This window comes from Panthera pardus, unplaced genomic scaffold, assembly GCF_024362965.1.
Source record: "Panthera pardus isolate Hobbes unplaced genomic scaffold, ASM2436296v1 HiC_scaffold_25, whole genome shotgun sequence".
Lineage (NCBI taxonomy): Eukaryota > Metazoa > Chordata > Mammalia > Carnivora > Felidae > Panthera > Panthera pardus.
In genome coordinates, this window is record NW_026526821.1 from 8658946 (window position 1) to 8731034 (window position 72089).

The 72089-nt window shown below is 46.8% G+C and overlaps 1 long non-coding RNA gene across 2 annotated transcripts; it reads right to left on the reverse strand.

Moving 5' to 3' along the window:
- Positions 1–23983: 23983 nt before the first annotated feature.
- Positions 23984–51258, reverse strand: LOC109272247 (uncharacterized). 2 transcript variants are annotated; one of them, XR_008417683.1, is made up of 4 exons: positions 51149–51258; positions 35293–35398; positions 32129–32183; positions 23984–25215 (listed from the first exon to the last, which is right to left on the reverse strand). It is a non-coding gene; the product is annotated as an uncharacterized LOC109272247 (long non-coding RNA). The 2 variants fall into 2 exon arrangements; XR_008417682.1 differs by lacking the exon at positions 23984–25215 and having other exon boundaries at positions 28417–32183.
- Between the last annotated feature and the right edge of the window lie 20831 nt (positions 51259–72089).

Genomic DNA, 72089 nt, shown 5'->3' on the forward strand with positions numbered 1-72089 from the left:
AACTTGGTCTTGCCAGGCTGGTAATGAAGATGGGGAGAGACAGCTAAGAACTAAGCGGAGGTGTAGACAGGAATCTGAAGACTTTGTTTGACTTAAGCCCTACCTCCCTATCGTTAAAGCTTTTGAGCTAAGCGAGCCTATAAATTCCATTTTTGTAGTGGGGGGGAGGTCTGTTTAAAGAGTTTTGCTTAAGCTAGTTTGAATTGGACTTCCACTTTTAGCAAGCAAGAGTCTTGGCTAATCCGGAAGCTGGCAAGCGAGGGTGATATTATTACAAGAATCCCTTAAATGTGTTCTAATATCTCTAGAAGCATATCATCTGCCAATGCCACTACCTGAGCTCCCCTGAGTAACAAACAGCACTGCAGCCCCTCAGCCAAAAGTAAAATCTCTTTCATGTATTTTTTCTTATATATTTCTTCGTGTTTATTTATTTATTTTGAGAGAGAGGAGAAAACATGAACAGGGGAGGGGCAGAGACAGAGGGAGAGAGAGAATCCCAAGCAGGCTCTGTAAGAGCCTGATGCAGGGTTCGATCTCACAAGCCAGGAGATTATGACCTGAGCAGAAATCAAGAGTCAGGTGCTTAACCGACTGAGCCACCCAGGCGCCCCTCTTCCGTGTTTATTATTATTTTCTTTCACGTTGATTTCTTTTTGAGAGAGACAGAGACAGAGCAGGGGAGGGACAGAGAGACAGGGAGACACAGAATCCGAAGCAAGCTCCAGGCTCTGAGCCATCAGCACAGAGCCCGACGCGGGGCTCGAACTCACGAACCATGAGATCATGACCTGGGCGGAAGTCGTCGTTTAACCGACCGAGACGCCCAGGCGCCCTTCCATGTTTTTTGTTTTTTTTTTTTTTAAATAAAGGATTACCAGAGGCACCAATCTACTGTTTTCCTTCAGCTGAACAAAGAAGAGACAAAGCTCAGTGGCCAAATCAAAGACCTAATACTTGAACTATAAGCAGTTACAGATGCCAGCTTAATCCCAATGTCAGATTCGCAAATGTCAAGGCAATCACGTGGTAGGCAGCGTTACATTCCAGAGGAGACCCACCGGAGTCTTAGACTCATCTGGAACGTTAGCAATCTGGGTGTTGCAAGGACCCTCTTCCAGACAAATTGCAAGCAACCTCCGGGGGGGTGGGTGGTAGGTGGGAGGGGACGGTTAAGAGGCATCTCACACTCAGCGTGTGCGGGGAGGGGAAACCCAGCAAGAGGAGGACAGGCTCTCTTGGGTTGAAGACACAGAACTAAGAGGCCTGGAGTCACTGGCCTTCAGCCACCAGGGACTGGGAGAGCAGAATGCCAAGAGAGAACGCCAGACATCCGCAAAGGGCCCACCTGAGGTCTTCCGCTGAGTACTCATCGCACACAGGCCAGAAGAAACTTCTGAGGTCGCACAAGGACCCACCGTGGATTACAGCCAACCGCACTGGAGCTCCCCCAGCCAGCCTGGACAACCTCACAGCTCACGGAGCCCCGAGCCGGGACCTCAGAAGGGTCCTGCCCCAGTGGCGGGGTGGGGGTGTAATGCCCCCAGGCACTAAGTGCAGCTCTGGGCACATCTAACAAAATCTTAAAAGCAAGACCCGAGAGGATCAAACCGTGTCTGGGTAACTGAACTCCCGGCCCCACGGGGCCATGTGACTTCAGCAGGATGCCTGTGGAGAAGGGTTTCATCCTCAGCAGCCACCGAGCAAAGCTTGAGAATATTAAGAACAAAGCTTGAGACTAGTCACAGAAACATAAAAACATCCTGCAGCAAAGTAAAGCCCACGTCTGGCAACCAATAAAAAAAAAATTACTAGGCATGCAAAAATGGAGGAAAATACGACCCAGCCGATACTTGCGAAGCAGAACTGCCCAGGAGGCCCGCAGAGCCCCCGGGAAAGAACAAACCATTGATGTTTTCAGCCACAAGTTTGGGGATGGTTTCTTAAACAATAAATAGCTGGGGGAAAAAGCATCTTCCCTCACCTGGATGGTTATACTCGCCTCCAGACTGGTTTTCCTGATTCCGTTCTTCCCTCCCGTAAATACCTCAATAGCAGTCAAAGTGGTTTTGTGATCTAAACCAGGTCTTGTGCTCCGGAGCCTCCCATGGCTCACCATTTCCCCCAGAGTAGATGCAAAATCCCAGGACAACCTAGAAGGGCCTCCGCGGTCTGGGTCACCACCCGCCTCCACACAGACCTGCCCACCCCCCCCCCCCCCACCCACCCGTTAATCCCATCTTCAGGCTCCTCCTCTGGCTCATCTGGACCCTCTGGCTCCCACCATGTGGGTCCCATTCTCCTTCCCCAGACACGGCCCGCCTCTTCTTGGGCTGCTTGTCATGCTACCCAAGACCTCCTTGAACGGAGCCCTCTCTGACGGCCTGCAGAAAATAGGGCCTTTCACGTGGACTCACTGGTATTCTTGTCCCCTCCAAATACTCCCAACATTTTAGGTAGCACTAGGCCCACCTAGCATTTAGTATGTCTTTCTTATTCATTTGTTTGTCTGTGCCTGAGGGCAGGCGCTTTATTGATTTTGATTCCGGCTCTATCTCCCCAGCACCCAAATTGTCTATATGATACAGGAAATCAATCAAAATATTTGTTGGATGGGAGCACCTGGGTGGTTAAGTCAGTTAAGCATCCAACTCTCGATTTTGGCTCGGGTCATGATCTCAAGGTTCGTGGGATCGAGCCCCACGTCGGGCCCTGTGCTGACAGCGTGGAGCCTGCTTGGGATTCTCTCTCCTTCTCTCTCTTCCCCTCCCCTCTCTCGAAAACAAATAAATAAACTTTAAAACTATACGTGTGTTGGATGGAACGAAAGAAGGAAAATGAACTGAATGTATGATCGATTGCTAAATACGGAACAAGATAATGCCGAGTATGAATTTTCCCACGGGGGTGTATACCAAGAGGTTAGACGGATGACATTTTTGTAGGTGTTCTCAGCCTCCAACTGCATACCATCAGCTGTTCTAAACGGCTGAAGTTTTGTTGGATTTTTGTCTTCTTCCATTTGCATCAACAGCCCCCCTTATCTGCCCAGAGCAACTTTTCCCAGCAGCTGACCGATAGGAGAGTTTGTTCTCCCAAGGCTGTGGGCAAGATTCCATCTGCAAAGGCTGAATCTGAAAAAGAAAGAAAGGAGAAGAAAAAGAAAAGGCACCTACGATGACCACAAAACAAAACCGAATGAAACCAAGCAGAAATGTACTCGTGGACTATAGGGGAGTACAGGCGAGTTTCTGGAGAGCTAGACTATTTTAGGTCTCTATCCCGTAGCTGGTCTCTCAGGCTTGTTTTAGGTCTGTTTGGAAACAGACATGTTTCCAAATGTATTTATGCATAATAAAAATTTTAAATAAGGTCAACATCGTTCTCTTAATAATCTACTTCTTTTATTTATTTATTTTTAATTTTTATTTCTTATTTTTGAGAGAGAGAGAGAGAGAGAGAGTGCAGGCAAGGGAGGGGCAGGGGGAGGGGAGGACAGCAGGCCTGACAGCAGCCAGCCCGATGTGGGGTTCGAACTCACAAACCAGGAGACGAATACCTGAGTCGAAGTGGGACGCTCAGCCGACTGAGCCACCTAGGTGCCCCTACTTCCTTTTTTTTTTTTTTTAACAACTTTATTTTTTTCTTATTTATTTGTTTTAAATAACCTATCCCCAACAGGGGGCTGGCACTCACAACCCAGAGATCAAGAGTCGTGTGCCCTACCGACTAAGCCCACCCGATGCCCCAATCTAGTTCTTAATTAAAAAGCCAACAGGCTGTGATCAATGTTTCCAAGAGGCTTTAACAATCAGGGGTGACCTGTCACCGCTTCCCGTCTGATGTCTCCGCGGAACGGCCACACGTGTTCAGGGGAGCATCCATGTGTACTCAGAGTGGTACAGGGTAGGGAGACCTCGAGGCAGGAAGGAGGAACTGTCTTCGCCCTCAGAGTCCTTCCTATGGGGTCAGGGCCAAGAGAGCGACGCACTCAGATAAGCTAACGGTGACAATGCAAATAACAAAAACATGAAAACCTTCCATTTCCACATGGCTTTTCCCAAACACTATTTCATTTGGTAAGTAGGTATTTTTATTTTTATTTTTATTTTTATTTTTATTTTTATTTTTATTTTTTTCAGTACTCTCCACACCCAACATGGGACTTGAACTCATAACCCCGAGATCGAGAGTTCCAGGCTCCACCGACTGAGCCAGCCAGGCACCCCAGTAAGTAGATATTTTTAAACGCCGGACTGGACCATAATAAATGGTGACAAATGGGAAACAACCTGCATAGCTCACCGTGGAGCAAAATTACTTTATAGTCCCACATGAAGCAGAATATGAGATAGCCGTAAGAACGGGGGGAGTTGAAGTATATTTCATGGCATGAAAAGGTGCTCCTAATGTGTTTGACTAGAACGTGAGGGAAATCACGTGTACAACATGATGCCCCCCCCCACACACACATATACACACACACACAGAATTTTTTCAATTTATTCTTTTTTTTTTTTTTTTAAGTTTATTTATTATTTATTTTGAGAGTGAGAGGGGATGCGCAGGGGAAGGGCAGAGACAGAGGGAGAGAGGGAGAATCCCAAGCAGGCTCGGAGCCTTCCAGGCTGAGCCCTACCAGGGGCTCAGACTCGAGAGCCGTGAGATCATGACCTGAGCCGAAATCAAGAGCGGGTCGCCCAACCGGCTGAGCCACCCAGGCGCCCCCGCAGAGAACAATTCCCAAGAAAATGCACAGCCACGTTGTCAGCAGCTATTTCTGGACGGTGAGCACAGTATGAATTTTGTTTTCTAGAGCTGAGTTCTGACATCTGCTTCTTCTTTATCCCGCTTCTTTCCCTCTGGAGTAGGTTTTACTCCCCGGTGCATTTGCCCATTCGCACATACAAAGATGGAAACGCCACTGACACCCACGGAAGACGCTGACGATTCTCCCAAGCCAGGAAAGTCCTTGGGTCTCCGTCCCCTCTCTTGTGGATGAACACACATCCGCTCACCAGCCTCAGATGCCTTTGCTCACTCTCGCCCACGCACTCTCACACATCCAGCACGAGCCCTCCTCCACTTCCCCAAGGCTTCCTGGAAGTCGTCTGCCTATGAGACCATCGGGACCGATTTCAGGATGCCACCGCACATCAAATATTTGAGAAATAAAGCAAGATGCCCGTTTGCACGCCTTGCGAGAAGCAGTGGTGATGAGGACGTCGGAAGAAATCTGCGTGCCTAACAGAGTGACTGAAACTTGGGTTTCTGTGTCCCAGCCACTGGGTGAATGACTTCTAGGATCTGGGTACCATATGGCGAAGCCCTGAGCGGTATTAATCAGCACCGTTGTTCCCGTTTCCCTAGATCTTTTCTGGCAAGAACTCCAGCGGTGGGGCCAGTGCTCGGTGCGGGGTGAACACGCATAATGCTGGACATTTGCACAACTCTTGTCACGGGATATACGGTGCGTGGTCGAAGATATGCCAGTGGAGGGACACGTTCCCAGTTCAGTCCTTCACTCGCCCCTTCCCAGACTTCCCATGGAGCACGGAGGCACACACGTGCTGCCTTTGGGTGCCGTATTAAGGGAAAGCCACACAGGTCTGCCCCTGACTTTACCAAGTGCACCCTGAGTTTATCCATGCCGAGTACCTGCCTTAGATATTAAGGACATAGTTCGGGTCACAAAACGCGGCTGGCTGCCTTCATGTGGTTCATAGACCGAGGTGGGGAGAGATGACCAGGCAGAACATGGGGACTTGTCTTTCAGTCAAGGAGCATAGATAGTGAGGGCGGCGAGGGCCACCAAGAGGTTTTAATCCAAGGCCGGAAGTGGTTCCTGTTGTGTCCCGGGAAGGCCACGCGGGCTGCAGTTTGGGGAAGAGCCTGGGGGTGGGGGTGGAGGCGGGAGGCAGGACCACTTTAGCGGTGTGTATGTTGTGATGGAATATTCGGGGCCATTTTCAAGCACATAAATATAAGTGCCAAAGGTTAACCGTAGACTGCATTCAGTCAACTTTCACTTTTGCCTTTGTAAAATGTCATCATGTTTTCTGAATGTTTTTCCGAGTAAATAAGAATCTGTTATCGAATTGGGGAAACAAACGTTTGGACTGGTATTAGCGTGACTGGCGGCTGGCAGAGGGCATCGCTGGATGGGACGATCCTTCAAGGACCATCTTCCTCCTCGGTTATGGTTTTATGACATTATGTTCTTGGAAGCGTAAGGGGAGGCCCTTGGGATTGCACACAGACCTAAGAGTAACCGTGAGTTGTCCTGTGGGGCCACAGGCATCTCATATGTGTTAACTTAATTCAGGTCAGTGGCTCTGCTGGATCAGACTGCTGTCCCCATTTCCTGAGGCGCAGGAAGGTCAAGTCTATGTCACCGGTGTTGGACGTGCCCTTCATTAGGCCACAAATTCCCGTTGAGTGCGACTGGCATTTGTCTCGTTCTTTTGCCTATTTTGTCATCCCAGGCTTCACCCCAGCTTCCTGCCTCCATCTACCTCAGAGCAGGTGCACACGCACCTGCTCACGGAAGCTGCGAGCCTCCCTTTCATCTTTTCATGTTCCACCGGGATTTAGAAAGTCCATAGAATGGCAGCCGCCGGGCGCTGGGGGAACGGGCTCGAATCCCACCATGGCCTTGGAGTCTCACTTTCCCCATCTGTAAAATGAGAGTGATAAAAGTTCCTGTCCTGTAGCACCTCGGGGAAGATGGCAGGCTGCGTGATCCAGGAAGCACTCAGCTGGGACTTAGCTCTCGTAAATGCCATTATGGGTTTTTTTATTCCCCACCAAAAAAAAAAAAAAAAAAAAAAGACTCCAAGGAAGAGTTTGCTAATAGGCCAATTGAAATGAAAAGAGTTCATACCATTTGTCCCAGGAATTCCAGGATTCGAAACCCGTGGATATACTCAAATAGGGCCAATATTCGAGAAGGATGGGCAGGAGGACCATCATGGTGGTGGAAACATAGGAAGGTTTCCACACCAGTTAGCCAACAGCTGCTTCCCCGAGCCGGTCCATCCTGGGCCGCCACCCAGGCTGCCTTCGCCTCTCCCCGGAACCATCCGGAGCTTCCCAGCATCTGGGGATTGAACGGTTGGTTATCTTGGGCTCACGGGGGACCCCAAGACCCTGCCCCCCCCCACTGACTGCCAGCCACCATCAGATTGGTGTTGGTGAGAGCCCTGACCTCCCCTCATCTTGAAGCTGTGTCCCCACAAACTCAAGGGCGTTTCCACATTTCCTTTGCCTCTTTGCATGTTATTTGCTTCATGGCACAAATCTGGAAGTGGCCTAAATGCTTCATTAAATAAATTATGACGTGTCCCTCCTCATCAAATATCGTGCGGCCTTATAAAAAACAATGAGTCGGCTCTAACGTGCAGAGAGTAAAGGCGGCCGGGATGTATGTTCAGCGACCAAGGCGGGTCACCCCTGGGTGTACATTGTGTAATTCCCTTCATGCAAAATCAACTGCGCAGACATTTACGGGTGACCGTATCTACATAGAACACGCAACGTGCTTAAAGGGAATGTACATCAGCATTCAACTTCTGTCGTGTGCTATTATTCAGAAAAACAAAGTATCGCTAGAACAAAGACCGTATTTCCCAATCTGGTGCTGTACATCAAAAATTTAAACATATCCCGCATATGCACATAGGCTCACAGACTTTATATTTGCAACGACGGTTGGTGCGTAGAACATTCCTGTGTTTTTGAGAAACTGGGAGCAACTGGGACCTTCCAGGGAGTAGAGCTGAGATGCAGGTGACAAGCGTTCAGGCAACCACTGGGTCTCACGTTACACTTGGTCCTTTTTAACCTCCTTGGCCCTGAGTACGTGTTGCTGTTATTATTACTCCATCGTTGCTGTCGTGGTTGTCTTGTAAAAGGCAGACTCAGGACAGACGAGTGTGTTTTGGCCACTCCAAGGGAACGACTTGGCAGACAGGCCCCATGGGACGCTGGGAGGCTGGGACGGGCCTGGGAAGCTCGGGGTTAATACCCCTTCCCAAAGGGGCCTGCTGCCCCAAGCCTGCAATCTTGCAATTAGGCTAATTAAGCAGTAGTTTCACGAGGAGGATGGAAATGTAATGGGTAGCGGACACCTGAGCTCTCAAAGGTAGATGCTAGAAGCCTGGAGGGGTGGAGGCTCCCGCTGGGGAGAGGCACTCGCTGCAGGGACTTATCTAAAAGTATTCTCTTTCCAGGCTTCAGAGAAGATTGCAACCAACCGCCCCTGCCGTGAATGCGTCAGCACAGAAAAGGAGGGGAGGTGTCTTTTGGATGAATAAATACCGGATTCTTTCAGGACGAGAAGGCCCACACCAAGCCTGGGGGGCGGGGGGGCGGGGGGCGGGGGGGGGGGGGTGGAAGGGTGAGCCCTCAAGGAGCTCCAGGCTGGTACAAGTGGGTCTGTTAAACTGGCTCAAGCTACGGGCACCTGGGTGGCTCAGCGGGTTAAGCACCCAACTCTTGATGTGGCTCAGATCATGCGAGGGCTTGTGAGTTCGAGCAGCCACGTCGGGCTCTGAGCTGACAGCGCAGAACCTTCTCGGGATTCCCTCTCTCTCTCCCTGTCTCTCTGCCCCTCCCCTGCTTGCATGCACATGGTCTCTCTCTCTCTCTCTCTCTCTCTCAAAATAAACAAAAAAGTGTACAAGCTGTCTTATAACAACCCCTACTTTGTATCGAACACCTACTCTGTTCCAGACCCAGATCTAAGGCTTTTCCTCCATTAATTCACCCCAACCACACCTTCCAGTGAGACACACACTACATTATTTCACTGAGTCTAGGATATAATTGAATTGGAAATGCACATAAAAGTTGCATAATTGTTTAGTGTACGTATGCACCAAGTAGCATGCCCCAAATGGGATTAATTTATCCTAAAACATCGTTCATTTCTTTATCTGAAACTCAAATTTAATTGGATGTCCCATATATTTTTTTAATTTTTTTTTAACGTTTATTTATTTTTGAGACAGAGAGAGACAGAGCACGAATGGGGGAAGGGAAGAGAGACAGGGAGACCCAGAATCGGAAGCAGGCTCCAGGCTCTGAGCAGTCAGCACAGAGCCCGACGTGGGGCTCGAACTCACCGACCGCAAGATCGTGACCTGAGCCGAAGTCGGACGCTTAACCGACTGAGCCACCCAGGCGCCCCTGGATGTCCCATATTTTACCTGGCCACTCTACTGATAACACTTCTAAAGTCTATATAACTCTTAGAATCAGTGGGCTGTTTATAATCAGTAACATTGTTTTCTTTCTTTGCGGTTCATACAATAACGTTGCTTTTCAGTGGCTTCTCGGATTGGAGGAAATGTGACATCGTTATCCCCAGTTGACAGATGCTCAGACTGAAACTCGCGGAAGTTAACTCACTTCTGCAATGGCACAACGTCCACAAAGCCAACGGTGCAGCCGGGACTTGAACACGGGTTCTAGGAGCCACACGTAACTACTGTGCTTCTAAGCAGGGAGCCAGTAGGAGCCTAATGGCAAAGAGCAGGTAACACTGGATGGTTAGGAGCGCTGTGTTACATTTCTGATATCTTTCTTTTTGCTCAAAATTCCATAGGGCAATTTTTGACCTGTACCTTTATTTATTTTTCAGTTTATTTATTTTGAGAGAGAGAGAGAGAGAACACGAGTGGGGGAGGGACAGAGAGAGAATCCCAAGCAGGCTCCATGCCAGCTCAGGGCTTGAACCCATGAACCGTGAGATCATGACCTGAGCCGAAATTAAGAGTCAGACACTCAGGGCACCTGTGTGCCTCAGTCAGTTCAGCATCCGACTTCGGCTCAGGTCGTGATCTCGCAGTCTGTGAGTTCGAGCCCTGCGACGGGCTCTGTGCTGACAGCTCGGAGCCTGGAGCCTGCTTCGGGTTCTCTCCCTCTCTCTCTGCCCCTCTCCCGCTCACATTCTGTCTCTCTCAAAATAAATAAATATTAAAACAAATCTTAAGCGGCACCTGGGTGGCTCAGCCGGTTAAGCGTCAGACTTCGGCTCAGGTCACGATCTCACAATTCGAGCCCCGCATCAGGCTCTGTCCTGACGGCTCAGAGCCTGGAACCTGCTTCGGATTCCGTGTCACCCTCTCTCTCTCTCTCTCTGCCCCTCCCCCGCTCATCCTCTGTCTCTCTCTCTCAAAATAAATAAACACTAAAATACTTTTAAAAAAAGGAGAGAGAGAGTCGGACACTTAACCGACTGAGCCACCCAGGTGCCCCAATTGGTTCTCTGTATCTTTAGCTTCTCGGCCGTGGAGAGTTGGGATCCAAGTTCAAGTCAGAGGTTACAATCTTTAGGAGCTTCTCTGTCATTAGAACATGAACTCTGTGAGGCACGCCCACAGCCTCTGGGTGGATTCAAAAGGCGCCAGAACCCGCAGGTCAATCCAGAGCACATACGCGCGGCATGAACCACGCTGCCCCTACTTGAGTCAGCAAGGGTTGGTGGTTAAGGAAACAAGTTTTTAAATCATCGGTCAACACCTAACACGTGCTCAAACCCCAGCGTTCACTCATCCAACAAATATTTCCTGAGGCTTCCCCTAAGCCAGGCATAGTTCTGGAACTAGAGACATGGCAGGGAGGGAAACAGGAAAAAAAAAAAAACAAAAAAACAAAAAAAAAAAAAAAACAAGTCCTTGCCCCCATAGAAAGTAACCTTATAGTGATAAAGACAGAAAATGAAAAATCAAATTATACAGTATTTAGGAGATGATTAAAACTATGCAGAAAGGTAAAGGAAGCAGGAGAGAGAAATGGGAAGTGATGGGAAGTTGCCATTGTAAATGGGCAGGGCGTCCAGAAGAGATCTCAAGGTAAAGCCATATGAAGATCTTAGAGGAGAGCATCCCCCGCAGAGCCAATGCAAAGGCCCTGAGGCCAGCAGACATTTGTGGCATCTGAGGATGCCGGTGAAGCAGCTTTAGGATACGAGACAGGAGCTGCTGTGGGAAGGGCCATGCAGAGGGAAAAGTGACCTGTGGGACCAGAACAGACTTTGGCTTCTCCCTTGATGGAGACAGGACATTTGCCAACCATATGGCTTCAGGCAGGTGGCTTGATCTCTCTAAGCTTTACACATGTTTCTTCTTTTTAAAAACGGAGCTGGGGGGCACTGGCGTGGCCCAGTCCATTAAGTTTCCAACTCTTGATTTTGGCTCGGGTCATGATCTTGACGTTTGTGAGACTGAGCCCTGTGTTGGGCTCTGCCCTTCACATGGGCCTGCTTGGGATTCTCTCTCTCTCTCTCTCTCTCTCTCTGTCCCTCCCCCACTCATGTTCTCTCTCTCTCTCTCAAAATAAATAACTAAATGAACATTTTTTAAAAGTTGAAAAATGGAGCTGATAATGGAACCCACCTCTTGGAGTAGTTCTAAGAAGTAAGCATTACAGTGATTCGTACGAGGGGAAAGCCTGTGCTGTGGTGCTGGGCTTACTGGTGAGCAAATACACAGCTTCTTTGCCCCTTGGCAAGTGCCTGCTTTTGTTCGCGCACCCAAGGGAAAGCAGATAGATTGAGATGGTGTGTGTAGGATGGACAGAATTTTAATATCCTGACGGATGCGTTTGTTCGTTGAGTCATTCAACAAACATTTCCTAGATGCCTCCTTGTGCGAGGTTCTGTGCTGAGCGCTGGGGACTTGAGGATGAAAAGGCCGCTCTTCAGACTCGGCAGAGTTTCACCTTGAACTTGGACTGTGACTGGTAGCCTGTTTATCGGGGGTCTTTTTACAATCTGGAATAGTTGCAGCATCGAAGGATAGAAATCTGGCCCCCAAATCCAGATTGCCGGTTCTCTTTATTTAAAAAAAAAAAAGAAGTTTATATATTTTGAGAGAGAGAGGAAGAGAAAGCTTGCGAGCGGAAGACAGGCACCGAGAAAGGGAGAGAGAGAATCCAAGCAGGCTCCGTGCTGTCAGCGCAGAGCCCGATGCGGAACTCGATCTCACCAAACCGTGAGATCATGACGCGAGCTGAAATCGAGAGTGAGACGCTTAACTGACTAAGCGCACCCCCCACCGCCAGGTGCCCCAGTTCTCTTTAAAGATCAGGAGTTTTGGCTACCCGGGGCCCCGGTCCCACATGGCAAGCAACAACCGGCCTGAGCAGCACCGTGGGACCCAGGTGGCTCAGGTCCCACTGTTCCCTGTTGTTTATACCAAGTGCCCTTGGTTCATTTTTTTTTTTTTTTTAAACCTTCTGGGGACACCACCCATCTCGGATGTATTTTGACCTCTAGGAGACGTGTCACGCCGGAGGCAACGATGACCCTGGCCGGCTTCACGGTGGTGGTAAGCTGGAGCTAGGACTCGTCAGACACTGGACAAGAGGGAGCCATTCGTGCAAAGCAGGGGATTCATCCACCGCCCCACAAGGAGGCCACAGGCCCGCGATTTCCAAGCTGGTAGCTTCCATGAGTGCTGGGCTCAGCGGCCATCAATTTGCAAGTCAAAGCACAATCAGGAAGATGGTAGGCATTAGAATCAGAAAATGTGTTTGAACTAAATTACACGAGCTCCGGATGGAGCAGGAGGAGAGAGGGAGAGCCGCTTGGGTCTGAATCATTTTGTCAGCCGTTGGAAGCCCAGGAACGAGCCCGAGTTTCCTTGACGGGTCCCGGGTCCTTCCTACCTCTTGTGACCGGAACATCTCGCCTCCCTGAGTGTGATGCTGGCGAAGGTTCGGAAAATTTGAATGAGGCGGCCCCGAAATACAACCCGCCTTCTCCATCCAGCGCCAAATGGAAGAAATCGTGAGGTTGCACAAAATAGGGGACAAAATGGCCGTGTCAGACACCGGGATCGTATCTCTGGGGTTGTTCCGCGTAAGAGGACTGGAGCGTAAACAGTGTGGCCTCGGAAGGAGTGTAAGTCACCTTGACTTTGCGCCCAGGATGAGTTAGTCACTTGAAGGACCCTAATCAGGAGCTCACCTGCCAGCAGTAGGCCCTTCAGTACTCCCGGTGTTGTTCTAGAATTCTACACCAGAGGCTTTGCTGGAAAGGGACGCTGCCACTGGTAGGGATTTTCCCTGGTGAAACAAGTAAGGCTGGAAACACAGTCGGTTAGAAATACCGGCACGGGTACCGCTATCCTGGCATGGCCAAGCATCCCGCAGGCCCCACCTGTTACAACCTCGAGAGCAGGGCTGGAGGTATTTATTCCCTTTGCTTTTAGTATAATTTAATTGTAAGTTTATAGAACTTAATTTTTACTAATGGCTGTGTTTAACGACCGACTTACACAATTCCTGAAAAGTTGACAGTCAGTCCTCACGAGCCTGCGTGGGCGGCCCCAGCCCAGCACAGCCTGAGTCTGGGGTTTCCCCCCCTCCCTCTTCTTGGCCTACTTAGCGCCTACACAGCCTTCCCGGATCTCAGCCAGGCGGTACTTGGTCAGGAAATTCTCCGTGCATTCTGCCGCAGGCCCCATCACACTGGTGGGAGCTAATTAGACACGTGATGATTGTTCTGTTGTTCTGGGCCCTTTACGGTGTCAGCTCCGTGGAAGCAGACTTCTGGTCTCCCCTGGCTCGCATGCCACCCAGAGCGCCTGGCACACGGTAGGTGCCCAAATAATATTGTTTAAGGAATGAATGAATGAATGAATGAATGATGTGTGAATAAATGAATGAACGGATAAAATGTTTCCATTAAGGCTTTCTCTACCTTTTACATGTCCAAGTTTGGTTGATACTGTGCAGAAATTATGTAAAATTCTGTGCCCAAAGAGTGAACCATTTATTAAATAAATGGCCCGCTTCTCAGCTCTTTGCAAGAGCTCAATCTTTTTTTTATTTTTGAGAGAGAGAGAGACAGAGAGCAAGAGGCGGAGGGGCAGAGAGAGAGAGAGAGGGAGACACAGAATCCAAAACAGGCTCCAGGCTCTGAGCTGTCAGTGCAGAACGTCGGATGCCCAACCGACTGAGCCCCCCAGGTGCCCCGATAAGTTATTCACGGAAGCCACTAAATTCGATGTCGTTTTTACTCAGCGATACCCAGAACAACTGCTTACCTTTAAGCTTTGATCTGAAAGAAAAATCATTTTCTACCGCATTTACACCATTAAAATTGTTGTTTGTCTTGCATCCAACCTGAAACCTCACCAATTCAGGTTGGACAAGCATTACCAAGTGATTTAGAAACCTAGATTTTAACTCCTTAACAGGCTATGTGACGTCGGCTGTCCTCTTTCTCTCTGGACATCAGGGTCCTCGTCTGTAAAATAAGATTCATTCATTAAAATTTACTGGGGCGCCTGGGTGGCTCAGTCGATTGAGCGTCCGACTTCAGCTCGGGTCACGATCTCGCAGTTCGTGAGTTCGAGCCCCGCATAGGGCTCTGTGCTGATGGCTCGAAGCCTGGAGCCTGCTTCCGATTCTGTGCCTCCCCCTCTCTCCGCCCCTCCCCTGCTCGTGCTCTGTCTCTCTCTGTCTCTCAAGAATAAATAAATGTTAAACAAAATTTTAAATAAGATTTACTAAATGCCGTTGTGTGGGGCATCGCTCAGAGTTTACCTTTTCTGATGAGGCTTGCAGTGTAGCGGGGTCAAACAGTCAAGACAAAGACCAAGAACTAAGCCACTGAGGGGCACCTGGCTGGCTCAGTCAGTGGAGCATGTGACTCTTGATCTTGGCGTCATGAGTTCAAGCCCTGCATTGGGTGTACAGCTTAAAAAAAGAAAAAAAAAAAAGACCATTGAAATAACACTGGAAAAGTGCATGAAGAAAACACAACCAGAGGAAATAAGACAGCAGTGGAGCAGAAGGAGGACTGAGGAGGCCTCTTTAAGGAGGTGATATTTGAGCATCAATCTGAATATAAGACCTTAGAGATGAGCTTTACAGGCAGAGGCAAAGAAGGGCAAAGAACTAATTTTGCACGGTTAGGAAACAGCCAGAAGGCTAGCTAGCATGGATGGAGCAAAATGAGTAAGTGAGAGGGTGGTAATAGATGCATTTAGAAGGGTAAGAGCCAGAATTAAGCAAGCCCGAGGAAAGCCTGGTCCATCCAGGGCCCTGTAGAACAGGCCACTGTTGACTTTGGTCAGTGCTTTCCAACTTTGGGCCACAGTCCCGGTGGTGGTGGAAGTTGATGAATTTGCAAAGATAGGAAATTACTCTAAAGATCCCATGATTTGGTATCCACTCAAGGTAATGTCTGTCAAGTAAATAAATGCATCTCATATTTTGGATCCCACCAGCTTTGAAAGGTATTGGCAATGCTATCGTCATTTCCAGAAATACAAGCCCACTGCAAAAGCACTTGAGAATTTATAATTATGCATTTGCCATTATGTTTTTCTCAATCAATGAAAATGAAGAGCTCAACTCTATCATGTGACTACGAACTGTCTGGTGGGAAAAAAACACACACACTCATCTTCCTACCTGGAAGGACACGTTTTGAGACTGTCCAGACCCTTCTATTGCTAAAATCATAGGAGATTCTGCTACAAGAAAATGTGTTAAGGCAAAAAGAGCACACAGTGATTTTTCAAAAAAAGGCGGGGTGGGGGGGACACCTGGGTGGTTCAGTCGGTTGGGCTTCCAACTTTGGCTCAGGTCATGATCTCATGGTTTGTGGGTTCGAGCCCGGCATCGGGCTCTGTGCTGACAGCTCAGAGCCTGGAGCCTGCTACAGATTCTGTGTCTCCCTCTCTCTCTCCCTGTCCCCTGCTTGTGCTCACTCTCTCACTCTCTCAAAGGTAAATAAACATTAAAAAAAATAAAAAATAATTAAAAATAATAAATAAATAACGTTATTATTACTATAGCAAGAATTTAGTGAGTACCTACTATCAGCGAGGCACTGTTGTGTTTTCCCTTCAGTTACGAGTCTAATCTCCAAAACAGTTGTGTAAACTAAGCATTACAATTCAAGGCATCTTTGGGTTCAGAAATGTTCGCTAAATTGACCATGTTCACACAAGTGAAGGGGAGAGAAGAGGTAGACATCTGTCCTCATGGAAATGTGTCAGTTAGGTATGGCTGTGTGATGTGTATCACCCTGAAACTCAATGGCTTAAAATAATAAATATTTCTTACTGTTTATGGATCGGTGGGCTTAACCAAGGGGTCCCCTTCACAGCTGAGCTCACCCATGTGTCTGTCGTCAGCTGCGGGTTGAGTAGGTACCTCTACCAGTGGAGATGATGCTCTCTCACCTGGTAGGATATCTGCCGGCTGTAGAGTAGGCAGCCCGTGATGGCTTCCACTGCGATGGAAGTCTCCAGAACGGCCGTGCCAACCTTGTGCATATGGCGGTAGCAGGCTTCCAAAATATGCATAGGACGGATGAGGCCTCCGGAGGCCTCAACTGCTCACTGCCACTGCAGTTTGTTGGTCAAAGCAAGACACGAGGGGGCGCCCGGGTGGCCCAGTCGGTTGAGCATCTGACGTCGGCTCGGTTCACCATCTCGCAGCTCATGAGATTGAGCCCCGCATGAATCTCTGCACAAGTGGGATTCTCTCTCTCTCTCTGTCTTTCTCTCTGCCCCTCCCCCCTTGTGCTCCCTCTCTTTCTCTCTCAAAATAAATAAACTAAAAAAAAAAAAAAAAAAACAGCAAGACATGAATCCAACTGATATTCCAGGAGTGGCAGGCAGACTTTACCCCGTGATGGACGGCCTCACCAGAATGATATCGCAAAGGGTATGGCTGTCGGGAGGGGTAAAGAGATACAGCGTCTTTGGACAACCCATCTGCCCAAATAAAAACAAAACAAAATAAATTATGTGCTATTAGAGAGCAAGTAATGAAGACACAGTTTGATCGGGAACCTCAAAACCAAGTAAGCCCCCCGCTTTGGAGAAGAGTTGGCAGTTTCTTTTCTTTTTTTTTTTTTAAGTATTTGTTTTAAGTTTATTTATTTATTCTGAGAGAGAAAGAGTGAACAGGAGAGGGGCAGAGACAGAGGGAGAGAGAATTCCAAGCAGGCTCCGTGCTGTCAGCACAGAGCCTGACACGGGGCTCAAACCCACGAACTGTGAGAACCGAAATCAAGAGCCAGAGGTTTAACCGACTGAGCCGTGCAGGCACCCTGGCAGTTTCTTATACATACATTAAACACATACCTACTCTATGACCCAGGAATTCAACTCCTAGGTATTTCCCCAAGGAAAATAAACATGCATGCCCTCCAAAAAGAGTTACACAGGGGCGCCTGGGTGGCGCAGTCGGTTAAGCGTCCGACTTCAGCCAGGTCACGATCTCGCGGTCCGTGAGTTCGAGCCCCGCTTCAGGCTCTGGGCTGATGGCTCGGAGCCTGGAGCCTGTTTCCGATTCTGTGTCTCCCTCTCTCTCTGCCCCTCCCCCGTTCATGCTCTGTCTCTCTCTGTCCCAAAAATAAAAAATAAAAAAAAAAAAAAAAAGAGTTACACAGATACGTCCACCGGAGCCTTATTCACAGTAGCCAAAAACTGGAAAAGAAATGATAAATATCCTTCAGCCACAAATAGATACACAAAGCGCTGTACATCCACACAATGGCCCGGGGAATCATTTCAGAATGAACTAAGGGTGCACAAATAGAATGAATGAATCTCAAAAACATTATAATACTGAAAGAAGCCAGACACAAAGAGTATACATCTCGACTGGTTCCATTTTCATGAGGCTCTGAGGCTGGCACGTCTGAGCGATGGGGCTGGAAATCAAAACCACAGAGGCGGGCAGGTTATTGCTGGAAAGAGGGATGAGGGATCGTACAAACACCGTGGAAGGTTCTCTACCAGTTAGGACGGCGGTTACAAGGTGGTTACAAGGTGGTTACATTTATTGAAACTCATAAAAGCATACTTGGAATCCTTATGATTTATTGTATGCAGATTGGACCCCGGTTAATGATAATAATAATAACAACAATAATAATAATAATAACAAAGACAGGCTCCCCAAGGCTTTCAAAGAGAGGTCTGGAAGAACTGGCAGGGTTTCATTGTGATGCTACGTGAGTCACAGCATTAGAGAAGCGGTCTGATGGGGGCCCCTGGGGGAACGCGTAAGCCTCAATGTGTCCTTACCTGATCCCACTACGATAGAAAGAAGGATCATTCATTTACGTTTCCAAGAGACACACAGGAAACAGCAACAAAATGTGCAGGTAAATTCCCTGCAGCTAGCTGGGGTCGTGGGGATTTAAGTTTGCTGGTAGGAGGAGGCTTGGATGCCATCGTGGAGTCAGATGGCAGGAAAAAGAGGAAAGATCCACGGGGAGCCTTCTGTAGGAGTCAGACCTCACACAGAAAGTTGTGAATCAGGTTCCTGGTGTTTATGCTGCATAAAAGCCAATAATTCCTTTGGTCGGAGAATTGCTCACAAGGCATCTGACTCTTTGATCAGGGAGACCGAGAAGACTTCTCTTGCTCAGATTGAATGTACCAGTGACAATAAAATAAATCCTGGCGGAGAACCGTCCTGCTAGCCCTAGGCTAGGGGCAAAGTGGGGATCATGGAACATTGGATCTTTGTTTTGGGAGCTTCCCCCCTCCCCCCATATAACTCATCCTCCTGTTTTAGAATGCAACGTTCTTTTCTGTAAAGACAACAGAGTCTAAGTTATTTTAAAATTCCTCCGAAACCGACGGAGGCCCTGAGAACATGTTTTAATAATAGTTTGCATGTTTTCAGCGGCCTGTGATGCCTGTAAGAAAACAGGGCGCGTGTCCCGTTCCCTTTTGCAAATCATCTAAAAATAATCTTTCCAGACTCTAACTGAGCGTCCTGCTTCCTCCTGAACTTGGGTTTACAATTACTGGCCCCGAGTACTATTTGAGCTTTATTTGTGGGTCGAATGGGAAGAAAGGGGAGGCAGGCTGAACGCGAACAAGATGCATGCGTGTCCCAGGAAGGCTTTGTTTCTCTCTGGTTCCGAAGGAGAAACGCGCTGGGCGGGCTGAGTCACCGCACACGACAACAGAAAGCAGGGCGACTCCGTGGCCTCGGTCCTGCCTGCAGAAATTGCAAGAGTTCACTTCCTTGCAGTTTTCCAGCCACCGTGTTAAATCATTGCTGCCAATTTGGGTATGACAGTTTTCCTAGTTTTGTTTGTATTAACTGGTAAACTTGCTTTGCTTTTGTTGTTCTTTAAGAACTACAAATGTAAGGAGCGGTCCCACGTTGCTGTGCGTTTGCGTTGTATAATGAGATACATATAGTAACATTCTGAGTCTACGAGATTTTTTTTTTCTTTGAAATGGGTCTGAATATTCCCCATATTACAGAAGTCTGTCTCTCACCAGTACGGTCGGCCCCACTGCTTTCTTTTAAGTGCGTAAATGTCTCGTATGTTTCCTAAAGAAATTTCAAAATCCCTAGTAGTCAAAGAAATGTAACAAAAACCAAATATGATTTCCTCTGTTATATCTGCAAGTTAGGTGTCTTTTAAGTTAAAAGCCCTGTGTTTCTTGGAAGAAACAAATATACCCCTCTATACAACGCAGGTAAAATATACATTAACACAACCTTTGATGGTGGCGATGCGATTTGACAGCATGTATCATGAGCCTTAAAAATATGACAACTATGGGGCGCCTGGGTGGCTCAGTCGGTTGAGCGTCCGACTTCGGCTCAGGTCATGATCTCACAGGTTGTGAGTTCGAGCCCTGCGTCCGGCCCTGTGCTGACGTCTCGGAGCCTGGAGCCTGCTTCCGATACTGTGTCTCCCTCTCTCTCTGCCCCGAACCCACTCGTATTCTGTCTCTGTCTCTCTCAAAAATAAAAATAAACATTAAAAAAATATATATATGACAACTATGACTCCAGCATTCCATCCTGGGTAAATGACACGGAAAAGGAAAGAAGGAAGGGAGGGTGAGAGAGGGAGACAGAGAAAAAATACAACCAGAAATTCTGACAATGGGAGATTGTTTAAATGTTCCCCCCTACAATATGATATAGTCCTTTTAAATGATGCTAGTGAAGAATATTGAACATCGTAATGGAAAAGTAGTCCCAAGTGTCAAAAGAAAAGCACGCCCCATCTTTTATAGAGCGCATATGTTTTTAAATTTTTTTTAATGTTTATTTAATTTTGAGAGAGAGAGACAGAGCAGGAGTGGGGGAGGAGCAGAGAGAGAGACACACACACACAGAATCCGAAACAGGCTCCAGGCTCAAAGCTGTCAGCACAGAGCCGGACGCGGGGCTCGAACCCATGAACTGTGAGATCATGACCTGAGCCCAAGTCAGACGCTTAAACGACTGAGCCGCCCAGGTGCCCGCAGAGTATATATGTTTTTAAATGCTCAGAAAAAAAAGACTGGATGGATTCACAACACAATGTCGACACTGGTAACTGCTAAATGGCAACATTAGCCACGACTTTATTTTCCTCTTTTTGTTTTCAGATGTTTTTAACACGCTACTGTGAATGAACACTGACCTCGGAGATCAGCATGGTGAATGAACCCGGGCGTAAAACAAATTGGGGTGAAGTTCTCCCCTGTGCCCGCTTCTCTGCGTGTCCTCGGAGCAGTTATTTAATCTTCCCGAATCTCTGTGTCCTCATCGATAAAATGGGGTGAAGTTTATGTCTACTTTAAAAAGCTGTATTAAATGAGATAACATGCATCCAGGGACTTAGCACTGAGATTGGCAAATATCCTGAGCTCGGTAAGTAGTATTTGCAATGAGCGAAGGCTGATAAAAATGTTTTCTTTTAATCAAGTGCATGTTTAAGTAAACATTTCTCAGTCTTCTAAGTGTGCTCACCAAACATTTAGCTTCCACTAGGAAGTTCTGCTAAGGGAGGGGAGAGAGAGGAATAAACGTCCCAGCATGTTTTCCACTGGCCTTGTAACCGAAAGATGTTTCTTTGGAGCTCTGAAAGTCACCGGAAGCCTTTATTAATCATGGACTGGCGGTTCTTCACCAGGGGCAATTCTTCCTCCCAGGGGACCTCTGGCAATGTCTGCAGACGTGTTGGGCTTTCACAACAAGGTGTCTAGTGGGTAGAGACCACGGATGCTGCTGAACGGCCTGTAACCCACAGGACGGCCCCCACCGCACAGAACGATCGGCCCCAGAGGTCAAGAGCGCCCCAGTTGAGAGGCTCTGCTCATGGCGTTAACGGCACACCATCTGATGATTGAAGGGGTGTGTGGCCAACTGAGCCTACTTCCTTATCACTTTTTGATACAGCATACATATTTGTGGGTAGAGCTGGAGTGAAAACCTTTCAGAAGCACCTGCTCAGCCCCACCCCCTCCCGCCCCCGCCAGCCCCCGCCGACCGTGATTTTCCCTGTTCAGCCCGGTTAGATCTCAAGCCTACTCTGCACAAAAATCTCAGGTTCGTTATCGGGGGTAAAAAGATGAAGCCCATTTCTGTCTGTGGTCTTCTGAGACAAAGAAAGATGAGCTCATAAGCAGCTCACAGAAACCCGGGGTGGCTAAGTGGGAGGCAGTCTGAATCTTGGAGTCTGGCCAATGTGAGTCAAAACTCAGTTTCCCTCCACCTCCTCCCTCTGTGATCCTGAATAAGATTTTTTTTTTCGTTTACTTCTTCAAAAACTTCGTTTCCTTACCTGAAAAAAATGGAGCCCACGGTACCAAGACTGAAGGGTTCCAAGAATTAGATGTAAAAGACATACAAAGCCCAGAGCCCAGGGCCAGGCACAGGCACACGGGCGGGGGGTGAGCCCTCAGGAAATGATGGCAATCACTGTAAGTGAAATGAAAGGAAGAGAAGAAGAAGAGAAAAGAGGAAACACTCTTGGCAGTTATTTTATTGAGTTGGTTTTTTTTTTTTTTTTTTTTTTTTTTTTTTTGGTAAGTCCCTCAGAATGTCCACTGGAGCCTAATGCCTTCGGCCTGTAAGCCCGCAGCACAAAGATCACAAAGCCAAGTTGCTGAACAAACCCGTTTCCAAATTACAAGTGCTCCTCGGTGCCAAGAAAGGAATTCACGGGGCAGCGTTTGCCAAGAAATCATTTATCAGATCAGAAGTCGATGTCACTGGTTCCCCAGCATCAAAACTCAGCTCCAAACCACAAAGCTGGAGAGCATTTTCTTTGTGACTGTTCTGACAGACACTCTCCCAGCCCTCATATGTAAAGAGAGCTCATAGATGAGTTTTTTTAAAGGCAACACCCGTAAAAAGAAACCGGGGAGGCTAATAAATGAATGCACTGTAATGCTCAGCTCGTTAGTAAGGCAATTTTACCCACTGCACACCTCCGGGGGCGGGGGGGGGTGCTTGCACCCCAGTCTATTGGGGCTGCACTCCCAGAATCGTGTTGTTCACAGCCAGCATGACCGTACTCGGTATTCCTGCTTAGAAAACAGCCAAAGCGATAAGAGTAATGAAAGTGAGAACAAGAACGTTGAAATATTTTTGTTAAAGTCTATGTATTGCATGTGAGAAAGAGAGACAGAGAGTGCGCACGCACAGGGAAAGGGCAGAGAGAGAGGGAGAGAGAGAGAGAATCCCAAGCAGGCTCTGTACTGCCAGTGCGGAACCCGACTCGGGGCTCGAACTTGCAAACCGTGAGGTGAGGACCTGACCCGAGATCAAGAGTCAGATGCTTAACGGACTGAACCACGCAGGTGCCCCGGGAAAGCATGCAACTCTTGATCTCAGGGTCATGAGTTCAAACCCCACACTGGGCTCACTTAAAAAAGATATTTTGGGGTGCCGGGATGGCTCAGCCGGTTAAGCATCCGACTCTTGATCTCGGCTCAGGCCATGATCTCATCGTTCATGAGATCGAGTCCCAAGTCAGGCTCTGCACTGACAGTGCAATGCTGCTGGGGATCCTCTCTCTCTCTCAAAACGAATAAACTAAAAAAAAAACTTACATGCTTTCCTGACTAAGCCAGCCAGGCACCCCTGTTGTAACATTTGGTGGGATTTTTTTTTAATGTTTATTCATTTTTCAGAGAAAAGGTGAGTGGGGAGGGGCAGAGAGAGAGGGAGACACAGAATCAGAAGCAGGCTCCAGGCTCTGAGCCATCAGCACAGAGCCCCACGCAGGGCTCAAACTCACAAACTGTGAAATCATGACCTGAGCTGAAGTCAGACACTCAACCAACTAAGCCACCCAGGTGCCCCTATTTGGTGGGATTTTAACATTTATTTTTGAGAGAGAGAGACAGAAAGATAAAGCATGAGCAGGGGAGGGGTAGAAAGAGAGGGAGACACAGAAGCAGAAGCAGGCTCCACGCTCTGAGCCATCAGCACAGAGCCCGACGCAGGGCTCAACCTTACAAACCATGAGATCATGACCTGAGCCGAAGTCGGACGCTTCACCGACCGAGCCACCCAGGCACCCCAATACTTGGTGGAATTTTTAAAAATGATTTTATTGGTATGTACATAACATACGGTAAACTGTGCATATTTAAAAGATAAAACTTGCTATATTCTGTCGTACGTATACGGACATATAGGAAACCATCACCCTCAATCAATTGATATCCTTCATTCCCAAAAGTTTCCTTGTAATCCTTCCGTTCCCTCCTACCCCTCCAGTATAGGCAATCAAATCTGCTTTCTGTTGCTACAGATTAGTGTGTACTTTCTAGAGTTTTATACAAATGGAATCAAATAATATATGCTCTTTTCTGTCTAGCATCTTTCAGCATAATGATTTTGAGATTCATCCAATCTTATCACATTCATCAGTTGACCGGCATGTGAGTTATTTTCAGTTCGGGGTTATTGCAATTAAAGCCACTATAAACGCTTATGCTCGCCTAGTTATAGACGTATATTTCGTCTTCTCTAGGGTAAACACCTAAGGGTAAACGGGCTGGATCTTAGATTAGGTGTATGTTTAACATTGTAAGAAACCGGCAAACTATTTTCCAAAGTGGTTGTACTCTTTTGCGTTCCTACCGGTGGCGAAGGGGTGTTTCGGTTCTACATTCTTGCCAACCCTTGGTAAGGTCAGTATTTTAATTTTAGCAGAGAAGATCATAACTAATAAAGTAATATAACAGTGAGAATATTTTTAACTGTAAAGCTGATAGAAGAAAATCATCATTGTTAACACCCAGCGTTGGCAAGGGTACAGAGGAAAGTACTCTTGGTTTTTGTTCGGTTTTTTAAATTCATTTATATTTTAAAAGAGAGAGACAGAGAGCAATCAGGGGAGGGGCAGAGAGAGAGATTGGGAGAGAATCCCAAGCAGGATCCTGGCTGTCGGCACGGAGCCCGATGTGAGGCTCGGACTCACGAACCGTGAGATCATGACCTGAGCGGAAACCAAGGGCCAGACGCTTAACAGACTGAGCCCCCCGGGCACCCCAGTACTCTTGTTACTGAGGGTGGAAATGAAAATTAGCATCATTTTCTGGGAGCCAGGGTGCGCGTTGTGTCCGGACTCACAGTGTGTGTCTTGAAACCTCTCATTTTATTTTATTGAACAATTCCCCTTCTGAAGATGTATCCTGAAGACGCAAAGCCCCTTGCAAACACACACCGGAGCCCTGCTGTCGGCGGCAGGAGGTTCTGCATCCATTAGTTTCCTCGAGAAGCAACAAAAATACCGAACGAGAGAGCTGAGAGCTGGCAGTCCACAGGCTGGACCTTCAGATCTGAGTTCTTCGACCCTCAAACGGTTTTAAGTTTGTGGAATTTCTTGCCGGCGTTTCAAAATGAGGAGCTGTCACAGAAAAATCTATTTTCTGGGGACTTTTTGACCAATTAGAAGATCGGACACACCCAGGGCCCACATGAAAACAAAAAGCTGGGTGAAGTGACTTTCTGCGCCAGCCGAATTTGCAGAATTTATCGCACTGTCGTGCAAACTGTGCCTTGGCTTGTCTCTTGTGCGTTGAGAGTACCCTTTGAAGGTAGACACTAGGATTTGTTCTTCTCCCCCTGACCCCACCCTAGTGCCCGACACGAAGAACAGATATTTGCCGAAAAATGAATGGCCAGGACCCCTGGGTGGCTCAGTCGGTTGAGCATCCGACTTCAGCCCGGGTCGTGATTTTGCGGTTTGTGGGTTCGAGCCCCACATCGGGCTCTGTGCCGACAGCTTGGAGCCTGGCGCCTGCGTCCGAGTCTGTGTCTCCCTCTCTCTCTGCCCCTCACCTGCACATGCTCTCCCTCTGTCTCTCTCAAAAATAAATAAACATCGAAAAAAAAAAGAAAGGAAAAAAGAAAGAAAAATGAATGGCTGGCAATTAGAATTGGTTTACAGCGTGTAATTGCTTGAAGCTAGGTCACCTAAAAGACAGAAGGTGTACAACATAATGATTCAACACTCGTATTTGCTCATCTATGCCTGCAGCAGGATTTCTAAATCTCAGCCCTAGGGGCATCTGGGGCCAGGCAGTTCTTGGCTATGGGGGGCTGTCCTGTGCCTCGTAAGATCCCTGGCCTCCCCCCTCCACATGCCAGTGGCCCCCCTCCCTCAGCTGTGACCACCAAAACTGTCTCCAGATATTGCCAAACGTCCCCGAGAGTTCAACTCCTCCCCAGCTGAGAACCGCTGGCCTAGAACATCTCTGGAAGAACATACTAGAAACCTGTAACTGTGGTGTGACCAAGAGAGGAAGGGAAACTTCATTTTCACCTGTTCCAACTTTTGACTCTTAAAACATAAATATTACCAAAGTTCGGCTTACGTTTTTTTTCCCGGTGTCCAGATACCTTCAAAACGGAAGCCACTTTTTAAACACTGAAATATATCACCTTGTGTAAGTTTAAGGCGCGCAACATTTCGACGTGATAAATGAATATATGGCGTGTGTGACTGCCATGGTGGCCTTAGCTAACACCTATATCACGACCCGTAATTAAGGCTTCTTTTTTTGTGGTGGGAATAATTAAGACCCAGTCTCTAAGGAAGCTTGATGTTTCTAACAGTGTTGTTTTCTATAATCACCTCCCTGTGCATTAGACCTCCAGGATTTATTTCTCTAGAAGTTGTAAGTTTGTAATGGTAAAGAACGTCTCCCGTTTCACCATACCCCCAGCCCCCGGTCACCACCATTCCACTCTCCAAAACAGAAACCACTTAAGAAAATATAAAAACTTCTAAGATACACTGGCAAGGAGCTTCCTTGTGTCTTTTTAGTTTGTCTTTTTAAAAAAAGAATTGTTTTTAAGGTTTATTTATTTATTTTGAGACAGGGAGAGAACAAGGCGGGGAGGGGCAGAGAGAGAGAGAATCCCAAGCAGGCTCCGAGCCGTCAGCACAGAGCCCCACACAGGGCTCCATCTCATGGACCGGGAGATCAAGACCTGAGCCAGAATCGGGAGTTGGAGGCTTAACCGACTGAGCCACCCAGGCGCCCCTTTAGCCTATTTTTAAAAATAACAGAATCGATCACGGATTATGTGAGCTCCTCCGATTTGGCCCATTTTGCCGGGTGGGAAATGGAACCTCAAAAAGGAAGAAGTCCTAAGCCCGTCCAGTTAGCGACCACTCTGGCAGCTAGCGCCCAGAGGCCCTGAGACCCGGCCTTCGCTGCCATTTCGGATTTGTGTCCGCTGTAGAAAGCGGATCTTTCCAAGGGAGTAGAAGCTCAAGGAGGCACTGCCTGGGGCCCTGAGGTAAAACCCCAGCAACTTCCAGTCAACACGTGTTCATCTTTGCTTCAGGGCCGTCGAAGTTGTGCAGTGGAGGCTCCCGTGCCGCCCTGAGCCCTGACGCGTGCCCAGTCCTAGCTGAAAACTTTGCCTCTCATCCCAAGGGTTTTTGTGTTGTGTTTGTGTTGCGTTGTGTTTTTGAATTGCCAATTTTTATTTACAAGAGGGCCACAGTCGCTGTGTACCTGCTGATTATGTTCTTGGGGTGAATCATCTATGAATCACAAGCAGTATTTGTAAGCGCTTCTACCTACAATCGTGTCGTCACAGAAACCCTACGAGAGAACTAGGAACAAATTTTGCAGATGAAGACGTAACTCGGGCGAGGTGCGTTCACTTCCTTGCCCGCCGTCACACATGCTGGAGCCAGGTTCAGAAACCAAGATCCACTGAGCCTTTGCTCTTTCAGACCCTTCATAGAAGTCTTCAACTTGCCAACAAAAATCCTATAAAAACTAAAAGTAATTCCCCAGGCAAGGAGTTAAATTCTGAATTGAGAACGTACTAGTGGAAAGTGTTTATCCAAGGGATACCAGTGTGCTGTTTCGAAGGGGCACATGCACCCCAGTGTTTATAGCAGCACGATCGACAGTAGCCAAAGTATGGAAAGAGCCCAAATGTCCATCGACGGGTGAATGGAGAAAGAAGATGTCGTCTGTATATACAATGGAGTATTACTCGGCCATCAAAAAGAAGGAAATCTTGCCATTTGCAACTACGTGGATGGAACGGAAGGGTATTCTGCTAAGTGAAATTAGTCAGAGAGAGACAAAAGTCATATGACTTCACTCATATGAGGACTTTAAGAGACAAAACAGATGAACACAAGGGAAGGGAAGCAAAAAGAATATAAAAACAGGGCAGGGGACACAACAGAAGAGACTCTTAAATATGGAGAACAAACAGAGGGTTACTGGAGGGGTTGTGGGAGGGGAGATGGGCTCAATGGGTCAGGGGCACTAAGGAATCTACTCCTGAAATCATTGTTGCACTCGAAGCTAACTTGGATGCCAATTAAAAAATAAATTGTTAAAAAAAAAAAAAGAACGTCCTAGTGAATAAGATAAGACAGCAGAGCCTGTGACAGCATGCCAGACATATAATAAATGCCACATAACTGTTAACCATTATGATGAGTCACATAGCTTCAAGTATTTTTTTAAAAATAGTATAGTATTGAAGATAGCTCCCATTGGTCGTGTACAGCAAGATGAACCCATCTGCCTGTATTACGTGGCTGCACCACGTTTTTTTCTCTTTTTTTTTTAATATTTGGGTTGGTTTCTGGCATTTCCAAACGGGGACGTCTCACATGAACAACCCAACGTACGGCATCTGTTGGAAAACTGGCGCCTCTGGGCTGGGGTTATGGAACCACTGCCCCCGTAAGACAGCGCGAGGCCTCCCCGTTTACCGCAGACTCTCCACCCGCCTGAAGTAAGGCCTGTGGGTTTGCCATTTGTCACTGGTGGTTACGAAGGAGGGCTCCGGAGTGAAATGAGGAGTCTCAGTTCTTTGCAGTGCCGCTGCCCAGCTGGGTGACCTAGAGCAGATAATTTTACCTTTCTAGGTCCATCTCCCAGAACTGTAGTGACCAAATAAAACCATCTGCCTAAAAGCATGGAGCTCAGGGCCCAAGGCGTGGACGGCTTTCAATAAAGGTTAGGTCTTTGCATCACTAGGCGCGGGGAGCAGAAGAATGGCCTCCTTGAAGGTGTCCCCATCCTAATCCTGGAACCCGTGCCTAGGGTACCTTGTATGGCAGAAGAAATGCTGTAGATGTGATTAAAGGAAGGGTTTTTATTTATTTATTTATTTATTTATTTATTTATTTATTCATTCATTCATTTATTCATTCATTTTGCTTCAAGAAAGCTTTCTTTTTTAATGCTTGTTTTTATTGATTGATTATTAAATCTATTTATTCTTATTTCTTTCACACGGCAAGCAGGGGAGGGACAGAGAAAGAGGGAGACAGAATCCCAAGCAGGTTCCGTGCCATCAGGGCAGAGCCCCGCGTGGGGCTTGAACTCACGAACTGTGAGATCGTGACCTGAGCCGAAATCAAGAGTCAAACGCCTAACCGACTGAGCCACCCAGGCGCCCCAAGTTGAGGATTTTTAAATGGAGAGATTATCTCTGATGATCCAGATGGGTCCAATGTAACCACAGGGTCCTTGCGAGTGAAAGAGGGAGGCCGGAGGTCAGTGCCAGAGGAGTGTGAGACAAGAGGGGTTGCAGCGGGGGGGCATGCAGACAGAGGAAGGGGCCGCCAGTCAAGGAATGCACTTGGTCTCTAGAAGCAGGAAAAGCCAAGGAAGTGGGTTCTCCTCTAGAGCCTCCAGAGGGACACAGCTCTGCCAACACCTTGGCCTTAGCCCAGTAAGGCCCCTTGGGGGTCTCCGACATCCGGAATCATAAAAGAATACATTTTTTCTGTCTTAAGTCACTAATTTCGCGGCCGTTTCTTACAGCAGCAAGAGGAAACTCTACACGAGGCCGTCTCGTCCTCACTGCAATTCCGTATGGTCTATTGTCCGCATCCTACAGAAGAAGTGGGGTCGGTAAAGGTTAAGAACATTGCCCCAAGTAGAAAGTGGCAGAGCCCAGAATCAATTCCAGGTCCTCCTGACAACCAAGCCCGGCCCAACCCAAGTGACTCCCAGTTCTCTGGTCATTCAGCTTCTATTTGAATGATCCCAGAAACAGAAATATCCTTCCTTCCCGAGGCTACTCTTTCAACGGCTGGACAGGATTTACCATGATGTCTTCTGCCCACTGAGCTACTTTCTACGGCACTCGGAAGGAGTTAAGGCGCTTTCAGTTACAAACGCAGAAACCCAGTGGACCTAGCGTAAGGAAGAAGGGGACATTTATAACAAGGACATAGGATATCGCGTGAAGCCCATGTCCAGGAAGGCAGTTAGGCTTTAGGGAGAACTGAAACCAAGAAATGGGAAGCTGGAAAGAATCCGGCCAGGCAAGACCCGCTGTCTTCCACCTCTGCTTCTCGGCATGGCTGCCTCATTCTTTTCTCTCCGTAGATCGATCTTCTCGCTACTCCATTGTCATGTTGGCACATGGCCGCTCAGGTGCCCCAGATTGACACACTACAGGTCCAATTCGATGGACAGACTGCCTGGCAGTACCTCAAGGTAAATCTCAAATTCCCCAGAGACAGAATCCGATACCTCTGGCTTCCAGCAGGCCTCCCTCCCTTGTCCGATCAGCTATCAACAGGAAGGCAGGATTGTGATGAACAAACATGGCTGCCAGGGATTTCTCACTTACAACTGTGAGCTTGGGTGCAAGGGGGAGGGGTGGAGAAAGTGTGAGCTGAGCTGATACCCTCAAAATTGAGTACCTCCCATTTATCTCCCTAAGGTCCCCCCCACACACCCTCCCCCCCCAAAACCCAATAAAGATAGCAAAGCAGCTTCAGAGCTTTTGAAAAGCTCTTTCTTCCCTTGTGGTCATCTCCTTTCCTGGGAACCATCCGTAGAACCTTCAGGCATTTCCTCAGTATGACGGTTCCCAGATTACTCAACAACCTGACTATGCCCCCAGCTCCCCCTCAGCCTACACAACTTCGGCAACATCTCCACTCAAATGTGTGATTTGTCTCCATAACTAACGTTGCTTCTTCAAATGTGGGCTGTCTAGCTCACTTCAGTTGTTCTTTTGCTTTACCTTCCTTGAACCCACAAGGCGTATACCGACTCCGTTAATGCAGGCTAAGACTGTTTCCTCGTCAGCTGTATACATCTGGCTCAAATTGAGTTTGTGGCCAGCTAGAAGCCCCAGATCTACTTCCCAGGAACTGCTGTCTGGCCAAGTCTCCCAATTCCCAGACTTAAATAATTGATGCCAGAATCCACATCAATCCCTGGTAAATATTCTCTTGTTTCCTCCAAATCCTTTATTTGACTCTACGGAGACCACTGTGAATCTTGATCCCCTCATACCAGTTTGTTTGTGCCCTAGAAATTTCACCTGTATACCTTAATGGTTTAGTCTCTAACCGAAACGAGATCCCAACTAGACCAAAGACATACCAATGGACAGTTCCTAAGCAGCCACGGGCTCCACTAATCAACATCAAATATACCGAAAATACGCTGCAAGCATTTCGGGATCTTTTATTCCTGGAACGAGAAGGGTGGCAGCCCAAATTCCTCAAATATTTTTGACGTTTAAATTTTATTAACGACAGAAAAGATCCAGCATGATTATAATCCAGGGCATCAAGAATATGGGAAAAACTCTGGAAGTCTTTCATTAAAATGAATCATGATAATTATTGAATTTACTTCTCACAGCAACCCAGGAATATTCATATTTCCATTTTATAGGTATGTAACCAAGGTTACACAGAAACAAGTAGCCTTGAGATTGGAAGGCAAGCTGTTGATTCATAGCTTCAGTGCTTAATCCCAACCCTAGCGGTGGGCAGGGTCAGTTTTTCCTGTAAAGGGCCAGACAGCAAATATTTTAGGCTTGGGGGACCATACGGTCTCTGCCTCTGCAGAGCGAAAGCAACTGTAGGCAATACTTTAGCAAAGGGGTCTGTGTTCACATAAAACTTTATTTACAAACACAGGCGGTATGCCCCATTCGGCCCTCAGACTGTAGTCTGCCAACCCATGCGAGGCTGTTCTTCCTCCCCAACCTGCCTGGCAAAATCCTGCTCAAATATGCAGCCCCCACATGACCATTAAGTTACAAAACTGGACGTAAATGGGATTCGGCCCGTGGGTCATAGCTTGCTGGCCCATCTGAACCATCATGCCTTCTGACTTGGTAGGTTAATGCATCTCACTGAAGAACCTTGAGTCAGTGCCTAATGTAGGTCATAGCCAAAGCCAGCAAGACTGACACATGTCAAAATACATAAAGATTCACCAATCTATGTAACACTGCCCTGCACGGCAGTAATTCCTCGTGAGGCTGTTTATTTTAATACCTTTTTCCACAAGTCCCCAAATAAATTTGTAGCCATCCAACACACACACACACACACACACACACACACACACACACACCATGATCTGAGCCCAGCATATGATCTCAGCTTCTTGGTGGCCATGCTGTTCTCCTCTGGCCAGAACGTTTTAGCATTCCCTCACGCACACCTAAGTGCTGCACTGAGCCTGAGTCCTGAGTCACACGCATTAAAAAAAAAAAAAAAAAAAAAGTGTTCCACTGGAAATTAGCATGCAAGCAAGTTGCAGGGAAATGGCCCCGGGAAGCAGAGTGAAGAAGCTGAATTCAGGCACGATGGACGTCCTACGGCAGACGTAACCAACCAAGGCACCCGGGAGAGAAGTCACCTGCAGTTTTGAAAAGCAGGTGGAAGAAATCAGGACCAGAGCCCTACTAGGAATTTGAGCAACTTGAAAAGAGCCAAGCAGGCCTTTCATGCCGATCGAGAGAAAGCTGCCATTTCCAGAGACAGGTCCTCTTGCTAACAGGCAATGCAAGCCCTCCCAACATGGGCTGGGCACTTGGCAGGAAGGGCTATCATACAAGCGTGTGGCCGGCTTACCCTTAACATTTCCCGGTGTAAACAGCTTTCAGGCAAACTGGTGGGTTGCTTTAACCTTTAGCAAAAGAGAAAACATAAACAGTAAAAATGAGCTGGTTCGAATGACATAGAAAGACACGTGTAACAATAACAGAAGCCTAGACATCGTTCGGCAGGTTTACTTGTATTTTTTTTTTGAATGCTAACGTAAGATTTGTTTATTTGTTGCCCAACAGCCTTTAACAGATGTACCATGGCAGAGCGCTTAAAAAAACAGGGGCCCCCCGTGGGGCCCCCGGGTGGCTCCTTCAGCTAAGCGTCCAACTCTTGGTTTCGGCTCAGGTCACGGTCTCACGGTTCATGAGACCGAACCCCAGCGCAGAGCCTGCTTGGGATTCTCTTTCCCTCCCTCTCTGCCCCTCCCGGCTCACGCGCGCAGGTGTCTCTCCGATAGGTTCGGGAAAATAATGGACACCGAGGTTCTTCGTGTCAGCACTGTTCATCACAGACAAGAAAGAAACAACCCAAATACCCCGCAACAGAAAACTGGTTGAATACATTTGACTGTGATCCTAAGTGGAGTATTCTGCAGCTCTAAAAAAGAAGGAAGGAGCCACTGGGCGGCTCAGTCGGTGAAGCGTCCAACTCTTAGTTTCAGCTCAGGTCGCAATCTCACGGTTTGTGAGTCCGAGCCCCACGTCAGGCTGTGTGCTGACCGTGCAGATTCTCTCTCTCCCTCCCTGTCTGCCCTTCCCCACTCTCTCTCTCTCTCAAAATAAATAAATGAACTTTAAAAAAAATTTAAAAAATAAAAAACAATTTTAAATAATAAAATCTTAAAAAAAACAGGGGTGCCTGGGTGGCTCAGTCGGTTGGGCATCCGACTTCGGCTCAGGTCACGATCTCACGGTCCGTGAGTTCGAGCCCGGCGTCGGGCTCTGTGCTGGCGGCTCGGAGCCCGGAGCCTGCTTCGGACTCTCTGTCTCCCTCTCTCTCGGCCCCTCCTCTGCTCATACTCTGCCTTTCTCTGTCTCTCAAAAATAAATAAATGTTTAAAAAAAATTTTTTTTTAATCTGAAAAAAACAAAAACGAAGAGACAACTCTGAAGGACACCCAGCAAACTCATCAAAAGGAATCAGAGGGTGGGTCCGATGGAAACAGGAATAGGGCTTCTCACTATATTCCTCTTTATACGGTTTTCTTTTCAAACCATGTGGATGTGACAACTATTCCAAAGCTTGAATTGTTTTAAAGAGCTAGCAACGTGTTTACAACCACAATAATTCTCTCTGTAAGAGGGTGTTGCTACCAGATGTCAAAACACTATTTTTATTTCTCGGCACTAGGTAAAAAGTAGATGAAATCCGCTGAATAATGTGCTGAGAATGGTCTCTCCTGCACAGAATGTAGGGTAAATTGAGGCCATTGATGGTGGCACTCCGTCGTGCTTGATAAGGAGAGGCCTAGAAAGCATTATCATCGTATTGGCTGCGTGTTCACGTGGCCTGAAGCAAAGAGATTGAACTTAGATGTCTGACGGCCTTGGGTGGCCTCCAGCTCCAACACCTGTCGGCTGTGTCCCCAGGCAGGTCACGCAGGTTCCGGGGCCTCCGCAGCTCTGTGTGGTGGAGACGGGATCACCTACCGTACCGGGTAGGAACGCTCTTTCGCTCCGACAGGTAAACTCCTACCTACTCATTCCTGTGCCAGGCGTTGTTTTAGGCCAAGGTAAGACTTCAGATTCTAGACCGGCGTGTCTCCACCGAGACCAGTTTTGCCCCCCAGAGGACATTTGGCAATGTCTGGGGACATTTTTAGTTGTCACAAGTCGGGGGCGGGGGGTTGAGTGGGGGGCACAGGAGAAGTGCCACTGGGATCTGGTGGGAGGACCTAGCGGGCCACGGAAGCAGCTAAACCCCCCACGATACACAGGACGGTCCCTCCAACGAAAAGTTAGCCCGCGCCCCATGTCAGTAGGGCTGAGGCTCGGAGCTCGCTCCAGCCTGCTCTAGAAGGAAATAGAGGAAACGAAGCCAGAATAAACAAATAAACGGCAATGCCACGTGTTGTTCGGTGCTCTGGGACAGAATGACCAGGGCAGCTGTTTGAGCTGGGGCAGGGACAGGCCGTGCCAGAGAAGGCTCTCGGAGGACAGGCCAGTGCTGCTGACGGCTAACGGGTACTAGGGAGCCCGGCGAGCTGGTGTCTGGGACAAGGGCTCTTGAGGCTCAAAGAAAAGCAAGGGCAAAGGCCCTGAGGCCAAGACAAGTCTGACTTGTCCAGGAGAGAGGAGGGGAGTGTGGCTCCAAGCGGGAACAGGGTGGCTGGCATCCATGTGTTGAGGGAGCCAGCGAGTCACATACGGGAGAAGCCCATAAACACGAGCTCCAGTGAACAAAAGGAGACTGTTTTTTTTAAATGTTTACTTATTCAAAGAGAGAGAAAGAACAGGAGGAGGCAGAGGGAGAGGGAGACAGAGAGAATCCCAAGCAGGCTCCACACTGTCCGCACAGAGCCCAACACGGGGCTCGAACCCACGAACCGTGAGATGGTGACCTGAGCCGAAATCAAGAGTCGGACGCTTACCCGACTGAGCCACCACCCAGGCGCCCCAAACAAAAGGGGGGTTAATCCCTCAGTTTGAAAATTAAAACTTAGTGAAAACTGCAGTGACAAACGCACCTTAAGATACCCACTTCTCCCCAGTGGCCCCAGGGTGCTGACGGGTCAGGTGAGCTGACAATTTTGACTTGGGAAGTGCCGGGAGAAGGACACTGAGGGTGCACACCGGGGAAAACAAGAAATCTACGAAAGCACCAAAAATGCCCATCGCTGGAAAGTTACAAGGGATAGCTGATGTGCTGAAAACGAAGGAACTATTTCAAGCAAGAAGCTTCTGGAAAACGTGGGTCTCTGCTTCGGAGTCCGGCACTGGCATAACCAGTTGACCGTCAGCCCCACGGACAAAGGAAGAGCCAAGTCAAACAAGGCATTAACTGTAGTCCACGTCAAGCCGCTTACAAGTGGCCGTTTAAAGATTTTTAAACATAGGGGATATTGTTTATGAAACGTAATCTGATCGCCCAAGCAAAAACGACACAGATTCCATGGCAACTGTGGAGATTAAGGAAGTGTTTGAAGGACGAAATCCCTTATCTAACACCCCTCTTGTCAATTCACTCACCGAATAAGAGGTCTCAGGAGAAGCGTCAGGGGTAAAGACAATTCACTTTATGGAGAAAGATTTTCAGAATCTCATTTTGTAGATTGATGCATAAACACCACCCAAACTGTGGGATTAAAAGGCAGAGTCGGGCATTATTATGTTTTGCACGGAGTCAAACAGTAATAAGAAGTCAGAATAATAGCAGCTGCCGCTTACTGAGCTAAATTAACTCGAATTCTCCGGTAGATTTATGAGTTTCCCTTTATGGATGAAGGAAACGGGGGCCCAGAGAGGCCATCTGACTTGCCCAAGGACACACAGCTGTTGGGCAGGGTCCAGGCTTCTGGACCCTCTTGTCTAAATCCCCCTCCTCGTCACATCTTAAGCAAGCAGTCTGGTGCCTTTCAGCCCCGGGGGAGGGAAAACAACACGGTTATCACATTCAGAGACCGGGGACAACGATTAGACTTAATGAACGCCCTCTCTGTGCCTGTTTCGGAGGCTAAGTGCTTTACTTAAATCATCTCATTTGGTGCTAATGATAACTCTGGAAGCATTTGTATTATTTTCACTCTACACCTAAGGGACCTAAGGCTCAGATAGGTTCAGTAACTTTTCCAAGGTCACGCAGCCACGGAGTGATAATACAGGATTCAAAACCCTGCGGTTGAACAGTAAGTCTACGAGTTTAGGCAACATGCTGCAGGGAAGGAAACAGAAAAGGGACCCCAGGCAGACAGGACGTATAAGCAGAGGCTTAGATGCAGCTCAAATAGAGTATTTTACGCATAAATACGCATCCTGTATTCATTTCTTTTCAAAGCATGCATCAAAACGGCCGTTAAGTTATTATTTGTGGAGTTATTTGTTCTGTGTTAGTTATCTGTTGACAGCTTGGTCTCTCCTCCTGTCTTAGGCCCAGTATCTGTAACAGAGGGTACACATATCAAAGCTCCACCAATATCTCGTTTTGCTTTTGGGTTGTTTTTTTTTTCCGGTTTGAGTCCATGAAGCAATCAATGGAAAGGCAAATGGCAAGTACAGAGAGTCACAAACTTAGGGAGTTAGGAATCATTATCCCAAACTAGAAAAGCAGGCACGTTCCCTTTTAAGCCTCCCAAACCTGATCTCACTCTTTCTACCAGAGCCTTGATTCTAGCTCGACTGTGATCCCTAGATCGCAAACTCTTCTACGTGCCCCCCACCAAGGAGGGAAACAGGAAACAGTGGCTGCCTCTCACACACGCAGCTCCAACCTTGGGCATCGTGGGGTTTATCCAAGATCAGAGCAAAATTGTGAACTTCTCAGTGAGTGACATCTTGGGAGTGTCATTCCTTCGATCAGTCCCTGGGATGTAGTCCTTGTCGGCCGGGGTCAGAGGGAGTTCTGCTCTGGGTCACTGTCATATTCCGATTCTTACCGACCTAGCTTCCCTCTCTGCTCAGGGCATCTCTGCCGTGTCGTCAGTCACCACGTGACCACGTAGAATGACCAAAGTCAACACGTTACGAGAAACCTGCCTTTAGGAATCCTACCTGGCCATGGGACATGGTGGTGCCTAGTCGGTAAGCCAAGGTTAACGGGATCCACACCTAGGATTCAAAGCTCAAGACCTTTAGTCCCAACTGGCTGCCTGCCTGAAAAGCTAACACTTCCTCCGTCTTCCACGGTAAAGAAATAAACGTACCTGGAGGCACACCTGCCTGCATCCGCTTCTCCTTAGATTTTTCGAATCAAATGCACCCAGCTTCAAAATCTGGCTCTGCGTCTTTACAGACTTGGACAGCACTTCTCCAAGCCTTGTCTGCATGGGAATATTAACAGGACCTCCTCACGGTGTCGGGGCCCATATCCAACGAGATAAAGACTAGAAGGCGGTTAGTGCCATGGTTAAAAAAAATAGCCGTTTGATAACCCGTTGCCAGTAGTGATGTTTGGTATTATTAACATCCATTCATTTATAGAAAGAGGTTTCCAAACTTCCCACAAAACAGAAATCTTCCCTCTCCTCGTGGGTTTTTCTTCCCCAAAACGACATGGAAATTCCAGCCAAGACAAAAAGGGGAGAAGGGCTCCAAGCCAGAGTAGTAGTTTACTTCTTAGGTCGCCCTGTTTCTACTGGGGCCATACTGGAGAAGCTGGTAATGCCTAACGCAAAGAGAAGTACAGCACAGACCCACCTTCCAAACGGCATCCCTGAGTTTCATTTTGTCAAGTGCACTTTGTATCTCTTTCCACAGCTCCGTCTCCTAGCGATCGGCTGTGTTTTTCAGATCTGGTTTTTCTGGATACATCCCACCCACCCCACATTTTTGTCAGCGTGAAGATCAAGGGGACAAACACAAATTCAATTAAGCGGCAGGCTTTGGTGACCAGCAGCTATCTTTCTGGAGGAACTGAATGCAAACGGCTCAGGGGTGGGGTCGCGTATGCATCGTGCTCCTGAAAGGAAAGGAGGCAGCATTTGAGTATAAATCACGCGACAAACGGAGCCCTCCTGTATTAATCTTTTATTCGGAAACAGGCACTGTTTTAAGGGGAAATTAAAGGCAATCAATGAGCAGGCTTGCCTGGGCGGCTTCTGAGCTCGAGATGCAAATATTATTCCCAATTCTAGATTCCGAAGCGATCCCTCCATTGATATGTTAATAGCCTCCTCGTGTTTCTCTGACCTCAAATCCTGGAAGGGGGGGGAGGCTATACTTACAGGAAACAAAAGAAAAGTGCATGGTAGAATAAACATTTGCTAAATGGACTTTGACTGTAAACCCCAACTTGTCATGTGTTAAGGATGGAATTCTCTACGAGCCAGCCCTCTACTGACGCCCTGAATGTTTAATATGTGTCTATGTCCAAGGAGCTGCCATGACCGATCCTTTCTCTGGTGTCACCTGACATTTCAGCTTCCCACTCATGCTGCACAAGACGACAAATGCTTTGGTGCTGTCACGCCAAAGAAGGCAGCCCTTGGCCACCGGAAATAAGCAAGATTCAGTTGCCTATAAATCAAAGGTGATCACAATCCAATGTGGGTCACCTATGTGTAAACTCACAGAGTCAAAAACAAAGTCAGAGATTATTTATTTAGCACCTGCCGTACGCAAGATATCGTGCCGGGATCCTGGGGATACACAAACATGTTTGCCAAGGAGCTTGTGTTTTTAGGGCAAATGGGCAATAAACAATTTAAAAGGTAAAGATAAATCAGGTTGTGGCGATGCTATGAAAAGCGAGAGCAGATAATGAAAAAGAAGGGGCTGGGAGAAGGCATCTGGAGAAATTATGAGTGTACAGAAATTCAAGGAGGCCCCGGCCACTGATACGTGGTCCGCAGGACTAGCATTCCAAGCAGCGGGACAGTACGTGCAAGGGTCCTGAGGTAGGAAAGGGCTTGTATGTGAGCGTCAGAAAGTCTCCTGTGGCAGCTAGACGGTGGTAGATGAGACTATGTCACAACACTGCATAGGAGCAAGATTATGCAAGGCCTTGTAGCTAATACCACTTTCTAAAAAATTAAATGTCATCATCAAAAATTCATGTCTTCCTATCAGCAGAGGTAAGACCCTCAAAGGGTAAGCAAACATGTACTTTTAAAGGATTCGGATATACTAATGTTTACTAATTTACCATATTCTTACATTACATACGGTAAATTCTAGAACCACATGTCTGATCTCTGTTCAGCAAAGTCGAGGCTTCTAGCTAATGTGCTTTTTAAGATCTAAATTCAAGTAGAGGCTGACCTAATAGGCTCTGTTTCTTATCTTTTACATGAAAGGAGTTTATAATATTTCCCGAGAGCGCCTCCCCAAGTGAGCTAATCATCTGCGATGTGAGGTTAAATCTGTCATGAAAATGGACTTTGTAGTCGATGTCTGTACTCCGTTAAAAGTTTCCTACAACAAAGGGCGCCTGGGTGGCTCAGTCAGTTAAGTGTCCTACTTCGGCTCAGGTCGTGATCTCATGGTTCATGGGTTCAAGCCCCATATTGGGCTCACTGCTGTCAGCACAGAGCCCGCTTCGGATCCTCTGTCTCCCTCTATCTCTGCTCCTCCCCCACTTGTACTCTCTCTCTCTCCTTCTCTTAAAAATAAATCAACATGTAAAAAATTTTAAAATACAAAAAATAAAAGTTTTCTACGACAAAAACACTGAAAGCCCACCTACATCGCAGCTTTATTTACAATAGCCAAGGCATGGCAGGAAGCAACCCAAGTGTCCATCGATAGACAAACGGAGAAAGAAGATGTGGTAGATATATTCAACGGAATAGTAGACAGCCATCAGAAAGAATGAGATCGGGGTGCCTGGGTGGCTCTGTCGGTTAAGCCTCCGACTTCGACTCAGGTCGTGATCTCGCCGTTTGTGAGTTCAAGCCCCGCATCCGGCTCTGTGCTGACAGCTCGGAGCCCGGAGTCTGCTTTGGCTTCTGTGTCTCCCTCTCTCTCTCTGCCCCTCCTCTGCTCGTGCTCTGTCTTTCTCTGTCTCTCAATAATAAATAAACGTTGAAAAAATTTTAATAAAAAAAAAAGAATGAGATCTTGCCATCTGTGACAACGTGGAAAGGGGAGGGGGTGGGGAGATGGATAAAGCAAATGAAGGGAGGAAGACTATAATCTGCCAGGTACAAAAATAAATAAGACATGGGGATGTAATGTACAGCGTAAGGAATATAGTCAATAATATTGTAACAAGTTGTATGGTGACAGATCATAACTGGACTTACTGGGGTAATCATTCCATGATGTATGTGAATATTAACTCACTACATTCTACACCTGAGACTGATATTGTATTGTGTGTCAATTATTCTCCAATTAAAAAAAAAAAAGTTTTCTCCAACACTGTATGTTAACTGACTGGAATTGAAATAAAAACTTTTTGTTTTAATGTTTATTTGTTTTTGAGAGAGAGACAGACAGAGCATGAGTGGGGGAGGGGCAGAGAGAGAGAGACACAGAATCCAAAGCAGGCTCCAGGCTCCGAGCCATCAGTACAGAGCCTGACGCAGGGCAGGAACTCACAAACCACGAGATCATGACCTGAGCTGAAGTCCGATGCTCAACCGGCTGAGCCACACAGGTGCCCCTGAAATAAAAACTTTTAAAAAGCTTTCTACAGGGGTGCCTGGGTAGCTTAGTCGGTTGAGCGTCGGACTTCAGCTCAGGTCGTGATCTTGAGGTTCCTGAGTTCGAGCCTTGGGTCGGTCTCTGTGCTGACAGCTCAGAGCCTGGAGCCTGCTTCGCATTCTGTGTTTCCCTCTCTCTCTCTGCCCCTCCCCTGCTCGTGCTCTGTTTCTCTCTCAAAAATAAATAAACATTAAAAAAAATGTTTAAATAAAAAAAAAGAATTCTGGGGCGCCTGGGGGGCTCAGTCGGTTGAGCATCTGACTTCGGCTCAGGTCATGATCTCACGGTCTGTGGGTTCGAGCCCTGCGTCCGGCTCTGTGCTGACAGCTCAGAGCCTGGAGCCTGCTTCCAATCCTGTGTCTCCCTCTCTCTCTGCCCCTCCCCCACTCTTACTTTGTCTCACTCTGTCTCTCAAAAATAAATAAATGTAAAAAGATTTTTTAAAAAAAGAATTCTGAATAATATAAAGCAAACAAGATGGGAGGATAGAACGGTTGAGAGGGCTGACTGCCATGCTCTTTGCCTGCTTTCGTGTCTCCTAGTTGTGCGGCCGCCCCCCCCCCCACCAACCCTCTACCCCCAACATTACTCTCTAAGCTTCAGGTCCATTACCCACAGAATGGGAACAAAACAATAGTTATTCGTAGGGTCATTTGATCAGTACTTGAGTTAATTTGTGGAAAGCACTGTGCTTAGCAATATTTTTTGCAAATATGAAGAGCCCACAATAAGTGAATGCTGCAGGCACTGTGCTGAGTTAGGTACGATGGTAACTCCCATTTACAGATGAGGAAACTGAGGTTTGGGGGTGTGAAGTATCGTGGCCACCGTCACATAGCTCAGATTCAAGTCTATCATTTTTTTTAAATTTATTTTTATTTATTTATTTTTGAGAGAGAGAGAACCAGCGAGGGAGGAGCAGAGAGAGAGAGAGGGACAGAGGATCCACAGCGGGCTCTGCACTGACAGCAGACAACCCGGTGCAGGGCTCGAACTCATGAACTGTGAGATCGTGGCCTGAGCTGAAGTTGGACACCTGACCGACTGAGCCACCCAGGCGCCCCCCATCATTGCTGATCTAGGAGGTTTTGCTCTTACTATCCGTGCTATGGTTGGGTCCACGGATATTTCGATCTATAAATTCAGACGTAAGAAGACTAGTTTTCAAGGGTATTTCATAAAACTTTTGTAGTGATAGATAGGAGTGCTTTGTTCTAATTTGTTTTGGTTTTACTCTGCCCATTTGTGTACAATTCCTTCCTTCCTTCCTCCCTCCCTCCTCTTCCCCTTTTCATCCTTCACTCTCCTGCTCTCTTTCTCTTTTTGCCCTGCGATAAGGGTATATAATTCAATATTGTTTTTAACAATAAAGCTAAAAGGTATCATGTAGTTTGTCCCCCAAGGGACACTTGACAACTGGCTGTCATAATTGTGGGGACAGGGGTACCACTGGCATCTGGCAGGTAGGGACGAGGAATGCTGCTAAACACCCGACAGGTCACAAGACGCCCCACAATGAAGGATCGTCTGTCCCAGAATGTCGATAGAAACCCTGCCATTGGGCAACGCCCCTTTTGTAAGGGGGCAATTCTCTGCAAGGGCCTCCCTGGTTGCTGCTCTGTGGACCTTGAGATCACCACTCCACCCCCTCCCGAGGTCATCCAGAGACATGCCATGGGACAGCAGTGCTACAGCCACAGACGGAGGGCCGGAAGGGGTGAGATGGAAAAGGAAACATATAGGGGCCCCTGGGTGGCTCGGTCGGTTGAACGTCTGACTTCGGCTCAGGTCATGATCTCACCCTTCGTGAGTTCAAGCCCCGCATGGGTCTCTGCACTGACAGCTCGGAGCTTGGAGCCTGCTTCGGATTCTGTGTCTCCTTCTCTCTCTGCTCCTCCCTCTCTCATGCTCGGTCTGTCTGTCTCTCTCTTTCTCAAAAATAAATAAACATGAAAAAAAAAAAAAACCACATAGAAATGTTTATTGAGGTCTTATACCAGGCTCTGAGCTAACTTCTTTACATCAGTATGTTGTTGTTTGTTGTTGTTGTTTTTAAGTAAGCTCTATGCCCAGCGTGGGGCTTGAACCCATCACCCCAGGACTAAGGGTCACCTTCTCCACTGACTGAGCCAGCCAGGCAATCCCCCCTTCTTTAGATCAGTTTAATCAGTTATGAATTGATGTATCAATTATCCCCAGGACAACCCTGCAAAAAGTAGCTGCTGTTTTCATGCCCATTTTGCAAATGAGGAAATGGAAGCACAGAGATGTTAAGTAACTTCCCAAGGTCACATAGCTGAGAATCAGGAATCTGGGGATTCTCACTCAGGCTGCCCGGACTCTTCATTTCCTCTTAACAAATGTGCTGTGAAAATCCCCAGATATTACCCTCTGAAGAGCAACCAAAATGGGCTGTCAGGACCGCCAATGTTTTCCAGCTGTTCTCCTCAGACTATTAACCAATTACATCAATTCCAAGCAGGGCCAGTGCATAATTTTTTCGTTGCAAAATATTTGGTCATCGGCCGGGCTATTTATTTTTCCTGCATTCACACCTGTTACCTGCCTGTGACAGCCAGAGGTCCACAAGGAGTCCCCGCTCCGGAAGCATACACAGCTGACAGTAAAATCGTGATTCACTGGAAACCAACTGTATGAAGTTCACCTTCCTTTCTTCCTATTTTTGGCCCCTGGGCCCCATTTTTAGAAATCATGTAAATTAGGGGCACCTGGGTGGCTCAGTTGGTTCAGCCTCCAACTCCTGATCTCAGCCCAGGTTTCGATGTCAGCGTCGTGAGTTCGAGCCTCCCGTGGGGCTCTGTGCTAAGTGTGAAGCCTACTTCAAAAAGAGAGAGAGAGAGACGGAGAGAAATACTAGGAAAATAACCTGGGGTTCAGAATTTGTCTTTAAACCACAACCAAGAAAACATCGCTTCGGGGAAGTCCTGAGGTTAGCGTTTAAGTGTGGTGCAAACCGTTACAAGTTCTTTAGAGCTAATCTTAGGTCACCGGGTCCGGAGCTGTCACCCAGGGCAGACCACCAATCACTCCGGAGAGACTTGATTATGCTCAGATGCTCAGAAAGGAAAGATTCGAAAAGGTTTTCAACCACGAGATGATGCGAAACAGGTTTTCTGCATCTCCTGGAGCGGTGCCCCAAAGGCCAGCCCCCACGAGCCGACGCAAAGCCTGAGCAAGACGATTCATCGAGCAGCTTTCTTCCAGGAGTGGTATTTGAATTAGATCCCCTTGCCTACCTGTGCACCCTCGGGTCCCCACAATACGGCTTGTCCCCATCACACCCACCGGTCACGTGAGCCTGCCGCCGTGCCTGAAATTGCTTGGCTCCTACCTGCCTGCCTCCGGTGTTTGCATCTGCTGTTCTCTCTCTGCACCTGCAGGGCTCTCCTCTGACCCCTTCTTACCTTTGCGGTCTGGGCCTGGCCCCCTCCCCATCCATAAGCCAAGTCCCCGTCATCACCCCGCTGACGTCTTCACGGGACGTGGCAGGTCCTGACTCCACCTTGTCACTTGTTCAACGTGCTGTCTTCAAGATCATAGGGAGTGTGTGGTAGGGGTTCGAGATGCACTCAAAATCCACGCGGCTGACCTTCAAATCCCACTGGTTAGTAAACCGGCCGTAGGACGTTTAAAAGATACTTGACACTTGCTTTGGATTCTGTGTCTCCCTCTCTCTCTGTTCCTCCCCCACTCACTCTCTCTCTCTCTCCAAAATAAATAAAGATTAAAAACTTTTTTTTAAAGATACTTACGTTTTGGTTTCTTAATTTCCCCTATTTTATAAATGGCATGACACGAGTTGGTATATGAAGAGTTTCGGATACGACCCAGCAGGTAATAAGTCCTATATTGAGGTTGTCGTGTATTAATAATAGTATTTTATTCATTGTAATTAGAATAAATATAACGGTATTCTGTTCAATTTGGGATTGATTAAAAAAAATTTTTTTTTACTTATTAGTGCTTGATTAGCTCTCCTATTAGAAAGAGGTGCCATGTTGCTAACTAATTTGGATGTAAATTAAAAAAAAATAAAAAATAAAACAAGTTAAATAGTTAAATAAAAAAATTAATAAAAATTTTTTATTTTATTTTTTTTAAATTTTTTTTTAACATTTATTTATTTTTGAGACAGAGAGAGAGCATGAACGGGGGAGGGTCAGAGAGAGGGAGACACAGAATCTGAAACAGGCTCCAGGCTCTGAGCTGTCAGCACAGAGCCCGACGCGGGGCTTGAACTCACGGACCGTGAGATCATGACCTGAGCCGAAGTCGGCCGCTTAACCGACTGAGCCACCCAGGTGCCCCTAAAAATTTTTTTTAAATTTAAAAAATTAAAAAATTTTAAAAAAAGAAAGAGGTGTCATGAGAACAGGGACTTTTTAAAAAAATTTTTTTAATGTTTATTTATTTTTGAGAGAGAGAGAGAAAGAGTCTGAGCGGGTGAGGGGCAGAGAGAGAGGGAGGGAGTCACAGAATCCGAAGCAGGCTCCAGGCTCTGAGCTGTCAGCACAGAGCCCGACGTGGGGCTCGAACTCACGAACCGTGAGATCATGACCCAAACCGAAGTCGGACACTCAACCGACTGAGCCCCCCAGGCGCCCTGAGAACAGGGACTCTTGAACACAGTATCTGGCACGCAGTAGGCACCTGATAATTATTTGCTGACTTGCAGAATGAATGAATGAATGAATGAATGAATAAAAATGGTGTATTTTCTTTCAGCAGGTATGGCAGTGATACTCCCAGCAGGGGACAGGAAAATCCAAAGACAGATTTTATGGAATCTGAATAGAAAGTCCTGAAAGACTATGGTCCAGAGGATTATCTTGGGGGGCCGGAGAAAGCTGGGTGCTGAAGGAAGCTTGGCCTCTTACAGGATCCTCTCGGAGGCCGACACCCTCCCAGAACATTCCACAGGGAACCTGGCTTCCTGGCCTGCTCCCTGGAGAATCAGAAAGCAGTAACCTGCGTCCTTCCATTACTGAACCTGGTTTATTTGGGTTGGAAGGGAACTTTGCAAACAAGCTCAAAATGTGAAATGTAAGACATCAAGGGGGAGCTAAAAATAGCCCAGTGGGATAATCCTTTCCCCTCATTGCTGTCAGCAGTGTTTCTGCTGGTCAACCTGGGGAGGTGGGGGGGGTTGGGGGGGGGAGAGACAGCAATGCCTTTCTTGAGAGGAATTCCAAGATTTGCGGTGAGGACGGCCGACGGCCCCACGCTGCGGCAACACCCCCTGTGCTAACATCTGTTTGTGCGGAATGCACACAGCTTCTTGCCGCTGACCTGGGCGGACGGCAGTTTTGAGATATTTGTTTAGGTTTACATCTTTTTCTCAATTCTCCCACATCTTGCCCGATGAAATATTTCAAAATGCTCACTTTGGAAAAAGCAAAGACGGCGACTCCTGGGTCCAGGGCAAGCGCCTTTAACTATTGCCCGTTGAGCAGTCACGCTCCTGCCGAGCAGGTGTGGGGCCCCAGGACACCTCAGAACTTGGCACTCCTTAGCCCTGGTCTCGAACACCTCGGACGACTCGGGGATGCGGCAGGCTGTTGTGAAGATGTGTTTTAATACTTTTTTAAGTTTCATTTCCTTACTTTAATTTTTTTTATTGTTTATCTTTTGAGAGAGAGAGAGAAAGAGAGAGAGAGACAGACAGAGCACAAGCAGGGGAGGGGCAGACAGAGAGGGGGACACAGAACCCCAAGCAGGCTCCAGGCTCTGAACATCAGCCCAGAGCCTGACGCAGGGTTTGAACTCAGGAACCTGAGCCGAAGTTGGACACTGAACTGACTGAGCCACCCGGGCGCCCCAATTTGTTTACTTCTTTTATTTTTATTTATTTATTTTATCCCTTTTAAAATTTATTATTGTATTTATTATTTTATTTATTTATTTTGAAAGAGAAAGCGCGAGCAGGGGTGGGGCAGAGAGAGAGAGGGAGAGAGAAAATCCCAAGCAGGCTCCGTGCTGTCGGCACAGAGCCCGACGCAGGGCTCGAACTCACAAACCATGGGATCGTGACCCACTTAGAAACCGAGAGTCAGCTGCTTAACCGACTGAGCCAGCCGGGCACCCCAGAGATTCTTTTTAAAGCAACCACTACACCCAGAGTGGGGCTTGAACCCACCACCGTGAGATCAAGAGTCGCGCGTTCGACCAACGGAGCCAGCCAGGCGCCCCGAGACAGGTTTTGGGAAAACATTTTCCTGATGAAGTAGAGGCCCAGCAGGACCCCTGACCAGGCCCACATTGCTAGCAAGTGGCAGGGTCAGAGTTCAAAGTCAGGTGTGTTTGAACCAAATTAATTCTGCACTCAATCACCAGAGTATATACATTCATTATATGCAGAGAGAGAGAGAGAGAGAGAGAGAACACAACCACTGTGAACCAGGCACTATATGGGGAGCTAGACCTATCTATCAACAGGAACCAAAAAGTTCTTGCTCTCATGAACCTTACACGCTACAGAATGAGGCCGTCGAGAAGTAAAGAGGGGCGCCTGGCTGGCTCAGCCAGTCTGGCGTGCAACTCGTGATCTCGGGGTTGTGGGTTGGAGCCCCCACACTGGGCACAGAGACTACTTTAAAAATAAAAAGTCCAAGGGGCGCCTGGGTGGCTCAGTCGGTGGAGCGTCCGACTTCGGCTCGGGTCACGATCTCACGCTTCGTGAGTTCGAACCCCGTGTCGGGCTCTGTGCCGACAGCTCGGAGCCTGGAGCCTGCTTCGGATTCTGCGTCTTCCTCTCTGCCCCTCCCAGGCTCGCACCTTGTCTCTCTGTCTCTCTCAAAAATAGGCATTTAAAAAAAGAAAAAGAAGAAGAAGAAAAATAAATAAATAAATAAATAAATATAAAAAATTCATAAAAATTTAAAAAGAGGGGCACTTGGATAGCTCAGTAGCCTAAGCGTCTGACTCTTGATTTCAGTTCAGGTCATGATCTCACGGTTCGTGGGTTTGAGCCCCGAGATGGGCTCTGTGCTGACAGTGTGGAGCTTGCTTGGGATTCTCTCTCTCCTTCTCTCTCTGTCCCTCCCTCACGTACATGACCACACACACTCTCTCTCTCAAAATAAATGAAAATAAACTTAATAAAAATTTAAAAATAGAGGCGCCTGGGTGGCTCCATGGGTTAAGCGACCGACTCTTGGTTTCAGCTCAGGTCACGATCTCATGGTTTCAGGAGTTCGAGCCCAGCATCAGGCTCTGTGCTGGCTGCTGGGAGCCTGCTTGAGATTCTCTCTCTCCCTCGCTCTCTGCCCTCCCCCACTTGTGCTGTGTTCAAAATAAATAAACTTAAAAAAAACTTTTTTTAATTAAAAAATAAAGAAATAAAGAGAGAAGCAGTATGGACTCTGTCCGCTGACAAAAAAAAAAAAAATCTGGAAGAACTGGAAGTAGCTTCAGCTAATTCAGCAGCTCAGTGGCCTCTTGAATAACATGGGTTTTTACCAGCTTTCTGTTCTTTTTATTTTTATTATAAAAATTTTTTTAATGTTTATTTATTTTTGAGAGAGAGAGACAGAGACAGAGTGTGAGCATGGGAGGGGCAGAGAGAGAGGGAGACACAGAATCCGAAGCAGGCTCCAGGCTCTGAGCTGTCAGCCCAGAGCCCGATGCGGGGCTCGAACTCATGAACCGGGAGATCATGACCTGAGCCGCAGTCAGACACTCAACCGACTGAGCCACCCAGGCGCCCCTACCGTCTTTCTGTTCTACAAACCCCAGCAGATGGGCCTGGTCTTACCAAGCCAGCCCCCCTCATGTTCGCAATACTGTTGCATGGCTCCAGCCATCACGTTTTCATACAACCACATCCAGAGGCAGAGAAATTACTCTTTTTTTCTTCAGTTTCTTGAGCCTCTCTTTACGAAGAAAGGACCTTTTCCCTGAGACCCTTGTCACACTTTCCCTCAAATCTCATTGCCCAAAATGATGTCATATATCAATGATGTCATATATCACATAAATTAATCACTGATAAGAAGAAATGGACCACTCTAAATAGTTTAAGCTAATTAGAACCCACCTTCGGGAGCCGGTACAAATATTCTATAAAGCGAGGGTACGGGGTGGCTCAGTAGGTTAAGCAACCAACTCGTGATTCTGACTCAGGCCATGATCTCACAGTTTGTGGGTTTGAGTCCCATATCGGGTTCTGCATTGTCACAGTGCTTGGGATTCTCTCTCTCTCCCCCTGTCTCTCTGCCCTTCTCGTGCTCTCTCTCTCTCTCAAATAAATGAACTTCAGATAAAATTAAAAAGAGTCGCATGTTCCACCGGCTGAGCCAGCCAGGTGCCCCTTCCAGCTAACATTTTTTGAGCACTTACTATTTGCCATGGATGATGTGACACATTTTAGATGAATTTTTCTCATTTACCCCTCATAGGTCTATGAGAGAGGCTGTTATTATCCCCATTTCACAGAAGAGAAAACTAATACAGAGCATGGCTAAGAAATGTGTCCATGGGTGCCTAGGTGGCTCTCAGTTGGTTGAGCGTCCGACTTCGGCTTATGATCTCGCGGTTTGTGAGTTTGAGCCCCGAGTCGGGCTCTGCGCTGACAGCTCGGAGCCTGGAGCCTGCTTCGGATTCTGTGTCTCCCCCTCTCTCTGCCCCTCCCCTGCTCGTGCTCTGTCTGTCTGTCTCTCTCAAAAATAAATACACGTTAAAAAAAAATTAAAAAGAAAAAAAGAAAGGTGTCCAAAATCCCACAGCTATTAAGGGGCGGCTCTGCAATGCACAGGGGGCCGTCTGATACTCCCACACTCTCGCGTGTAGCACCCCACATAATATCTGTAAGGATTCAGACTCACTGAAAGGCATTCTGAAGGCAATTCCTAAATTTAGTGTTATTGACCCTGTTACTTCAATATAGTGCATTCAAGGCAGCAATCCAAGGAAGGCAGTTTCCTGGGAACGCAGCTTAATTGTAAAGTGATTCAAGCACCAACATCTTTCAATGGTAAGAGTGGAAGACGTGGGAATGCAAACTGGTGCAGCCCCTCTGGAAAACAGTCTGGAGGTTCCTCAAAAAACTAAAAATAGAACTGCCCTACGACCCAGCAAGTGCACTACTAGGCATTTATCCACGGGATACAGGGGTGCTGTTTCGAAGGGACACATGCACCCCCATGTTTATAGCAGCACGATCAACAGTAGCCAAAGTATGGAAAGAGCCCAAGTGTCCATCGATGGATGAATGGACAAAGAACATGTGGGATATATATACAATGGAGTATTACTCGGCAATCAAAAAGAATGAAATCTTGCCATTTGCAACCATGTGGATGAACCTGGAGGGTATTATGCTAAGTGAAATTAGTCAGAGAAAGACAAAAATCATATGACTTCACTCATATGAGGGCTTTAAGAGCCAAAACAGAGGAACATAAGGAAAGGGAAGCAAAAATAATATAAAAACAGGGCGGGGGACAAACCAGAAGAGACTCTTAAATACGGAAAACAGACTGAGGGTTACTGGAGGGGTTGTGGGAGGGGGGAGGGGCTCAATGGATCAGGGGCACTAAGGAATCTACTCCTGAAATCATTGTGGCACTCGATGCTAACTAATTTGGATGTCAATTTTAAAAAATAAAAAATAAAATACAATAAAATAAAAAAAGAATGGAAGACATGATCTGCTTCTTAGGAAGCACCACAGCCTTTCCTGTGATATACAGTCCATGGCATTTCAAAACGAGTCTCTAAATGACTCCTTCCTGTTGCCAAGGAGTTTACGACCCCACAGAAGGTGCAATCTAACCATCTCATGTTTGCTTTTGCCTCCTTAGTTCTCCCCACAGGCCAGGTAGATTCAGTGCGGACCCTCACCACCGGCCTCTGTCTGAGGTGACGTAGCATCATCCTGATTTTTAAAGGAAGAAACAGAGACTCAAAGACACGGAGGGTGCCGCTCGTGGTCTCAGAGCTAGCACGTGCGGGAGCCACGCACCCCCGCAGGCGTACAGGGTGGCCCTACGCAAGGACACCCAGGGCAGAGAAGTGAGTTTCTGCCCACACTTCGTCCTGCCTCCGCTTGCCAAGTGGGAGCCATCAGCTCGCCTGCCCTGAGGGAGCCGCTTTTTCTCATCAGCACAAAGCCACCAAATGGACCAGTATGGGCCCGGCCAACTAAAACTGCGATCGTAGATGCCAAAACTTACGTTCCTAATCATCTCCAGGGCAGAGATGAGGACATTACCAGCCTTGGACAAGTTTCTTAGCCTCTCTGAACTTTGGCTATCTCAACTGCAAAGTCGGGTAGTAGCAGCTTCTCCCGGGGCACCCGGGGGGGCTCAGTCGGTTGAGCATCTGACTTCGGCTCAGGTCGCGGTCTCTCAGATTGTGAGTTCGAGCCCCGCGTCAGGCTCTGGGCTGACGGCTCGGAGCCTGGAGCCCGCTGCGGATTCTGCGTCTCCCCCTCTCTCTGCCCCTCCCCTGCTCGTGCTCTGTCTCTCTCTGTCTCTCAATAATACGTAAATGTTAAAAAAAATAAAAATTAAAAAATAACAGCATCTCCCTTTGAGGGTTTGATCCGAGCATGAAGTGAATGAGTACCGGCAAAGCACCTACAGCACCTAACATACAGCTGTAAGTGAGCCGTGATGGTTACTTATACATTTTGTCATCATCGTTCACTTTACCTCGCTTTTGTGCACGCTGGAAACCGATCCCTTGCCCTCCCTAAATGGCATAGGAACCAGATCGCTGTTACCTGTTTTCTCTCAAGCAGAGACAGGGAGATCATCCACAGAGACCCGGAGATCCTGTCCTTCGAGTTAGCGTCGCAATGGAAAAGGACTCAAGTTTGGGATCAAAGTCTACCTTTAAAGACAATGCCGACTCAAGGTGAAGCAGGGAACGGCCATACTTTTGTTTTCCCGCTCTGCTAGAGATGGGCTGTGTGTCACCGTTTTCCATTCTGTGATTCAGCCTTCCTTTCTGTAAACGAAGAGCCACACCCCTGGAGGAAAAGAGAGCCTGCGATTGTCTGGGATTATTAACTCACAGCAGCCTCGTGTGGTCCTCAAAAATCCACAGCTGTACAGCCACCTAGGGTAATAAACAAAGTATAAATAGACAAGTTGCTGGCGGGGCTTTGCAAACGCTGCTGCTGTGTACCTGACGACAGAGGGAAAATTAGTCCCCTTCCTCAAAGTCCGAAGTAGGTGTTTTAGGGTGACTCATGCTTCGGTAAACGTCTTCTTTGGATTTTAGTGTGCTCTTGGGACTTTTCCAGAACCTTTAGCATAAGAGGAACCCTGGAGGTGCCTGAACTCCACCTGCATAGCATCTGATAAAAAAAAAAAAAAAAAAAATGTATGCCTGTCTTTACTGAAAGTGTTGAGCAAAAGAGATTGGGAATTCTAACTGCTCTCTGGCCAATGGTTTACATGCATGAGTTTAGTTTCTATGGCGTGTAGGTTGCTAACTCTGACCACCTCTGGGTTGCTGTGATGATCCAATAAGAAATAATAGGAGGGGGGCACCTGGGTGGCTCAGTCGGTTAAGCGTCCGACTTCAGCTCAGGTCATGATCTCGCGGTCCGTGAGTTCGAGCCCCACGTCGGGCTCTGTGCTGATGGCTCAGAGCCTGGAGCCTGTTTCAGATTCTGTGTCTCCCTCTCTCTCTGACCCTCCCCCATTCATGCTCTGTCTCTCTCTGTCTCAAAAATAAATAAACCTTAAAAAAAAAATTAAAAAAAAAAAAAAAGAAAAAAGAAATAATAGGAGGGGCGCCTGGGTGGCTGAGTTGGTTAAGCATCTGACTTTGGCTTAGGTCACGATCTTGTGGTCCGTGAGGTCGAGCCTCACATCTGGCTCTGTGCTGACAGCTCGGAGCCTGGAGCCTGCTTCGGATTCTGTGTCTTCCTCTCTCTGCCCCTCCCCCGCTCACACTCTGTCTCTCTCTCTCAAAAATAAATAAACTTTTAAAAATTAAAAAAAAAAAGAGGGGCGCCTGGGTGGCTCAGTTGGTTGGGTGACCGACTTTGGCTCAGGTCATGATCTCGCAGTTTGTGAGTTCCAGCCCCGCGTCGGGCTCTGCGCTGACAGCTCGGAGCCTGGAGCCTGCTTGGGATTCTGTGTCTCCCTCTCTCTACCCCTCTCCTGCTCACACTCTGTGTCTTTCTGTCTCTCAATAATAAATAAACATTAAACAAAAAATTTTTTTAAAGAAATAATAGGAGAATAATGCTTGGAAAAAGCAACCAAATCTAACATTAGGATCATTTCAAAGGACATCTTCATCTCATTTGATGAATAAAAGCAAAGTTTCTTGCAAGATTCTCATTTAATAGAAGCATATGCCAAAAGGTGGGTGCAAATAAGCTTTTCTGGTACTATTCTGTAAGTCTGGAAACCCGAGGGACACAAACTTTTTCCGACCAGTGGTGCATCCTATATAGTTAGAAATCCCAGCCTTGAGAGAATAATGTGTCCGCTCCACAAATCCTAGTCAAGATCCACCCATGCTGGTCATTTATTCTTCCAGCGCCACGATTAAAGCTCCAGTAATGAAGCATGCTGTTCTCCCGCGAGACGCCAGTTTCAGACCCGCAAGCTGGAAACGCTTCTCAACCCGGGGCTTGTCACCAGCCGCCTTGTGTTGAGTTCCTGGTATCTTGCAAATAGCGGTGGGTGTACTCCTCCCTTTCACCATCCCACCCTCCCCAGGCTCCTCACACACCTCCTATTTTCTATTTAACAGATTTATAAGGAATAAATCAGACAAAAGTAACAGACAAGCCAAAAAAAAAAAAAAAAGCCACAAACAATCTAGCGAAACTTCTACGAAATGACCATCTGAAAGTGACAAGGCAAACAGGTTGCTTTACAGCAGGTTAACCAAAGGCGAAATATTTTTGTGCCTAATCTAAAGGCCCCTCCAGGATCTACTGCCTCCCTGTCTTGGTCTCTGAAAGAGATCCGATTTTATATCGGATTTATATTATTTGCGGAATTATATCCGCAAAGATATAATTGGAGGCCTTAAGCGAGTAGGATGTGTATTCTGAAAGATACATTATAAAAACCATCCATCATTTTAGATGCTTCTTATTTCTCAAAAAAAGAAGGTTAATAACTTTAAGCCGAGTACGAGAGAGGGAGAGAGGACAGAGAGCGAGGGAACCGAATGTGTCCCTTTTGTTCAACAAGGAAGTGTCGATAACCGTTTTAAGTAATCTACCGTCTAGGGACAAGGTAGAATTCTGTCAAGTTTCCAAACATGATGTAACTAGGAATGCCCAAACCAGGAAGTCATTGTGCCTGGGGCTTTCTAATTCTTAGAAGCTATAGGGCTTTCTGATTATTATAAAGCTGGTTCCTTGAGGGCTTTTTGTTTGTTTGTTGTTGCAAGTTAATTTTATCTGTTTTTGTTTTTTTTTTTAGAGTCCACAACCAAAGGAAGAATATTGCAATATATACGAGTGAAAATAGAAAGTTGCCCTCCTCTCTCTCTGACACACATACCTTCCTCCGCCCCCGCCTGCTTCTCACCTACTTCCTGTGTTAACGGGGAGTGTATCTTTCCTATTCTTTTTTCTATATTTTTACAGAAACACACACACACACACACACACATGCACACACACACGCAGATACATGCCTTTTTAAGGAAATCCTATAGTAGTCACCTGTCTATAACCATGTTTTAATCAACATCAGCCTCTGTGAAGCTATATAGCCCATCTCACGCCTCCAAGCTTTTTTTGAAGGCACTCTGGCTCACTTAGAACCACATTAATTTTCCACTACCTTCTAGAGGCAACTTCACATCTTCTCAAGGAAGCTTTCAAGCGCGCAAGGGGAGGGCTCACTTCCTCTCTCGACTAGAGGAAATAATGCTTTCACGCTTTGGAAACAGCATTACTATATACCCCATTGCCCTATTCCAGGCTGAGTACCCAACAGACAAATTACACTCTTCCTGTTGGCCGTGGCTTTGAGTTTTCAGGACCAGAGCAGCCCCCGAACCCAGAGAGAGAAATCAGTAATAGTTTTTGTTTTTTTTTTACAAGGTGCCGTGCCCTGATGGAGGCAGAAGAGGTTTAACCACAATGACAAACTGCTCAGCTCAACGCTGCCTGGCTGGAAAAGCATCTGTTTTCTTTCCCCCGCCTGGTAACTAGTGGGTTTTGTCACCTGATTCATAAAGATGAGATTGCTGGAAACAACAGGCGGCCACAAGGCTCTAGGAAATACAGTAGCACAGAGCTCCTTTCTGAGTCTTGGTGTGTCTGTGTGTGTGCGTGTGTGTGTGTGTGTGTGTGTGTGTGCAAGTGCGCGCATGCGCGTGCATGTGTGGGTGTGTGCATGAGAATGTGTGCACACGTGCATGTGCGTGTGCACACATGCGTGTGGGGGGTGTGCGTGAACGTGTCGCACGCGTGCATGAGCGTGCGTGCGCGTGTGTGCGCGCAAGCGTGCATGCGTGCGTGTTTCGCATGCACATTAACAGCGGCAGCGCTTGGCCTGGAAAGATGTTCTTTCCCGGAAAAAGCAGGAGTCTCTCCAGCAGCAGGTAAACAGCCCAGGGTTTGGAACAAGGCCCAGTCAGCTGCATTTACTGGTTAATTCAACCAGTCGACGAGCACCAGCACCCGCCTCTTTTAAGATAGCCTCCCGGTTACGGATGCATCCTAGGGATCGGATTCCGGGATTCAAAGCGGGGCTCTGCGACACGCGAGCACTGTTACTCAGCCTCTGAGTTCCTCAGCCTTAAAATAAGGGAAAGTACACGTCCAAATCTCTCATCCAAATCCTCGGCGCCGAATAGGATTTGGAATTCAGAATTTTCAGATTTTAAAAAGGTAAGGTGGGGCTTCGGCCCTGTTACACAGGATCTCCGGCCGGGGATCTGCCTCATCCACAAGTCTGCAGAGAAACCTGCAAAGACCGAATTAGGGAGAATGGATGCCCACGGTCAACAGCCTCGCCTTCATTCAAGTCGTGTTCCGTAGCCAGATGAGGGAGGTCAGCTCACTTTGCTGCCAAAGTTGTTTTTTAAAAGTATATACAGCTTTTGGAATTTCAGGCTTGTGGACCCTTACTGGCATCTGCCTCATGGAGGATTAAATGGGACGATACCTGTAAAGCGTACTTAATACATGCTCAGTTAAGTATTTGCTGAGTGTCCACTATGGCCAGATTATCCTAGAGCAGCTGACGACAACCAAGGTCAGCACAGGTTTTCTCAAAAGGGTAGATATCTCTTGTTTTAAATTTTGTTTTTTATTTTATTTTCTATTAGAGATGGGGGAGAAGCACGAGCAGGGGAGGAACAGGGAGAGAGACACAGAATCTGAAGCAGGCTCCAGGCTCCAGGCTCTAAGCTGTCAGCACAGAGCTGGAAGCAGGGCTCGAACTCACAAGCAGTGAGATCATGAGCTGAGCCCAAGTCGGATGCTTAACCGACGGAGCCGCCCAGGCGCCCCGGAAAGGGTAAATATCTTCACTCTGTGAACAGTACAGTCGCTATCACACTTCTCCTTCGCTGTTAGAGAGCAAAAGCAGGAAAGAACGAACAGGTCTGTGTTGTAATAAAACTTTATTTACAAAAAAGGAGGAGCGCCTGGGTGGCTTGGTCGGTTAAGCGTCCGACTTCGGCTCAGGTCATGATCTCACGGGCCGTGAGTTCAAGCCCCGCGTCGGGCTCTGTGCTGACCGCTCAGAGCCTGGAGCCTGTTTCCGATTCTGTGTCTCCCTCTCTCTCTGCCCCTCCCCCGTTCATGCTCTGTCTCTCTCTGTCTCAAAAATAAATAAACGTTTAAAAAAAAAAAAAAAAAACAAAAAAGGAGACAAGAGGCCAAATCTGGACCACAAGCTGTAGTTTATGAGCCCCTGACCAAGACGGACATGACTAGAGCTCTGCATGGGTACTTGCATTTGAATGCAGAAGACAGTCAACGAATCAAATAATAAAAGGAAATGGCCAGTCTGATCATGATGGATATTGAAAGGAAATAGAATGTGCATTTAACAAGATCTGCAGGTGATCTGTGTGCTCTTTAAAGTCTCAAAAGTGCTGGTCTGGGCCACCCCCTTCTTCCACAGACAGGGCTTTATACTGAGCTCACAGTCAGGGAGGACTTTTAATCTCTAGAACTCCCCTAAAAGGTGGGTCTTATGATACCCACTTCACAGACGAGAAAACCGAGGCTCCGAGGGTTTAAGCCACTGATTTCATAGCACCAGCTTTGCGTGTTCTGGAAGAAAGGTTTAGACTCAAGCCTTCAGAATCCCAAGCCTGCACTCTTAAACAATTTTTTTTTCTTGCTTTGTGGGAAATGACAGGAAATCGTCTCCCTACAGTAAAATCTCCAAGAAAGGAGGCAAAACATTGCCCTAAGCCAACAGCTCCCAAATGTTTTGGTCTCAGGACCCCTGAACCCCCTTCAGAATCACGGATAACCCCAAGGAGGTTTTATCTACGCAAGTTAGACCTATTTATGTTTACCTGCTCAAAACCAAATCTGAGACATTTTTGAAATGTTAATTTTTTTAAATCATTTTAAAGTAACAATAACAGGAGCCCCCGGGTGGCTCAGTTGGTTGAGCATCCGACTTTGGCTCAGGTCATGATCTCACCATCCGTGAGTTCAAACCCTGTGCCAGGCTCTGTGCTGACAGCTCGGAGCCTGGAACCCGCTTCCGATTCTGTGTCTCCCTCTCTCTCTGCCCCTCCCCCGCTCACACTCTTGTCTCTCTCGCTCTCAAAAATGAATAAGTGTTCATTATAAATAAATAAATAACATCTTACATATTAACATCAATAATGTATTTTCGTGAACATTAACTATTTCCACCCCTGCCCCCAAATTTAGCAAGTAGAGTGGCTTTGTTTTTACATTTTTACAAATGCCTTCAGCATTCAGCTTCCCAAGGCAGCTTTTCTTTCAGGTACTTGAATTTCGCACGTCATACCGTCCCTGGAAACCCACTTCAGCTTGTGGAACAATGAGGGTGGAAACAGCAAAGAGCATTTTGCCTTTGGGCCCCAGCCCACTGCGCTGCTGCTGCGGGTTGTTTCTTTCTGTAGGTTCTGAGAGAGAGACCTTGGCTTCCTTGGCTTGTGGCTACATCACTTTAATCTCTGTCTCCATCTTCCATAGCGTTTCCCCCTTGTTTCTTAGCTGGGGAGGGGCAGAGAGAGAGAGGGAGACACAGAATCCACAGAACCCGAAGCAGGCTCCAGGCTCCGAGCTGTCAGCACAGAGCCCGACGCGGGGCTCGAACCCACGAACCGCGAGATCCTGACCGGAGCCGAAGTCAGACAGTTAACCGACTGAGCCACCTGGGCGGCCCTGAATTTCCTTCTTCTTATAAGGATACCAGTCACTGAATTAGAACCCCCCTCCCCCAGTCCGGCATCACCTCATCTTAAGTGGATTACATCTGCAAAGGTCCTTCTCCTGGGGCAGCTGGGAATTACGTCTGGAGTCACACTGACATGATCTTGTGAAAACAGCACTGATGTCCTCTCAGGGCTCCAGATCAGGGGCCAGCCGACTATAGCCGTGGACCGAATCGGGCTGCCATACTGTCTAAGGGCCCATGAGCTATGAATGGTTTTACATTTTTAAATGGTTGTGTAAGTATCTGCATCATCAGCCTGATAATTGCGTCTTGCCTAGCAAAGTCTCAAATATCTATCTGGCCCTTTCCCCGAAAAGTTTGCCAGCCCCCGGTCTAAACCCTGCTGTCTGCACCAGACCCACCACCCACACCGGTTGTGGATGTCGGGTTCTGCTATGAGAACCACAGTCAAGGCCACCAGGGATGAAGGAATGTTAGCGTCACAAGTCACTAATGCGGGCTCCACCCAGCCCGTCCTTCTTGGCATCGCTGGGTTCCCAACCAAAGTCTGGGGCAGCTGCCTCTGATTGGCAAGCCCTAAGCCATGTGTCCACACCCTGGCTGCAAGGAGCGCTGGAAATCGATCTACATTTTTCCCTCCTGCCGTGATAGGTGGGTTCTGCTTTCCAAAAATCAAAGCGGAACAACTCCCCAGGTTTAGGAAACAGGTTCAGATGGTGGAGGAAACACAAAAACGATAAACACACTCTACCTGACGCAGACACGTAATCTCGGAACTTTCTCTGCTGGACACAGAAGACCAAGAACTCTGATGACGGGCTTTCCGACCTGACTCCGTCTATACCGGCCAAACGCCACGTTATATATTGTCCCAGCTTTCTCCTCCAAATGCAAAACGTGAACCTCTGATAGATGGTCTTCACTTTCTAGAAAAACCTAAGCTAAAAGACTCACCCAAACCCCTGGAATATGACTTTTGTGTGGGCGGAACTACCATGTGGCTATTATTTTCACTGGCTCTGCCTCTGTCTTCAGGAAAATGCCTTCAGCTCTGGATCTTATCTGAAAACCAATGAAGAATTAGGTACCAGCAGACAAGTTACGGAGAGAGCTCGCTCTGCGTGGGTGCCGGGCTGGTTCCCATGCCCGGCTTCCTTAATTGCCACGATCACCGTTACACCCATGTTATGGATGAGGCCATCGCTTTGGCCTCCAGAGAGCAAAACGTAGAGCACTATATTCTACCCGAGGGCACCCCTTGAGCGCATTTGCAACTTTACCTAGGTGCACACAGCTAGTAAGCGACAGACTAGGTTTGAACCCGGGTTCACTGACGGCAGAGGCTGGGGTGAGTTTTTTTATTCCGTCTGGCTGGCAAACACCAAGGCAGAAAGGACCACGCTCCAGCAGCAGCTATGACAGGTGCTTTTTGCAATTCAGAAATGGGGTACTTGGGGTTTTTTGTTTTAATGTTTTTAATGTTTATTTTACTTTTGAGAGAGAGAGAGAGAGAGAGGGAGACAGAGCGTGAGCGGGGGAGGGGCAGAGAGAGAGGGAGACACAGAATCCGAAGCAGGCTCCAGGCTCCGAGCTGTCAGCACAAAACCCCATACGGGGCTCGAACTCACGAACCGCGAGATCATGACCTGAGCCAAAGTCAGACGCTCCACCGACTGAGCCACCCAGGCGCCCCAGAAATAGGGTTTTTATTGATGAAACTAGGGACTGATGACAACAAGCATGAGCACACTGACATGAGAAATAGATTTGCAAGAGGGGGGAAAAAAGACGTGTATTTATTTGCATTGGTGAAATTAAAGGTATTCAAGACGTGTGAGCCGACTAGCATGCTTCATAGGCTACAACAATCCACCCTTTACCCACCACTACCCTTCCCCTCTCCTTCCCCGATTGAGCCTGTGTCCAGCCACTGGACAGGAGGATTTCTGACCGCATCATGCCAAGCAGACAGCACAGAATCCTGCTTTTCATGTACTGTTATGCCTGCCTTGCGTGAACCTTTCATTTAAGGTACGACCAGGGCCCCTGAAGGAATGGAGTGCTGAGGCTTTATGGCGCTTCCGCGACACGTTGTATAAACTGTTTTGCGCGCGTTTTGCTGATCAGTGTTTGGTTATAAGGGTAGCAAAATGTGGACAGACCGGATTTTATGGTAACTTGTAGCTAGGTCGTGTGGAAACGCTCGCCTCTGCCAGAAATAACCTAGGAATCGTTCCATGTCAAATTCGGTTAGATCGCAACCGTTTCCCTGGTACCCAACAGCCATCACCCGTGTCTTCTTTCCTAAGAGAATCCCTATTGGTTCAGCTATCAGTCAGCTGAGCAGTTCAGAGAGCAAGCATGGGCCCGGCACCAGGAGATGACTAATCTAAGCCAGGGGCCAGCAAACTATGGCCCACAAGTTAAATCTGGCCCATCACCTGGTTTCATAAATAAAGTTTTATTGGAACACAGCCCCAGCCACTTATTTATGTGTTTCCTGTGGCTTCTTTCAAGCTGCTGCAATAGCAGAATTGACTAGTTGCCACAGAAACTGCATGGCCCACAAAGGCTAAAATATTTGCTATCTGGCCCTCTACAGAAAAAGTTTGTCACCTCTAGGACAGAATAGTGTCAGTCAACATGTGTTCTATGGAACAGAAGCATTGGCATCACCTGAGAACTCATGAGAAAGGCGGACTCTCATGCATCACCCAGACCCAGCCTGGAATCAGATCATCTAGAGGGTAAAACTTCCCGCAAAGGAGGAAAGCCACGACTGGCTTCGACCGAATATCCTTCAACCCTTGGAGCTGGGTACATTGGTGCCCAAAGTAAACTCAGTTTCTGTTAGCAGAGAAGAAGAAGGAGAAGAAATCACTGTAGGGTAGGGGACTCCATTTGCCGTAGTGTTCATTCTCCTTGGGCTACAGAATTTTCACATAGACAAACCAAGCCCCAACTGCCGAGAGTTTGTGTGTTACTATGAAGGGCGCTGGAACAGGGAGAGTCATCAGAGGAAGACAAACTTCATTTGATGCACACACCTTAGGCAAGTCCTTTTCCCTCCCTGAGCTTTGGGTTTCATAAGTGTAATAAAAGGGCAGTAATTTCAGACATAAAGTTTGCATTGGGGGGGACCGATGCAGTCACAGGTAATGGGACAGCCTGCAAATAGAGACAAATTCTGGTCTAACAAATACGAAATCTGGAGGTAAGGAGTTCGAGCATTGTGCAGCATTGCATAGGACCAGCAGTGTCATCAAATACTTAGCCTCTTGGTTTCTTCTGCACCATCTTCCATGTATTTTATACCCCCTTTGTGGTTTCAAGATGGCCGCCTCAGCTCCAGTCATCTTATCCTGACTCAGAGGCAGGGCAGCAGCCAGGGAGGCGACCGCCTTCCTGCACGCTTCTTTTGATGGGAGGGTGGGACGGGGACCATCTTTCTCCAGGAAGGTACCACCCGCCCCCAGCCGAATCCTGCTTAAATCTCATTGGCCCAAACTGGATCATACAGTCATCCCTATACAATCACAGATAAAGATACGATTACCGTGATTGGCTTAGACCAGCAGGGGTCGGCAAACGTTTTTGAAAAGAGCTGGAAAGTAAATATTTTAGGCTTTACAGGCCATATAACATCTCTCACTACTACTCAACTCTGCTAGAATAGGAGAGAAGCAGCCATAGATAATGTGTGAGCTAACTGGGTCTGACTGTTCCAGTACAACTTATTTTTTTATAAAAACAGGCCGTGGATGGGATTTGGCCCACAAGCCATACATAATTTGCTAATCCCTATTTATACTCTACTCATCAAAAGCACAGGAGACAGAGTCGGACAAATTCAAGCCCTGGCTTTGCCAATTTCCAGGCATGCGACTGTAAACAAATAGCTTAACCTGTGTTCCAGTTTCCTTATTTTGTAAAATTGAAAACGGGTCGACCTTCAGGAAACAGAGAATCCACCTAAAGATACGATAAATGTCCTCCTTGATAGGGCACCTTCAGGGTAGGTTGATTCAATGGCTGTAGTCCCAAGTTCTTTGGATCTTCTTGTTCTGCCCACCTCAGTGTATTGGCTGTGAACTTCAGATTTGCCCCTCACAGCCACAAAAAGGCGGCCACAGTGCAGCTGGCATCTATTCATCTAAAGAAAATCTAAAAATTGAACATTCCTTCCCTTGTTTACCTTTTCAAGAGCAAGGATAACTTTCCCAGAGATATACCCCCAGCCTGTTTACTTTATCCTGCTCATTGGTGATCATTACATTACATAACTCTTGAACCTGTTATTACCAACAGAAATAAAGTTATCTTGAGGGAGCCTGGGTGGCTCAGTTGGTTAACTGTCTGACTTCAGCTCAGGTCATGGTCTCGAGGTTCATGGGTTCGAGGGCCACGTTGGGCTCTGTGCTGGCAGCTCGGAGCCTGGAGCCTGCTCCAGATTCTCTCTCTCTCTCTCTCTCTCTCTCTCTGCCTCTCCCCCACTCCCACTCTGTCTCTCTCTCTCTCTCTCTCTCAAAAATAAATAAACATTAAAAGAAAGGAAAAAAAAAAGAAAATTCTCTTAACTGATTAGACTACTTTAATCACAATAGCTGGGGGTGAGATCCAGGCACTGACAATTTTTAAAAGCTCTGAAGAAAAGCTGACCTTATGCCCAGAATTGAGAACCATTCATAATGACCAGTCAAAACTCCATCCCTTGGAACTGTTGAGGTTTCAACTTTTCCTGAAGTACACAGCAGTTGAAAAAAATCAAACTAAATATATACGCATGTGTGTGCATGTAAATTTGAGTTTTATCTGCAAAGAAAATAATCAGCAATTACAATTAGGTTGACAACAACCAGGGTATATGCTAAACTAATGATCTTTTTTTTTCTCTTACATAATTTTGAGGACGAAATACCCAGTGTCTTGCATATTTTTTCAGTTTTTTTTAATGTTTATTTATTTTTGAGAGAGACAGAGACAGAGCATGAGCAGGCGAGGGGCAGAGGGAGAGGGAGACACAGAACCCGAAGGAGGCTCCAGGCTCTGAGCTGTCAGTACAGAGCCCGACACGGGGCTTGAACTCACAAACTGTGAGATCATGACCTGAACCGAAGTCAGGCGCTTAATTGACTGAGTCCCTCTTGCATATATTTTTTATATATAAAAAAACGTGGGGTTCAAACTCAGCTCAGGCTCCAAGATCTAGATAAAGTTGCATGCTCTACAAACTGAGCCACCCAAGTGCCCCTCTTACATGTTTTTAAGTGGACATCTTAAATTTTATTACAATTCAAACGAGTTCATATTTTTAGTAGGAAAATAGTAAATATTTTGTTAAAAAAAAAAGAAAGAAAGAAAAGAAAAGAGAAGAAAAGAAAAGAAAAACCTGGGAAACAAAAGCAAAAATGAACTACGGGACCTCATCAAAATAAAAAGCTTCTGCACAGCAGAGGAAACGATTAGCAAAACTAAAAGGCAACCGACAGAATGGGGGAAGATCTTTGCAAATGACATATCAGATAAAGGGTGAGTATCCAAAATCTATAAGGAACCTATCAAACTCAATACCCAAAACACAAATAATCCAGTGAAGAAATAGGCAAAAGACATGAATAGACACTTCTCCAAAGAAGACATCCAGATGGCCAACCGACACATGAGAAAATGCTCAACATCACTCATCATCAGGGAAATACAAATCAAAACCGCAATGAGATACCACCTCACATCTGTCAGAATGGCCAACATTAACAACGGAGGCAACAACAGATGTTGGCGAGGATGCGGAGAAAGAGGATCTCTTTTGCACTGCTGGTGGGAATGCAAGCTGGTGCAGCCATTCTGGAAAACAGTGTGGAGGTTCCTCAAAAAGTTAAAAATAGAACAACCCTATGGTCCAGCATTTGCACTACTAGGCATTTATCCACGGGATACAGGTATGCTGTTTCGAAGGGACACATGCACCCCCATGTTTATAGCAGCACGATCAACAATGGCCAAAGTATGGAAAGAACCCAAATGTCCATCGACAGATGAATGGATAAAGAAGATGTGGTCTATATATACAATGGAGTATTACTCGGCCATCAAAAAGAAGGAAATCTTGCCATTTGCAACTACGTCGATGGAACTGAAGGGTACTATGCTAAGTGAAATTAGTCCGTCAGAGAAATCATATGACTTCACTCATATGAGGACTCTGTGAGACAAAACAGATGAACAGAAGGGAAGGGAGACAAAAATAATATAAAAACAGGGAGGGAGATGAAACAGAAGAGACTCATAAGTATGGAGAACAAACTGAGGTTACGGGAGGGGTTGTGGGAGGGGGGATGGGCTCAATGGGGAAGGGGCACTAAGGAATCTACTCCTGAAATCATTTGTTTTTTTAATTCCTGAAATCATTGTCGCACTACATGCTAACTAATTTGGATGTAAATTTTTAAAAATAAAAAATAAAATTAGGAAAAAGAAAAGAAAAACCTGTGGTCAGTGTATGTGCTTAGAATCCACAATTCATTCTATGATTTGATAAAATAACTCTTAACTAATCCATTGAATAGCACTCACTAAATATGAAAGAAAACCATATCACATTTTTATCCTGAGGTATTCAGGTGTTTTTATCCCCGGTGTATGCTGAAATATTTGATGGTTCTAGAAAACATTCCAGTTGTATTTCTAAGAGCCAACAACATTGTTACCCTTCTGTGATTGTTCTGAATGCATCTTAGAAAGAAATGTATGTAAGATAAAGTAATATAGGATGTCCACATTTAGGCACCTTGATTAATCATTAAAGGAAGGTTTCTTTGGGGCGCCTGGGTGGCTCAGTTGGTTAAGCGTCCGACATCAGCTCAGGTCATGGTCTCGTGGTTTGGGAGTTTGAGCCCTGCATCGGGCTCTGTGCTCTCAGCTCAGAGCCTGGAGCCTGCCTTGGATTTGGTGTCTCTCTCTCTGCCCCTCCCCTGCTTGCCTCTCTCTCTCTCTTTCTCAAAAATAAATAAATCTTAAAAAAAAAAAAAAAAAAAAAGAGGAGGGTTTCTTTAACCTGTTACTTTGAAAACCGTTACACCATCTACCAGCTCAATGCTGAGCGCAGACCTCTCTGTAAGGTAGGAAGAGGGTGAATGTGAACTTAAGCACACAGCAGCATCCCCAGGCAGTTTCAGGCGTATGTAAATGTGATATAAACATGTAAATTCTAGAAATCAATTCCCTTAAGCCTGTCAGGGCAGCCTCATCCTATTCTAAGACCATTCTACAATATTCCATTGGTTGTTTTGCAGGTTAAGTGAGATTGACACAGGTAAGCAGTCAGCCCTCGGTAACTGGTAACTATTATTATTATTTGCAGTCATAAATAAAGGAGGAGCACCTTACTTCCCTGTCTGATGAGGGGAAGGAGATAACAGTTGTTAGAACTGAGGATAAACTCTCTGCTAACCTGTTCCTTGAAAGCACCTATGGCCTTCCAGCTTGGACAGCTGGTAATGATTGTTGAATTGGCGAGAGCCGGAAAGAATCAACTTAGCTTCCCAACATGCTACATTTCTTCCCATCTCAAGGAACATGCTTCTGCTGCTTCTCTGCCTGGAACTTTCTTCCCGGGTCTAGGTCTTTACCTTGTGGCCTCCACCCATCACCCAAGCCTCTTCCTTGACCTCCCTCCCTCCCGCATTGCTACACCCAACTCGGACACTCTCCATCCTATCCGTCCTGTTTCCTTCCCTTGCTAACATCCTTCATCGTCTGAAAATATCCTGGGTTGGACTTAGGTGTCTGGTTTGTTCACTGCCGAATCCTCAGAATGGAGCACAGGGCGTGACACGCGCTAGATCCCAAAGGAGGTAAGAATTAGTTGAACAAAAGGATTAGTTGAACAATCAATGACAGACCTCCTCTCGGAGGGGAAAGAGAATGGAATTTGGGGTCAAGACTTTGAGGTCATCCCACCATGCATTCGCTGGGACACGGTATGCCCCAGGACCTCATTGTTCTCATCGAAAAAATAAACTAAGAATGCCTTCCTTGTAGAGTTATCAGGAGGACTTGGTAACACGTAGTCAGGGCTTTAGTCCCGTGCCTGGCATGTGGGAGACACAGAAGACACTATCATGAATGTTGTTTGCTAACGTTTTTTTTTCTTTTTAACCTGGATATGTCACTACACTGATCAATCCTAGAGACCTTGAGAAAACTAAGCCACTGTGACAACACCAAAATCGTAACCTACCTGGCAATACAGATCAATTTCCAAGATCTGCAACTTATCTTAGTAGGAAAGAAGAGAAAATAACCCCAAATACCCTTAGGGTTCAATTCTCCTTTGGTTACAGAAGTTTTACATTTATAACCAAAGCTTCACAAGCCGAGAGTCTGTATCTTACTATCAAATCTGGTAGCCTCTTACTTTAACAACTCATTCTACTTGTAGTTTTGAAAATAACATACGCCGGGGGGGAAAAATGTATGTATGTCTCCTGAAACACTGTATTCCATTTCTTCATTATTTTGGAAATTACCCGAGAAATGTAGGTCTTTAGACAAGCAGTTTCGTTAAACTGATAAGGCAGTGAAGGGTTTTTTTGGTCTATTTTAAATTTAGAATATAAGGGCTTTTCAAAGTTTGAGATGAAAAAAGGCGGGGGGGCGGGGCCTGGGGGGCGGGGCCTGGGTGGCTCAGTAGGTTAAGCACCCGACTTGGGCTCAGGGCATGATCTCATGGTTGGTGGGTTTGAGCCCTGCATCAGGCTCTGGACTGATGGCTCAGAGCCTGAAGCCTGCTTTCCATGTTGTGTCTCCCTCTCTCTCTGCCCTTCCCCCCTCTCAAAAATAAATAAACATTAAAAAAAATAATAAAACAACAACAACAAAAGTTTGAGATGAAAAAGGGATAAAGGAAGAAATGTTTGTCTGTCTGTTTGTTTTTAATATTCTGGGGCCCCTAATAGATTCAGTTTTCCGATAACTATCACTGCTTCTTTTTCCTGTTCAGCATCACATTAAAAAAAAAAAAAAAAAAAAAAAAAGAGGCATTTTGAGCAGAAGGAAACATACAGGCTTAAGCGCCAGGGCTCCAGTAACCAGAGCAAGGATCTGCACATTTTTTTCTGTAAAGGAACGGACAAAGTGTTAAGCTTTGCGGGGCATAGCGTTTCTGTCACTGTTGCTCAAGACCAGTCACAGGTGATGTACCCCCGAATAAGCATGGCTGTGTTCCAATAAAACTTTATTTATAAAAACAGCATTGAATCAGAGTCGGCCATTGGCTGACAATTCGGTAACTGTCAACCTTGATCTCGAATGATATTCTGCCTGTACCATTTTCTAGTTACTCGATAATTTGGCCAACCCCTCATTCACCTGCAAAATGGACACACCTATACGACCCCATGTGGTTCGGAGCATAAAATGGATCAGCGTATAAATCATTCCATGTAAGTATTCTGTAAACGTTACCTTATTATTATTCTCCTCTGACAGTAAAGAGGGCAATCCTGCAGTCTGGAAGCATCACACTCCAGTGCACCAGGCAGCCTCCGGAAGAAGTTTCCGTTGTTGGTGGAGTTTAACTTTGTCCTCCTTTGCTTTTGACTAAAAATGCCTTTTCCCTCTTTCCTAAGCAATGCCATTCAAAGTAGTTCTGGGAGGAAAACAGAGGACCCGAGGGATGTAGGATCTAGATAGATTGGGCTCTTGGGGGAGAAAGATCATTCTGCCCCTACTATGTGCTCCCTCTGCCCCAATCTCCTTTTGGGTGGAAGGACTGTATTCCCCCGGTTTACCCCATCTTGTCAGAAGGCCCGAGCTGTCCTGGAGAACGTTTTTGAAGACACATCGGGGCAGCTGGTTCCTGTGCACCCAGCGTTGCTCACATGAGCACCATGGCAAAACCAATGTTTATTGACTCCATTGGACAACATCATCACCGAGGAAAAAGATCTTCTGGGATTTTGCTTTCCTTTTTTTTCTTTGGGACATTTTTTTGGCATCTGGGTTACCCACTTAAGTTTTTAGGATTTTTGGGCATCAGGCACTTGGCTCTGTCTCCCATTTCTTTGTGCCGATTGTCAAATGCCCACGTATGATTTACACCTCCCTTTCTCTCTGGGGCTTCTAATCCCTCCCTTTCTTATTACTAGCATTTCTTCCTGGACCTCGCCTCCTTTTTTCTAACCAGCAGGAGAGCTCCCCCCACCCCCTGCAACCCCCCCCCAACTCCCCCCCAACTCCCACCTCAAGATAAACAGCAAACAAGATCGTGAATTTCAATGACAAATACAGCAGGCGCTATATTCTCCAGCCCCACGTAATTTTTAACTTGAGGATGGTAACTTCTTCGGTTTTCCTGCTCTGAACATTGGCAAGCCCAGTTCCTCTTTCAATTAGCTTGCTTGTTACAAGGCGTAGGGAGCTGCCCTCCTCTTTAACTCAAATTTCCTTCTTCCCAGGCGTAACACAAATTTGCTGTACACATTGCAAGACAAAGAACAAAAAGACCTCACTAGCTGAGCAAAAAGATTCAGTTGTATACATGATTTCACCAGGTTTCCAACTGTATAATGAAATCAGACTCCTCCCCCGGGAGGGGGAGGTCCCTCCCCAACCTACGGCGCACACAAAATCCCACCCACTTCTTTCCAAGGACACACTTTGTTCTAAATCCCCAAGGCTTCACTCCCGCACACAAAAAAGAACGGGAAGCTTTACCTAAATTGTAAGAGTGAGCCGTGATCCTGCTCTGAGCCCCCGATGAAAGCAGTAGATGGGACAGAATTACACAATCTGTAGCCGGCATTTGTAACTAGCAGCCATGGGATGCGAACGCAATGAATCTGGCAAGGCTGACCTTTGGGTGGGGTTGGGGGGGGTGGGGGTGGGGGTGGTGAAAGGGAACATGACTTTTTTTTTTCTTCCTCATGAGCCTCTCTCAAGCTGGAGGAAAGACTAAAAACTACATGAAAGGGCACGTGTTCATAATAGATTTTTAATGGCTTATTCATTCTGTTTTTAACCCTCACTTAAAAAAAAAAAAATAATTCAATCAGTTCTCCTTCGGGTTAAGGCAAGTTAAGGACAGGTGTTGGGGGCGCCTGGGTGGCTCAGCTGGTGAAGCATCCGACTCTTGATTTCGGCTCAGGTCATGGTCTCATAGTTCATGGGTTTGAGCCCTGTGTCTTGTTATGGGCACAGAGCCTGCTTGGGATTCTCTCTCTCCCTCTCTCTCTCTGCCCCTCCCCTGCTTGCTCTGTGTTTCTCTCGCTCAAAAATAAACATTTTTTAAAAATTAAGGATAGGTGTGGAGTAAAGCTGCTGCTTTCAGAAAGCAGTGGGCGTGTTTAAGCAAAGAATCACAGGGTGTGCACTAGACTAGAGTATTTATTACAGCCCTGTTTCCAGAAGTAGAGACTGAAATCCACCCAAAGTCCATCAAGAGGGACAAGTGAAATACATTAAGGAACAGCATTCAGAGAAATACTATGCCACCATTTAAAAAGCACATTTTTTCTAACATGAAATGCTCTGCAAAAGATCTAAGTGAAAAATGCAAGGTAAAGACAAAGAAAGGTGTATTTGATATATATATATATGCTGATCTGTGTGTAGACTATTTCTGGAATGATACACTGAAAACTGTTAGTGATTTTCTGTGGGGGAGGAGGAGGACTTTCTCTTCCCCACAAACCCTTTGATTTGAATTCCCCCCAATCAGAAGCCTGTATTACCTTTTTCCCAAAATGTATAGGTAATTTTTTTTAAAAAAACTCCATGTTATTATAGAAAATTGCCCATGATAAAAAAAAAAAAGAAAAGAAAGTTGCCCATGATAGATACTTTGATTAAACAAAAAGTTGTCCTGGTGTCTATAAATATGATTTTGGTGATATATTTAAAACGAAGAGTTTATGTACACACACACACACACACACACACACTTGCATATTTATGGAACATGTCCCGACAGATATGTGTCATACTATTAAAAGTAGTTATTAGCTCTCTCTAGTAAGTTCCTAAGCTAGTGGAGTTAAATAAAGGGAAAGAGGAATTTTTGATTCTTTGACCGGAACTTTAGACTGTTTGAGTGTTTTAGTACATAATGAGATTATGTACTGCTCCTATTTTAAATTTTAAAAACTAAAATGAGGGGTGCCTGGCTGTCTTAGTCGGTAGAGCATGTGACTCTTGATCTCGGGGTGGTGAGTTTAAGCCCCGGGTTGGGCGTAGAGCTTACTTTAAAAAGAGAGAAAGAAAATAAGAGGAGGAAATGGTCAAATACTGACCCATAATGCATGAGAAACGTGGGCCATGTCTTTCCACAGAAATGAAACTCCCAAGAATGTTAAATTTCTGCTTTTTGCCTCCTTAACGATGGGATATTATACATTATTAGATATACGGGAGCTTTTCTCCTTCCCCCAAATGCTATTTGCTAGGACTGCTCCAAATTGCTTTCCGAGGTGTCCCAAGTGTCCCGGTTGGTGTCTTTGTTCCGGATAGCCCGCCTGGAGAAGCGGGCAGAGAAGGAATCTCTGCCTTCAGGGACGCGGAAATGCCAAGCCAAGGAAAAGGCCTGTCTTGTTACAAGCAGGGCTCATACTTGTATTTACTTTCCTGCCTTGCGCGGTTGAGCCGCTCTTGAATGACTCCATTAACAAGAATGAGGTTCCTCTATGACAAAATCCTGACTTTGGCCGTCTGCTGTTTTCTGTGAAGCTGCCATTCTGTGAACAGGCTTCTGTTTAAGACCCATTTGATAGCCTGCCTCCAACGTGATCCCATGGAAATACCCTCTCCCTTCTCAATTAGCTCTAGAAAGACCTCTGTTACATTTTCTTCTGCCTTAGGCATGCGCAAGAATGATGTAGGAAGAGACACACTTGAAAGAAGATTGTTTCGAAAGTCTTTATGCGAGTCCCGGTTTCCAGGCATTTACATTGTAATTTACCTACTGAAATAAACATATTTTGCAAGCCAGCATCATCTGTTCTCTGGGATTGATAACAAACACATAAGGTCAAATAGCAGCCCTAATCACTTCTGCAAGCCTTGCATGCATTTTCAGGCAAGGAAATACCAGGAATGAAGTTTACAACGCATCTATCTTCCAGCAGTTGGGGGAGGGGGGGGGCGGTCTCTCTGGGGCAGCTTTTTCTTGCTTCCAGGAAGTTTTCTGTTTGAAGTGCCCCTGCTGTCTCCAACAGTCATTTGGAAATTATCAGCATTTAATTTATGACCTTATGAATTATTTTATTCAGGAGGGAGGGGTTCCGTTTGGAAGCCAAATTTTTGCAAATGAGGACTGTGACAGAACGGTCTCTGATTTGAAATTGGAAGGGGGGGTCCGTGGCGCCCGTCTTCCTCATTGACAGATGGAGTTTTCACTTATTTTGCATCCCTTGAAATTACAATGGCAGCGTTTGTAGGTATATCTGAGACATCATTTAGACCCCTTTAAATTTCGGTGGAATGTTAAAATGAAGGAAGACTTGACTGTCTCTCAAGATTCAAAAAGGATCCACGGGCTATTGTCTGACCTCCTCAGTGTCTGATTGACTAGTAGAAAACGCATCTCCATGGGAACAGATAAATGTCTGCTTTTCATGCCGTGAAATACTCAACTCAGCCCGCAGAGCCTCACCAACCTAGCACTTTATTTGGGCGGCTGTAAGCAGCCTCTCTCTTTTCATGTTCAGCCAAATTATCTGCCAGAATTTCTTTTCAAGTCTAGGGAAAGAAAAAAAAAAAAAGAGTTTCTCCCCCCCCCTCCCCCTTCCTGCATGGAGTTAATTACTGTATTTTCATCTGGGAGGGTGGGAAAAAATACACACTGAGCTGAATAGCACACAAAACAACGGCTGGCATGTTGTATCTGCCTGTTGTCTATTAGCTGTTGGTAGTGTTTTTTGGAAGGTATGATGGTCTACGGCGGTATTTAGATAGTGTCGGGGAGGGTAATGAGACAGCAGCCCCGCAACTGGCTGTTTCGGACTGTTTACATTTGTGCCAGAGTCAGGCTGTGTGACCTTAGGCAAGTGGGCAGCGGCTCTGATTTAGTGCTGTGATAGGAGACACTGAGGGAAGGGGAAGGATAGGAAAACCGGCTGGAGAGTCTCAGGTATCTGCCTCCCCTCCCCCCCCAAAGCCCCCAACATCTGCCATTTTAACTCCCTGATCACTGATCCAGTGCTCTGTGCCAGCAAAATTTGAGAACAGCTCTCCGGAGAACTGGGGCTTTCTCGGGTGATTCCAGACACTTCTGCTTCTGTTCCTGGTTAAAAATACCACCGGAAGCGGCATTTTCTGATGAGATCGTGGCACTTCCAGACC